General features: G+C 50.9%; 7 protein-coding genes across 8 annotated transcripts; 5 read left to right on the forward strand and 2 right to left on the reverse strand.

The window, feature by feature from the left end:
• The first annotated feature begins 9,882 nt into the window (after positions 1-9,882).
• On the forward strand, positions 9,883-17,882 carry LOC127556405 (sialic acid-binding Ig-like lectin 14). 2 transcript variants are annotated; one of them, XM_051989542.1, is made up of 11 exons: positions 9,883-9,985; positions 10,692-11,066; positions 11,484-11,756; positions 11,888-11,935; positions 12,022-12,285; positions 12,616-12,894; positions 13,047-13,094; positions 13,236-13,499; positions 13,781-13,910; positions 14,047-14,213; positions 17,757-17,882. In XM_051989542.1, exons 1-10 carry the CDS (start codon positions 9,937-9,939, stop codon positions 14,168-14,170), a joined length of 1,854 nt encoding a protein of 617 aa, XP_051845502.1. In that variant the 5' UTR covers positions 9,883-9,936; the 3' UTR covers positions 14,171-14,213; positions 17,757-17,882. The 2 variants fall into 2 exon arrangements, with proteins under 2 accessions (XP_051845502.1, XP_051845501.1); XM_051989541.1 differs by lacking the exon at positions 17,757-17,882 and adding an exon at positions 14,411-15,193.
• Positions 17,883-29,155: 11,273 nt separating this feature from the next.
• On the forward strand, positions 29,156-29,946 carry LOC127557570 (putative uncharacterized protein DDB_G0290521). Its single transcript, XM_051990880.1, has 4 exons — positions 29,156-29,241; positions 29,323-29,408; positions 29,497-29,741; positions 29,869-29,946. The coding sequence occupies exons 1-4, from the start codon at positions 29,156-29,158 to the stop codon at positions 29,944-29,946; spliced, it is 495 nt and encodes a 164-aa protein (XP_051846840.1).
• Positions 29,924-31,234, forward strand: LOC127558196 (CD177 antigen-like). Its single transcript, XM_051991421.1, has 3 exons — positions 29,924-30,226; positions 30,498-30,650; positions 30,729-31,234. The coding sequence occupies exons 1-3, from the start codon at positions 29,956-29,958 to the stop codon at positions 30,974-30,976; spliced, it is 672 nt and encodes a 223-aa protein (XP_051847381.1). The 5' UTR covers positions 29,924-29,955; the 3' UTR covers positions 30,977-31,234.
• A 7,923-nt stretch (positions 31,235-39,157) lies between these two features.
• On the forward strand, positions 39,158-42,641 carry LOC127557571 (testis-expressed protein 101-like). Its single transcript, XM_051990881.1, has 3 exons — positions 39,158-39,224; positions 39,320-39,457; positions 42,110-42,641. Exons 1-3 carry the CDS (start codon positions 39,158-39,160, stop codon positions 42,331-42,333), a joined length of 429 nt encoding a protein of 142 aa, XP_051846841.1. The 3' UTR covers positions 42,334-42,641.
• A 207-nt stretch (positions 42,642-42,848) lies between these two features.
• LOC127558197 (testis-expressed protein 101-like) lies at positions 42,849-44,567 on the forward strand. Its single transcript, XM_051991422.1, has 2 exons — positions 42,849-43,321; positions 43,471-44,567. The coding sequence occupies exons 1-2, from the start codon at positions 43,213-43,215 to the stop codon at positions 43,677-43,679; spliced, it is 318 nt and encodes a 105-aa protein (XP_051847382.1). The 5' UTR covers positions 42,849-43,212; the 3' UTR covers positions 43,680-44,567.
• Positions 44,568-45,836: 1,269 nt separating this feature from the next.
• On the reverse strand, positions 45,837-51,416 carry LOC127558198 (testis-expressed protein 101-like). The gene is made up of 6 exons (XM_051991423.1): positions 51,381-51,416; positions 50,713-50,802; positions 49,616-49,798; positions 48,329-48,511; positions 47,007-47,141; positions 45,837-46,366 (listed from the first exon to the last, which is right to left on the reverse strand). Exons 2-6 carry the CDS (start codon positions 50,771-50,773, stop codon positions 46,164-46,166), a joined length of 765 nt encoding a protein of 254 aa, XP_051847383.1. The 5' UTR covers positions 50,774-50,802; positions 51,381-51,416; the 3' UTR covers positions 45,837-46,163.
• A 3,213-nt stretch (positions 51,417-54,629) lies between these two features.
• LYPD3 (LY6/PLAUR domain containing 3) lies at positions 54,630-59,296 on the reverse strand. Its single transcript, XM_051989547.1, has 5 exons — positions 59,139-59,296; positions 58,547-58,678; positions 57,269-57,439; positions 55,855-56,016; positions 54,630-55,318 (listed from the first exon to the last, which is right to left on the reverse strand). The coding sequence occupies exons 1-5, from the start codon at positions 59,203-59,205 to the stop codon at positions 54,801-54,803; spliced, it is 1,050 nt and encodes a 349-aa protein (XP_051845507.1). The 5' UTR covers positions 59,206-59,296; the 3' UTR covers positions 54,630-54,800.
• Between the last annotated feature and the right edge of the window lie 1,652 nt (positions 59,297-60,948).

Consider the following 60,948-nt stretch of genomic DNA (forward strand, 5'->3'; position numbering starts at 1 on the left):
GGCAGGTTGACCAATACATGTTAAATATGTTAAAGTATAAGTTAAATACAATATATGTATGCATAGGAAGTGACTCTTTTCAACAATGAGGTGATTCAGGCCAGTTCCAATGATCTTGGGATAAAGAAAGCCATCCATATCCAGAGAGAGGCCTGTGAAGATTGAATGTGGATCACAACAGACTTTTTTTTAATACCTTTTTTTGTTGTTTGCTTGTGTTTTGTTTCTTTCCTCATTTTTTCTTCCTTTTTGATCTTATTTTTCTTGTGCAGTATGATAATTGTGGAAATATGTATAGAAAAATTGTGCATGTTTAACATATCTTGGATTGCTTGCTGTCTAGAGGAAGGGAGAAAAATTTGGTGCACAAGATTTTACAAGGGTGAATACTGAAAACTTTCTTTGTGTATATTTTGAAAATTAAAAACTATTATTTAAAAAAAAGAATAACTATGGGCATTATAAAGTACTTGGGAGTTTACCTCTAGACAAACCCCAGAGTAATATGAACACAATTATAAAACACTTTTCATGCTAATAAAGACATTCAGACAATTGGAGGGAAAAAGAATAAGCATTCCTTCCCCCGATATCTATTTCTGAGAATTTGGATTATTGTACAATAAAAAGATTATGTGGTTTGTCCAGAGTCACAGAACTGGGAAGTGTCTGAGGCCAGATTTGATTTTGTTTCCTTTTTAACAGACATGTCATTCTGAGTAAGAGAAAAATAACCAATATCTTGGGGATAAACAGAGCTCTCTCTGGCTTGCAAATTCCTCATTAAAAAAAAAAAAAAGTCAGACTTTCTAATGTTGACCTAAGGCAAGTCACTTAATCCCAATTGCCTAGCCAAAAAAAAAGGCAGTTTCTTGGAAGAACATCATTAATAATGAGTTGTAATTATCTCTCCTGATCTTGATCAGACTCTACTCAACCTTAGGAGGAATTTAATCTAGGGTGAGAAAGCCCATTGTGTTCTACTCAAACTTGGGTAAAGACAGATCCTCTTGTTTAGACAGTCCCAAGAAGGGAGTGAGATGGTATATGCCCTATTCTAGGGCAACATGTTCAGCCCTTCATTTTAATTCCAATATGTTGTACACTCAGAGTGATTACCGCCCTTATTGAACACCTGCTTTTCAAAGGATATATAAACTGTGAGTCTGCCACCATGGTTGTCTTTAGTCTAAAAGAGACAGCCAAATAGTCACCATTTTATTAATAGTCTGTGCAATTAATAATAAATTTATTATGTAATTATAATTTACCTATTATATAATTATATAATAATAAACAATTTATTAATAATAAAATTATTAAGTTACCCAGAAACTATATCTCCGGAATCTTTATGATCATTACGTGGGCAGGTCACTCCTGTTGCATTTATCTTGCGTCTTATTTGCTTCCTCTTCATTGGGTAAGTCCCTCAGCACCTTCCTGAAACTCCTTTCCATCTCCATCCTGCCCTCAGAAGCTAGCAGTAGCCCACAGGTTGTGATGGCACTTCAGTCAATGAAATAAGAGGAGGAGAGATGGAGTTGGTTCTGTTTACCCTACATTTGGGATTACATGCAAATCACTGCTCAGTCTGCTTATGCTTCAGAAAGCTGTCTCAGATGATCAAAGTCAGTTAAAAATCAATCCGGGGCATTCTACATTATTAGATTGTGACTAACAATGCTTTTTTTTTTGTTTGTTTTGTTTAGTTTTTTTTCTTTTTATTTTTGTTTCTTAAGGTTGGGTCTCCCCTCATTGCCCAGGCTGGAAGGCAATGATTTCTCCCAAGGGCAATCTCTCTATACTGCTTTGATTTTGTGCATTTTAGCCCTGAGCAGGTTAGCCCCTTGGCAATGTGGTGGGCCCCTGCTCCCAGGGACTCACCATAGAGAGGTCCGATCTAGTAGCTGAGCGCCTCAATCAGTTCAGTTTAGAACTCCCAAACTCAAGAGATCCACTAGCCTCTGTCTCCCCAGTAACGTGAATTGCAGGTGTTCACCACAATTCCCCGTCATGATACGTAGTTCTTATCAATTATTAGTAATTTCTCCTCCGAAGTTTGTCTCTGCAGGGGAAAGGGCTGGGGAGGGGTGGATGTAGAAAGGAAAGAGCTTTAGGAGGAGAGAGATACTTGGCAGGAAAAACAAAGGAAGATAATTTATAGTAAAGAGATATCCAGGGGAAAGGATTGGAGCAAGAAGGGGCCCAGGAGATCTAGGAAAGGCAGATAAGGGAATGAACTAGGAATAAAGTAGTGTAGGCTCTAGGCAAGAAAGTGCTGATAAATATTTAACATCCAGCTTGCCAAAAATAATAATAATAATAATGATTCAAGACATACTTTTGGCTTTATTCTCCATTTTAATATTTTCTCCATCCCTTTCTTAAGTCATGACAATCAACAAAACAATAAATCAAGGTCTTATTTGTAGTAACTTCTGTCAGTTAATAAACATTTATTAAGTGTCTGTATGTTCCAGACACAACTCAGGGAATACCACTGCAAATTAAAAAAGAAGGGCAATCTCTGCCCTTTGGGGGTTTACAATCTAACGAGGGAAGACTATACACAAAAGGAAGCTAAAAATGAGGGAACATGGAGAAAGAATCTGTACCAACGCCAAGGAATGACGCAAAAGCTCACCAGCTTGTGGGAAATGAAGAAATGCTGATTTCTGAGACATTAATGCTTGCACGAAAAATGTAGCAACCAGCTTATGGATGAAGATGTGAACTGATTCCAAGGCCCCCTCGGATATCAATTGTGTGTGGAGTGTGATTCTACTAGGCCGGACATATTGTTCTAATGCCAAATGGACATTTGGCAAAAAAAAAAGACTATTTTATGGAGAACTCACCCAGGGCAAGGGCTCACAAGGGGTCAGAAAAAGCGACACAAGGACATTCTCAAGGTCTCTCTGAAGAACTTTAGAATTGATTTGTGACATGGGAGACATGGGATCACCCAGCATGGAGGGCCCTCAACAGAGAGGGTGTCGTGTTCTGTGAGCAAAGCAGAATTGAACTAGCTCAGAAGAAATGCAAGATGCACAGTTAGAAAAGCCCCCCAAAAAACGTTCACAGGGACCATTTGCGTCTGACCTGCGGCAGAGCATTCCGAACTTGTGTCGGTCTGATCAGCCACAGCTGGACACACTAACCGGACTCGAACGGTGATGTCATTTTGTCCCTCTTCAAGAACAAAGGACAAGGACCAGCCAAACTGTACTGAAGACATCTGCAGCCCAATGCACGCCTCAGGGTGTCTTCCATAAGAAGGCGACCTGTTTCCTCTCCTGCAATGTACTGGGAGAGCGTGAGAAGGCAGTTCTAAAATTGGATAAAATAAAACAAAACAAAAACCCTCAACTGGCCTGATTTCAAGTTTTGGGGATGAAAATAGCACACCCCTCCAAATGTGAATATAGAAAAACATTTTCTGCTGTTCCCCGACCCCGGATTGTAGTTTTTTCTTCTCTCTCTCAACTTCTTAGATAGCATCCATAGTTATATCACTTTTGAATTTATAAGGGAAAAACGGGAAAGAAGATTAAATCAGACTACCCTGCATGTTGTTGTGAGAATCAAATTGGATAATATATGTTAATTGCTTTGCCAGCCTTAAACAAGCATGTAAATGCTAGCCAGGTGGGGGGATAACTTACAGGTAGACAGGGAAGACAACACATATGGATAATAGAGGTATATCCAAGATAGGGAAGGCATTCCCTTTTGGTAAGGAGATGTGTATCTGTCACTTCTTTTAGAATCGGAGGCTTATAGCAAAAAAACAAACAAAAACAAAAAAACCAAAAAACCACCCAAGGTGGAGAGCTATTCTCTCTTGCTCTCCCTAAATACTACACAAAACATTTATCAGAAAAGTGAGAAAGCATCCATTGAGGCAGAGGCATCACACAGGGAGGGAGCGTTCGTGGCCAAGAAAAATCATTCGAAGTCTCCATGTCTATTGTTCTACGCATAGAGTCATCACCTCAAAATGACTCTTGGAAGCCAGGGCTGGTTCTCCCTTGAATCCGTAGTTAACCACCTTCTCAGCTGCCAGTGGGTCATGTTCCTGGAAACGTTTTCTCCCTAGAGTCACTGCTTCTGTTTCTAGCTTTGATTCCCTTGAATTGTTGAATGGACGTCTTCTGCTGGACAAGTATCTCTGAGTTAGCTATATCATGGCCAATGGAAGGAAGGAGAGAGAAGTCCCTTTCTCCCATTCCTGACCCCCTTCCCTGCCACCTGCTTCCCTCTGATAGAGGCCATATTCCACAAAGATGTTCCAAGACCTACACTGACTCAAACCTACTTAAGCTAACTTTCAGAACCGCAGTTTTTTAAGGGCCTCTTAGGAGTCTGGTCAAATGCTTTTCCCAGACAATCGTTGATAACTCATAATTCAATCAAGGAACAACTCCATCACCACTGAGTACATGAGATGCATTATAGCTCGTTGGCCCATAAGTAACTCCAACCCTAAAGTACTTTGAATTGTTACTCTCAGCATAAAACGGAATTTCATCTTCCTTCTTACTGAGTCACGAATCCTGATCCCTCCAAGTGCTTTACTTTTGATGAAATTAAAGTCTGCCTTCTTAGAGATGGAGGAGCTATCTTGCTGGCACACCCTGTGGAGTTCTCGTTTTTTCATTTAGCAGCTTCTGAATTTTCCCATTCTTTTCATCAAACCAGTCTTGATATTTGTGACTGTCCTGACACAGGTGAGCAAATGCAGTCCTTCACACCAAATCTCTGAGAGCTCCCCACTCCTTTTCTGCACCACTTGCCAATTTTGTGTTGCCTCAACTTCCCCTTTAAGTTAGCAATAAACTGTTTCCTCTCAGAGAAGTTCTCAAATCTTCTGGTTCTTTTTGCCTTGATGCCATTGCTTTTGTTGAATGCGAATATTTAGCTTGGAGAGGACAAGTCCTTCACTGGCTCAGCGCTCTGAACCACAGAGAGTGTCTTTGTCACTCTCACATCCTGTCTGTCTCTTCTCCTTACAATTATGTAATTATTAAAGCCTATTTTATTAAATTAAAAAGTCTATTAAAAGCCAGCGTTGGCTGGGAGGCTGCTCCCATGAAGTTTCATTGCATTTAGGTAAATGGACTTGTAATGCTCCTGAGTGATACCCAAATCAGAATAAAACATAGTAGGGAAATAGTAATTAAAACAAATAATCATGTGAATAATAAATAAATAATAAACAAACATAGATAATATTAATTTACAGTTTTATAAATCAATATCTGTCCACAAAAATCTTTGTGTATGGTTTAGTGACCTTGTTCCATTTAGGTAAATGGAAGACAGTGTTGATTCTGAGAAGATCATGAGATACACGAGTCTTCTGTAATGAGTGACCATCACTGCTGCTGTTTCCAACTCCATTTCTCTCAGTTCTTATTATCTCTTCAAAATAAAAATACTTCTATAAAACCTAATTGTTGTTAAGTGATTAAATGAGATCTAGTGGAAGGAAAACACCATAAGTGGTTTGGAGCCATGACACTGAAGAGAACCTACTCAAACCACTCAGGGTATCCCCAGAGCCTTGACAGAGAGATCCACTCACTCCTTTTCTGCCAGTAAAGAATGAAGCGAGAGATACTTGCCAAATAGTTTCTGGTTTACAATCAGTAAAAAGTATTGGGAAATTGAGTATCATTTGCAACAAACCAAAAATAGGCCAGTCTAGTTGAACTGTCAAATTCATGGAGGGGAGAAGGCAGAAGTGTCAGATACTCCTGGCTGCACTGGGCTTGTAATGCTCCTGAGTGATACCCAAATCTGAATAAAACATAGTAGGGAAATAGTAAGTAAAACAAATAATCATGTGAATAATAAATAAATAATAAACAAACATAGATAATATTAATTTACAGTTTTATAAATCAATATCTGTCCACAAAAATCTTTGTGTATGGTTTAGAAATTTTCTTTTTCTATTTGAACAAAGATAGAGAGAGGGAACCAAACAAGGTGCTACCCTTTGTTAAATAGTGAGAGTTTTAGAAGCATTGAACAATTTCCTATTTGGTCATTCGTAAACTGATTTCTTTCTGATGGAAGTTTTGTTAAAAATTACTGGTCAATCAATAATTAAGCTATTGAGTATAATGTACTTTGATGAAAAACAGTTTTTCTCCCTTTGTAAAACAAAGATAATCTATTTGAATGGTACAAAATTTGTTAAGGCTTAAGGTTCTTTCTCCATCTTACCCCTATCATCTTTATTAAAACAAGGACACAATTTCTTGGGAGTTATAAAAAGAGATGTCTGTCCATTGCTCTTCTGCAGTAATAATAAGTCTGCTTCAAATCTTGTGGCTAAGGCTATATTAAATATTAATATGCAAAGCATATTAAGAAGAAAGACTAAAGAAAAATGTTCATCTCTTTTTAAAGGAAGGAAGCATCAGCTCTGACACAATGAAACTTCATAGGAATATAAAACCACTGTGAAACTAGTGGTTTGGACTTTTGCTGCTGACTGATAAAAATAGAAATGTATGAATCTGCTTCCACATAGAAAGCAGTACACTTACAAAGATTTTAAGTTTTTATTTTACAATATCAAAAAATTAAGTTATGTTTAAATTAATTATAAGTTTGATAAAATTAAACTTATAGCAAAGTCCTTAATTTAAAACTAGGTGAGGATCATACTGAAAAAGAAAATGATAGGTTGATTTTGCTAGTTGGGGATGATAAGCAAATACAAAAATACTGGCTAAAATATCAGCCAACAGATTATAGTGATACAATAAAACAATTATTCATCATGGCAAAATAGGTTTTATACAAATCTTTTAAGGCTGGTTCAATATCAGAAAGACTATCAACTTAATAAAGCATGCACATAAAATCTCAGTAAAATCATTTAATGATAGCAAAAAAAATCCAGGAAGGCAGAGTGAACCTTGGCTGATTGGGAAGCAACCCTGGGCAAGACTGAACCAGGACCCTGGAAATGCAGAAGCAGCAGGGCAGGGACACTGTGGCTGAGGACATTGCAGGAGGGTGGAGTGCGTGGTTTGGGGTTCTTGGTCAGAGAACTGAAGGGAACCCCCTCAATTAGAGGTGCTTACATTAATACGTCTTATTAAAAGAAATGAACCGGCAAAGAAGAAAGAACCCCACTATAGAAACATACTAGGGGAACAGGGAAAACTGATTCATCTTCAGAGGAGGACACTTTAGTAAAACAAAACAGAACAGAACAGAGCAACGTCCACCCCAAAGAGTAACATGAAATGGCTTCCTGCCCAGAGAGAATTTATAAAAGAACCCAAAAAAGAATTCAAAAATCAAATAAGAGACATTGAGGAAAAACTAAAGAAAAAAATTAAAACCATCCAAAAAAAAAGATTATGAAAAAAATGTTAATTAATTAGAAAAGAAGGTATAGAGTCTCAAGGATGAAAATAACTCTATGAAAATTGGAATCGGGCAAGGGCAAGGGAGTGAAGCTATGAGAGAACAGTCTATTGGAATTGCCTTCAATCCCCTCATTGTTGGGGGAAAAAAAAAAAAACAAGTCCATTACAGTTGAGCATCACATAATCTTGTTGTTACTGTGTACAATGTTCTCTTGGTTCTGTTCACTTCACTTACCATCAGTTCACATAAGTCTTTGCAGACTTTTCTGAAACCAGCCTGCTCATTTCTTATAGAACAATAATATTCCATAACATTCATATACTATAACTTATCCATCCATTTCCGAACTGATGGGCATCCCCTTAATTTTCAGTTCCTTGAACTACAAAAAGAGTATTTTCCAAAAACATGTTTGCACCTGTGGGTCTTTTCTCCTCTTTTATGATCCTTTTGGGATATAGACCCAATAGAAACACTGCAGGATCAAAAGGTATGCACCTTTTGAGCATAGTTCCAAATTAATCTCCAGAATGATTGGATCAATTCACAATCCCACCAACAATGTATTAGTCTTCCAGTTTTCCCACACCCCTTCCAACATATCTTTTCCTTCCTGATATCATTAATATCTTTTCTTGCCATTTTAGTCAATCTGAGAAGTGTAAAGTGGTATTTCAGAGTTGAATTAATTTGCATTTGTGATTTAGAGTATTTTTTCATATAACTAGAAATGGGTTTGATTTCTTCATCTGAAAACTGTTAATATCTTTTGACCATTTATCATTGGGAGTATGGTTTGTATTCTTATAAATTCGAATCAGTTCTCTATATATTTTAGAAATGATCCTGTAAGTTTTTTTTTTTTTTTTACCAGCTTTATGCTTCCCTTCTAATCTTGGCTGCATTGCTTTTGTTTGTAAAACACTTTTTAATTATCCATTTTGTATTTTATAATGTTCTCTGGTTTTTCTTTGGCCATAAATTCCTCCATTCTTTACAGATCTGAGAAGTAAACTATCCCTTCTTCTTCTAATTTGCTTATCGTATCACCCTCTATATTTAAATCATGAATTTTGACCTTATCTTGGTATAGGGGGCTAGATAATAGCCAATGCCTAGTTTCTGCCATACAATTTTTCAGTTTTCCCTAACAATTTTTTAAAATATTGAGTTCTTATCCCAGAAGTTGGACTCTTAGGATTTATCCAACACTAGATCGTTATAGTCACTGTGTCTTGTAAACCTAACCTATTCCACTGACTCGCCTTTCTTATTTCTTCGCGTGTACCAAATGATTTTGATGACTGCTGCTTTATAATATAGTTTTAAGTCTGATACGAGGCTACCTTACTTTGCATTGTTTTTCATTAATTCCCTTGAAATTCTTGACTTTTTGTTCTTCCAGATGAATATTGTTCTAGTTCTGTAAATTCTTGGTAGTTTGATTAGCAAAACACTAAATAAGCAGGTTATTTTATAAAATAAAATTTATAAGGAGAATTGTCATTTTTATTATATTAGCGCAAAACATGAGCAAAAATCTATCTTTTAAAGAACAATAGCAAAAAAAGTGAATGCTGCAAATTTAAAAGGCCCAAGCTTCTCCCTTCCTCTCTAATCCCTCCTCCATCCTCAACCTTTTCTTTGCAGAACAAAGAAGCTATGAATAGGTAACCTTATATACACCATCAGGCTTTTTCAATATTCATTAGTTTGGTTGAATTCTTTTCTCATTTTATTCTCTCCATCATAAGAGATGGTTCCCCTTCTTCCCCCTGGAAGTGGGAGAGAGGAAGGATATAGTGGGAAATAAAGTTATCATAAAAACAAATGTCAATTTTAAAAAATACAAAAGGGGGAAAGGAACATAAGACTTGTTCCTACTGGCCCTCACTATTTGCCTCTGGGGATAGGGGTTTGTCCTTTAAATCATTATATAAATGTGAGTTATTGCTATGATTAATGTTATTATTCCTAGGTATAGGATATCCTAGATAGAATAAGACCACGATTACTATTATCGCTTTCCATCCCAGAGAGAGACAGAGATGGGACTTTAGGGACCTCCTCGGGAGTCAGGAAAGATTATCAAAGAACTCTTGTGGAGAAAAAGCTGGATTAGACCAGACATCCTGAGGAGGGGGAACAGATAGGGGACAGCTAGGAAATCCGGCATGGCCCTGTGGGGACACCATGTTTCCTTACAATCCCTCCTCCCTGGGGATGGAGTCCTTCCAGACTGTGGGTCAGCAGGATCCACAAGGAAAGGAGGAGGGTTTACCGGCCACCTCCACGCCGGCATTTCTCCCTCAGCTCCCCTCCTCCTCTGGTCTCCTTCCCTCCCAGAAGCTGGAGCTCCTTGAGACCAGGTTCAAAGATTTGAGAACTCTTCTTTCCATTGCTCCCCACCCTCCTGTTCCTGTTCCTCTCTTCCTCTTTGCCCCAGATCCCTGTTCCTTCCTCCTTGAGGACTATATAATTGGATCTGGTTCCACCCCAGGACTCAGTTCTGGACTCTCCTGAGCCCTGGATCTCACCATGGACCTGTTGCTGCTATTGTTGCTTCTGCTGCCCCTACTCTGGAGGGGTAAGTCAGGACGAAAGAGGCGTGAAAGGAAAAGGAAGAGGTTGGGGGGAAATTGGCTCTGGAAAGGTGGAGGAGCAGGAGGGGGAACATGGCAAATCCCAGCTTCTTGAGTCTCTCTCTCTCTCTCTCTCTCTCTTTTTCCTTCATTTCTTTCTTTCTTTTTTTTCTCTCTCTCTGTCTCTGTCTCTCTCTCTCTCCCCCCCCTTTCCCTCCCTTCCTCTCCCCTCCTTCTCTCTCTGTGTCTCTCTGTCTCTTTCCTTCATTTCTTTCTTTCTTTTTTTTTCTCTCTCTCTGTCTGTCTGTCTCTGTCTGTCTGTCTCTCTCTCTCTCTCTCTCTCTCCCCCCTTCCCTCCCTTCCTCCCCCCTCCTTCTCTCTCTGTGTCTCTCTCTCTGTCTCTTTCCTTCATTTCTTTCTTTCTTTTCTCTCTGTCTGTCTCTCTGTCTCTGTCTCTGTCTCTCTCTCCCCCCTTCCCTCCCTTCCTCCCCCCTCCTTCTCTCTCTGTCTCTCTCTGTCTCTGTCTCTCTCTCTGTCTCTTTCCTTCATTTCTTTCTTTCTTTTTTTTCTCTCTCTCTGTCTCTCTGTCTCTGTCTCTGTCTCTGTCTCTCTCTCCCCCCTTCCCTCCCTTCCTCCCCCCTCTTTCTCTCTCTGTCTCTCTCTTTCTCGCTCCCTTCTTTTCTCCCTCCCCTTTCCTCCCTCTCTCCACAGGAACCATCTCTCAGAATGCGGACCATGGGATTCACGTCCCGGCGTCGGTGACTGTGCAGGAGGGGCTGTGCGTCTCCATCCCCTGCTCCTTCTATTACCCGCAGCGATACAGGAATAACAAGACCGTTCACGGATACTGGTACTACCACGGCTACTGGAACAAGAGGTATCTCGTGGCCACCAGCGACGGCCAGGTGAAGGCCGACCCCTGGGCCGGAGGCCGGTTCCTGCTGGCTGGGGACCCCCGGAGGGACAGCTGCTCCCTGCACCTGATCGGAGCCCAGAAGGGTGACGCGGGGACCTACTCGTTCCGGGTGCAGAAGGACAACATGGCTTACAGTTACACCCAGAAGATGGTATCTATCCAGGTAGCTGGTGAGAAGCCTATTGCAGGGCAGTGTTTGGGGGGCACTGAGTGCTGGGGGAATTGTGGGCTTCAGGGCTGGGGGGACGGCCGTTGTGGCTCCCGGGAAGAACATAACCTCAGCCAGGGGAAGGACCGGTGAGGGACCGAGCTGGGGGTGGGCGGGTCTCTGTGGGGGCCATCAAAGGCTGATGAGGTGGGGGGGGCGCTGGGGCTTTCCGAAGGATGGCCACGCTGCAGTCGGCTGCTTGGGGGGAGAGGCCCAGTTCCTGGGGAAGGCGAAGGATGGTTGGGGACGGAAAGCTAAGGGTCAGGACGTGAGAAGGGCCACATGAGGGGAACGACCCCAGGGAGCCCCTCAGACTGTTGCCCAGGAGCCGACGACGTGGAGCCCTTCCCCCACCCCCGGAGGGCTTTCTCCCCCCCAGATCTAACCCAGAGGCCGGAGATCCACCTGCCGCAGGTCCTGCGGGCCGGGCTCCCCGTGAATCTGACCTGCACGGTTCCCGGGGCCTGCAGAGGAGGGACAGCCATCGCCTTCCTCTGGACCGGGACCGCCCTGTCGGCCTCCCCGGCTCTCTCGGCCCCCCGACTCCTCTTCACCCCCAAGCCTCAGGACCACGGCACTAGTCTCACCTGCGAAGCCACCTTCAGGGACTTGGGCGTGACCACGAGGACCACAGCCCAGCTCAGCGTCCTCTGTGAGTTCTGGGAGGGGCCGGGACAAGGACCCCCAGGGAGTGAGGGGGTTCTGGCTGCTGGGTCCCCCCCCGGGGAGGAAGGCTGGGGGCTCCCACTTCCAGCCCCAGCCCACAGTCACCCTCTGTTGCAGACCCTCCCCAGGCCATGAAGATCGTTGCTTCCGTGGGGAATGGGACAGGTATGTTTGCAGAGGCTGCTGGGGTTTGGGGCTGGGGAGGAGAAAGTCCCAGGAGGAAGGTCAGGCTTCTCTCCCTTCTCTCTCAGGCTCGGCTCTCCCGAGAAACGCCTCCTCCCTGGTGGTCCTGGAGGGGGGATCCGTGACCCTGGCCTGCTCCTCGCACAGCAAGCCCCCGGCCACGCTGAGCTGGGCTCGCGGACACCACGTGCTGAACTCCAGCCACAGCCCGGGGGCCGGGGTCCTCCACCTGGAGCTGTCCCACCTGGGGGGCGAGGCCGGCGGGGAGTACACCTGTCACGCCAGGAACCCGCTGGGGAGTCAGAGCTACTCAGTGAGGCTCTGCGTGCAGAGTGAGTCAGAGGGACGGGCCGCTGGGTAGCCCCCCAAGAACTAACGGATATTCCATGTCCCCGTGCCCCCCAGACACCTCCTCCAGCTTCGCCCCCTCCAGCGGGGGGAGCACCCAGGGCCCGCCTGGGAACAGAGGGCCAGAGCCTCGGGAGTGAGCGGGGGGACATTCGGCGGGGACCCGCTCAGACTGGGGCATAGGAAGGAGATAGCACCGAGGCCGGGGGCGGGTGCCAGGGCAGCAGCGTGAGGAAGAGCCCCTCGGAGGCCTGGGGGGCTCTGGGCCGTCCCTGCTCACACAAGCTGCCCCCTGAGTCTCTCTCTTCTCCCAGCCCTGACCCAGAGGCCAGAGCTGCAGGTCCCAGAGATCCTGGAGAGGGGGAAGCCGGTCACCCTGACCTGTCTGGTCCCCGGGCTCTGCAGACAAGGGAAGCACTTCTCCTTCCTCTGGAGCGGACCTGCCCTCTCCTCGCGCGGCCCCGCCCCGCTGAACACCTCCAGACTGCTCTTGGTCCCCCACGCCCAGGACCACAGCACCAACGTCACCTGCCGGGTGGTGTTTCCCCAGGCCCGAGTGAGCTTGGAGAGAACCGTCCGGCTCACGGTTATCTGTGAGTCCCGGGGAGGGTCTGCCCGGGGAAGGCGGCTGGGGAGGGTCCAGGGCCTGAGACCCCGGGGAGGTGCGAGAAGCAGGAACAGGGAAGCTAGGGAGGGGGTGGAGGAGGGGAGGGACCCTCGCCCAGACCCCGCCGTTCCATTGCAGACCCTCCCCAGAATGTGACCGTGCACGTGTCCCGGGCAAACAGAACAGGTAGGTTTTCGAGGAGCAGCACCGTGGGCCAGAGGGGACGGTCGGGAGAAGGCTCGGACCCTCCTCAGCCTCCGTGTGGGGCCGAGATAGAACCAGAGGTGGAGCCTTCCTCACCACCCGGGCTCTCCTGCTTCTCTCCAGGCCTAGAATTACTAGGAAACACCTCGTCCCTGCAGGCCCTGGAGGGCGAGTCCCTGACTCTGGTCTGTGCCACAAAAAGCAACCCCCCAGCCGCCCTGCTCTGGGCCTACAGAGACCAAGTCCTGCGGGCCCCGGAGGGCTCCGATGCTGGGATCCTGCCCCTGGAGCTGCCCAGGCTGAGCCCCAAGGACAGGGGCGAATACACCTGCCGAGCTCAGCACCCCCTGGGAGCCCAGCAGCACACAGTGAAGCTCTGTGTACAGAGTGAGTGGGAGGGAGCCGGGGGTCCAGCCGGGGGCCCAACTGGGGGCACAGCCAGGGGTCCAACTGGGGGTCCAGTCAGGGGTCCAGCTGGTGGTCCAACTGGGGATCCAGCCGGGGGTCCAACTGGGGGCACATCTGGGGGTCCAGCCAGGGGTCCAGTCAGGGGCACAGCCAGGGGTCCAGCTGGGGGTCCAGCTGAAGCAGGTGCTGGGGACACTGGAGCTGACAGCTGGGCCTGCTCTGGAGCACGCCCCTTCTAACCCCCAGGCTGTCTCCCTCAGCCTGCTCTTGTTGCCCTGTTTCTGAGGAGGAGGATGGCTCCTGGCCTTTGATCTTCACCCTGCTTCGAGGAGCCCTCATGGGAGTCGGCTTTCTTCTCACCTATGGCCTGACCTGGCTCTATTACACCTGGTGAGTTGGATTCTGCCCCTCCCTGACAGGCTTCAGGGTCCTGGAGACCTCAGCCTGTGGCTCTCCCCGCAGGGCAGGAATGGGGCAGGAGCCCATCTGAGCTGAGCCTCTGACAGGGGTCTTGCTTTCTCCACAGTCGGGTCAGCCAGCCTCCGGATACCACAGACAAGAGCGAGCCCATTGGCATCTACTCAGTCCCTGAGTGGTACGGATCCCTGGATGTGCCAAAGCTGGAGACCTGTGGAAAAAAATCTCAATAGCCAGCACCTCGTGGATTTTATATACTTGCTCTTCCCTCAGCAGGTAAGGGCTCTGAAATCCTCCCCATGACTTTTTATTGACTCCCAAGTTTACTCCCCAAAGTACCGTCCCAAACTTTCTCTTCTTCTCATGCCCCTGACCCCACTTAAAAGAAACTCTTACTTCTCAGAGAAGACAATGCATTCTCTCCCTTCCTCATCTGAATAAGCCCCCTTTTCTCCTCTCCTTGTGCCCTCTAGTCTCGAAAGCTGAACCATCCTTGCCGTGATAGCCTCAGTCTTGGGGTGATAGCCTCCGACATTCCCCATGTCATTCCAAGAAATGAGGAAAGTACCTAGACCAAGCCTTCCCTGATCAGGAATCCTCTGGACAACTTTCCTGAAAGGGGCTCATGCACTTTCTGCTAGGAGGACCCCCCTTGAAGCAACTCAGCATCTTTAATAACGCTTAGGAAACTTTATAAAACCAACATGGCTTATGTCTCTACCTCACACTTACCTGGCTTCTCCTGTCCCTGGGGCCCATCAGAACAAGTCTCAATCACCTAATCACCCTTCAAAATACTTGGAGAAAGCCATGATGTCTCCTCTACTTCTCCAAGGTTCCTCCTCTCTGGGCTAAACATACCCATTTCCTTCTCATCACCTTCAAATGACATGTTCTCTAGTCCTACTCCTCTCATCATTCTGCTGTCTTTCACAAAAAAAACAAAACAAAACAAAAAAAAAACCTAGCATTTTTGTCCTTATCCATCATTTTGTGAAGTTAAATTTCAGCTGCCTGTAAGTCACCTGGTTTGGGAGAAGTCACAGGATTACTCCCCCTCCCAAAGATGACCTGACTTTAAAGAATGTCACACAGCTAACTCTCTCCCTCCCCTCAGGGTCTCCCCCGTCTCTCCACCAATAAGAAACTAGATGTTTCAATCCCTATTATTCCCTCCAAATGGTATATTAACTAGGAGCCTTGGTCCTGGTTTGTTTCTGCAGCCACGTGCTAAATAAATCATTGCCTGGATGTCATTACTGGCTTTCTTTATTCCTCTTCTTTTACTGTTCTGTTTGTCAATATTCTTCCTAAAAAGCGAGGCCTCTAACTAAACAGTGTTCTAGATAAGTCTTGTCCAAGATGGAGGATGCAATGATGGTAATGGGTTATTATTTAAGAATATGCAAGCTTATTCAATATCCAATGTCCCTCCCAAGGACATTGCTCCCAGCAGGATGAGCTTCCTTTGTTCTCCTGCAGCCCTGCTGGTCTCCCAGGAGGTTTGAGCATCATCTTGGATAGATGGACAGAGCATGATCTTGGGTCAACTCTAGGAACTCGGATGCTTTTTTGTGTAGCCAGCGAGGAGTCCCTGCCCTGCTTCCTGAACTAAGAAAGCCCTGAGCTTGGGTCCTGATCCTTGTCCTGTGTCACAGGGAAGAGCAAGTGGATCCCTACACTCTCTTTCCTCTCCCAATACCACATATGCCTTATGGGTACATCATTTTTCTTTTTTAATTTTTTAATTATAACTTTTTATTGACAGTATATAAGCCTGGGTAATTTTTTACAACATTATCCCTTGAACTCACTTTTATTCTGATTTTTCCCTTCCCTCTCTCCACCCCCTCCCCTAGATGGCAGGCAGTCTTATACATATTAAATAAGTTATAGTATATTCTAGATACAATATATGTGTGCAGAACCGAACAGTTCTCTTGTTGCACAGAAAGGAACATCATTTTTCAAGGAATGCCCATAAGATCCTGAGTTTGAGGTCAGAGTAACAAAAATACACTCACAAGTTTCCGCCTTCATTTGACTGCCTTATGAAAAAGCTTTGTTCGGATTTGTAATGCACTAGAAGAGTGTAACAGAATTGGCAATGATGAGTTTTGAATGGTACCCAGCAGAACCCTGTGGCACATGGGCACTCAATAATCCTTGATAATAATGGCTGATTCTGGGCATCTTAAAATTCAGTAAAAAAAAAAACAAAACAAAACAAAACAAAAAAAAAACCTCTCCAATGTCTTCAATTTGTTGGGTTATCAGTCTTCAGCGCATTCAGGAAATATAAATACATATCAACACAAAAAGTCCCTTGAAACATGGGTAGGTTGTTCTCATCTGTCACTTAAACTGGCATATGAAGCAGCAGCTGCTAATGTCCTATTTCCTCTTCTAAGAAGAAAGACTCTATTCATAGTTCAGGGTAAGGTTTGGGGTTTTGTTTTGTTTTGTTTTCCTGATTTGGCAGCTTCCCTTTTTTTGACATCTTGAAGCACAGTCTATCTATGCTTTCAAACTGAATCCTCTCCAGATTATTTGTGGGTGTATTGGGCCCAATTCAGCAGCTTTCTCTGATCTTGTATTCTTATATGCCATTTCTTCTTTTTCACCAAGCTGAGTGTAAATATGGAAATTCCATTGTTATTGATAATAAGCACAGATTACTAGGAAGATACTGGCAGAGAGATCCCATTTTTTGGGGTTTATTTGTTGTCCTTTGAGGTTTTTTTTCTTCAAATTTTCTTTTCTATTATTGGGACTTTGGAAAACGTCCACAAATATGATCATTTCCATCTCCAGAAAAAGTGAATTATTTATGAAATTGAAAATCTCTATTATATACATGTAGTTTAGTTTTTCAGTTTATAATAAATTTGTCACAGTAATTTCAAGACTGTTCTACTCATTTTTGTCTCTTTCTCAGCTTCCTTCCACTCTCTTATTTATTGTTAGATGTTTTATTAATGCCATTTTTTTTGCACTAATAGTTTTATTGTCTTCTTCCTCCTCCAAAAATAAAAACTTAAAAATCCTCCTTTGTAACAAATAAGTATAGTCAAGAAAACCAAATCCACATGTTCTGCATCACTGGATCATTGTTCCTCTATTAAGAGATGGGAAATATGATTCATCTTCAGTGTTCCAGAGATGTGACCATTCACTGCATTGATCAGCATTTTTTGGATTCTTACAAAGTTGTTTTTTTCTTTACAATGTTTTTGTTACAATAAGTACAGCCTTTTCTCTAGGTTCTGCTCACCTCACTCTGTATCAGCTCACAAAAATTTTCTAGGGTTTCATGGAATCGTATCATATTTGCAGAAATGTGCTGGTAAATATTTAACAACCAGCTTTTCTAATATATATGACATACTTTTAGATTGAACCTGCATTATTACCATTTTCTTCATCACTTCCTTAACTCTAGACAATCAACAAAATAATAAATCCAGCCTTGATTTGTGGCATTTGCTAATTTCCAATATGTAAATACTCACAATGAAAATTTAACAACCGGCTCTTGGTAAATCTATACAAGCTGGCTCCAAAACATCCTTGAATATCTGACATTTCTTATGGTATATTAATATTCCAGTACATTCAGTCTCCCAGGTCTCCCCCAACTGATGAGTACTCTTCCTTACTTTCCAGTTTTGTACCATCAAAAAGTGTTGCTATAAATATTTTTATACACATGGATCCTTTTTCTGTTTCTATGAATCCAGAGAATATACCTAATATGATATTGCTAAGTCAAAAGGTATACACAGTTTTATTTGAATATTGTTTCAAATTGCTTTCCAGGTTGGCTGACCAATTCTTCGCTCCACCAACAATGAATTTAGTGTACCTATCCTCTCATTTCCCCTCCAACAATTATTATTTTTCTTTTTTGGATATCTTTTATAATATGATAAATCTGAGGTAGCATCTAAGAGTCACTTTAATTGTCTTTTCTATCATTATTAGTTATCTGAAGCATTTCCTCTGAGGTTGTTGATAACTTGCATTTCTCTGAGAACTAGAATCTTTGACCATTTATATTCTGGAGAATCACTCTTGCTCATATATATTTTATGCATTTTCTTATTTTTAGAAAATCAGGTCCCTATTGGTAAAATTTACTACAAAGATTTTTATTTTTCCCTTTTTGGGAGGGAGGGGGAAAGCAATTCAAGATTAGGTGACTTGCCCACGGTCACACATCTAGCAAGTGTTAAGTATCTGAGACCAGATTTGAACTCAGGTCCTCCTGATTCCAGGGCTAGTGCTCTATTCGGTATGCCATTTAGTTGCCCCTACAAAGATTTTTCCCCCTAGTTAACTGTTTGCCCACTCATTTTAAATACTTGATTTTATATAAAAATGTCAATTTTATGTAAACCAAATTGTGTATTTTATCTCCTGTAATTGTTAGTATCCTTGATTTATTCCCTCATCCATAGCTGTGATTCCTTTCTCCTCTATGGCATGGACTTTTAAATCTAGGTCATATATCTCTTTGGAATTTATTGTGGTATATATACTATATATACTTTTCAGACCACAACTCCCATGGGGTCCTTGGATGGATTTCTGGAAGTCCTTGAACTTAAAGAAGATGCCCCATATTTATTTATTTTCACTAGCCTCAACCTGAAACTTAGCATTTCCTTCCATTATGAATGCAGATATCATCACATTGGCATTGCAATGCCCATGACTTTGTCACTAAGAAAAATCATGGCTATTTTCAAATCACATTACAACTGCTGCCGGCATCTCAGAATATTCTTTACATTGATCATTACTTCAAAAAGCTCTGTAGTTGTCAGATCTGCCACTAGCTGGCAAGTGATCACAATCTTCCCGTCTACAGACTGTGTTGTTGGGTCATTCGGTCCTTCTGATTCTTTGTGACCTCCTGGAATATCGCTGACCAGGTCCTTCCATCCTCTACTATCTCTTAAAGAATGCCTAAGTTCATGGTCATTGTTTCCACGATACTATATCTCTGTCTCTCTACTGCAGAGATCCCAACTCTACCGGGCTGGCCATATTGTTCAAATGGTACGCTTGCCATAAAGAGTATTGCCTCACACAGGGCAAGTGCTCCCATAGTGGTCAGAAAAATGTCTCCCTTAGGAACTTTAGGGGCAGCCGGGTGGGGCAGTGGATAGAGCACCAGCCCTGAAGTCAGGAGGACCTGAGTTCAAATCTGATCTCAGACACTTAACACTACCTAGCTGTGTGAGCCTGGGCAAGTCACTTACCCCCAGTTGTCTCAGCAGAAAAAAAAGAAAAAGAAATAACGTTAGAATTGATTGCGTGACATGGGAGACATTGTCACAGGACCGCCAGCATGCCGTGCCCTAGTCAGAGAAGGGCAAAACAGAATGGGAATAGCTCAAAAGAAAAGCCGGATGTGCAAAGTTCATATGGACTAATTGTGCCCAATCTGTGGCAAAGCATTCTGGTCTGAGTAGCCACAGTGGGACACACTGTAACTGAACTCTAACATGGTGATGTCATTTTGGTCATCTTCAAGAATGAAGTACAATAACAAGCAATCTATCCATCTCATCTTCGGCCATTCCCTTTTCCTTTTATCTTAAATTTTCCCTAACATCGGGGCTTTTTTTCCCCAATGAATCCCATTTTTCTCATTATGTGCCCAAAGTATTTAAATTTCAGCTTCGGTATTTGACTTCACAGTGAATAGCTTGAATTAATGTCTTTAAGTGTTGACTAATTTGATCTCCTTGCTGTCCAAGGGACTCTTGAAAGTCCTCTTCAGTTCCATAATTCAAAACTGCAGTACTCAGTTTTCCTTCTAAGTCCAATTCTCACAGCCAGATATTGCTACTGGAAAAACCATAGCTTTTGACTATCTTGTCAGCAAGATGATACCTCTGCTTTTTAACACTCTGCCCAGATTTGCCATAGATTTTCTTCCAAGGAGGAAGAGTCTTTTAATTTCATGGTAGCAGTCAATATCTGCAGTGATCTTTGAGCCCAAGGACAGAAAACCTGATGCGGCTTTCATTCCTTCTCCCTCTATTGGCCAGGGAGTGATGAGATCAGTTGCCAAAATCTTAGATTTTTTGATTGAAAAACTTCAAGCTGGCTTTTACAACTCTCCTCTTTCACCCTTACCAAAAGGCTTCTAATTCTCATCACTTTCTGCCATCAGAGTGGTATCAGCTGCGTATCTGAGATTGTTGATGTTTCTCCTTGGTTCCGGTTTTTGATTCATCCAATCTGACATTTCACATGAAGTACTCTGCCTTTATGTTAAGTAAATAAGGTGACAATATGTCCTTATCATACTCCTTTTATGATCTTAAACCAATTAGTTGCTTCATATTCAATTCTGTTGCTTCTTGAACCACGTATAGGTTCCTGTAGGGATGTGAGACGATCTAGTATTCCCATTTCTCTAAGGACTTCTCATATTTTGTTGTGCTTCACACAGTTGAAGACTTTAAGTATAGTAGATGAGGCAGAAATAGATATTTTTCTGAAACTCTCTTACTTTCTCCATAATCTAATACATAATCTGATACAGCAATACATTCAGTATTCTATAACCATAGTTCATCTCTTCAACAAAAGTGGGAAAATATATTTTCTCATCTCTAGTCACTGAAATTGCAAAATGTTCAATTTTGTTTTCCTCTACTTAAATTATTGTGGTCATTGTATGGATTAATTGCCTGATTTTGATGATTTTCACTTGAGCTAGTTCCTCTAAGTCTTCCCATATCTTCATAAATGCGTCATATTTATCATCTCGTATGTGTAGAAATCACAAAGAAGAAAATTTAGGGTTGATGTCAGAAATGACTTTTAAACAATTAGATCTGCCCAAAGGAGGCTCCTTCAGAGGTCCTGAGTCCCCTCTGCTTAGAGGTCTTCAAAAAGTCCCTGGATAACACATATCAATAATGTTATAACGTGAGGATACTTTTCATGGAGGAATTGAACTATCTGGCTCCCAAAGTCCCTTCCAACTCTTGAATTCTAGGATTTTTAAAATTATAATGCATTATATCTAAGTTAGTTATATTAATTATTACCATGTATATTATTATAATAATTATATATTAACATTAATATGTGTTAATATATAACATAACTATATATCTACATAACATAACTCATATAGCCACTATCCAGTCCATAGGCATCCACTTTCTGTCCGCTTCTTTACTTCTACAAAAAATGATGCTATGAACACTTTGGTATATATGGAGTCTATCTTTCAGACTTCTTTAGTGTCTGCCCTGCAGCTGAATCTCCAGGAAAAAGAGTTCGGACATTTTAAAAACTTTTTTTTAGCATAATTCTCCATTGCTTTCCAGAATGTTTGGATCAATCTACAGTTCAATCAATAGTATATTGACTTATCTGTCTTCTCTCAGGCCTTCTAATATCGAGTCTTTCCATCTTTTTGCCACCCTTGTCAGTTTTCTAAGTATAAGTTGAAATCTCTGTTGTTTTCATTTATATTCTTCCAATTTTTAATAATTTTGGAGTAGTCTTTCAGGTGATTGTCAATAGTTTCGATTCTTTTTAGGAACAATTATTCATATCTTCTGACCGCTTGGGGAATTAGTATTATATACTTGTGTTAGCTTTCCTGTGTTAATCTCTTGGATATAGGACTTTTATCGGAGATTCTTCCTATTTCATCTGTTAGGGGGTTTGCTTGAATATTCCTACATCAGCTGGCGTGGAAGTATCCTGCACAGTGTCTTCCTACTATCTCCTTTGACTGGCTGCAGAGCCAGAACAGACTGAATCTCTAAAAATGACCAGTCTGGGACATTCTTTGGATGCTCTTTCCTACTGTGTAAGTGTAGGGTAAAGATCACATTTCCTCCATGAACTGAACTGGAGAAGGAACTGCTGCCTCCTCCCTTTGGGCCCTGCAAAATGGGAAATGGGAAGTTTGTTTCTGTCTGCTTCATGTGTCCTGAGTTTGAGCTGTCTGAGGTAATTGCCACAGATGGGGAATCTGAGTCATGGTGCCTTTGGAGCTGGTATCACAATCCCATCAGCCTGGGGAAACCAGGGCACCTCGAACTTACATCCTGGGGAGGATTCTGGACTTGGACCCGTGACTCTGGAGGAACTAAGCTCCGTGTCTGACATTGTTGTTTTTGAAGAGAAAATTCTTTTGTAAAAGTTATCCCATTCAACTGGGCTTATATCCCAAAGAGATTTTAAAGAAGGGAAAGGGGCCTGTATATGCAAGAATGTTTGCGGTAGCCCTGTTTGTAGAGGCCAGAAACTGAAACTGAGTAGATGCCCATCAATTGGAGAATGGCTGAATAAATTGTGGTATATGAATAATATGGAATACTATTGTTCTGTAAGAAATGAGCAGCAGGAGGATTTCAGAAAGGCCTGGAGAGACTTATATGAACTGATACTGAATGAAATGAGCAAGACCAGGAGATCCTTATATACTTCAACAACAATACTATATGATGATCAATTCTGATGGACGTGGCCCTCTTCAACAATGAGATGAACCAAATCAGTTCCAATAGAGCAGTAATGAACTGAACCAGCTACACTCAGCGAAAGAACTCCAGGAGATGACTATGAACCATTATATAGAATTCCCAATCCCTCTATTTTTGTCCACTTGCATTTTTGATTTCCTTCACAGGCTAATAGTACACTATTTCACAGTCTGATTCTTTTTGTACAGCAAAATAACTGTTAGGACATGTATACATATATTGTATTTAATTTATACTTTAACATATTTAACATGTATTGGTCAATCTGCCATCTGGGGGAAGGGATGGAGGGAAGAAGGGAAAAAGTTGGAAAAAAGGATTGGCAACTGTCAATGCTGAAAAATTACCCCTGCATATATCTTGTAAATAAAAAGCTATAATAAAAACTTTTTTTTAAAAAGTTAACCCAACTGTTAGTGGTTATATGGGTTTTAACTGCACCCTTGAGGGAACATCATTAAGAATGTCTGAACCATTTGCAGAGACCCTCGATTCCTCCAAACTCTTTAAAGTATCAGAGAACCTGGGAGTGGAGTAAAATCCAACTTACCTGTTCCTGAGGCAGGAGAGGAGTCTTACCCTTTAACTGGGACAGGTTGGGATGGATCCATTGATTTATTCAAATAATTCTTCTATTCTTACACTTAATTCTTGGTACAGAAATTATCATTATTATTACTATTGTTTTTCATTATTCTCATCTTTATATTCTATAAGATGTTATAATAGATTTTTAAATAAATCCTTTACAGTATTGGTACCATCTCTATGCAAAAGTCCCTGCTTTAACATAAAAGCACAAAAAGTTTACAACTACTCCGAGTGCAATTTCCCCATTAACCAGAAGGTGGCACTCTGAGCTCAAGCTCTCCAACTCCGGGCTCTATGGAAACCATGGGCCTGGGTTTTCCACACTATACGGCCCCCTCTCCCCAGGCTCCCATTCCTGGCCAGCAGCCTATCTCACCTCTAATGCGGGCAGGGTTTAAAATAAACATAATTGATGGCGAAATGTTTCATGGTTCTAGGAAAATGGCTCAGCACCCTGAGTGTTGTCCCTGAGTTTGAGCAGGTCCATAAATAAGGATCATCATCCCAGGAAATGTTGATTGGGGGAAAATTCTAGGAGCTCCCCGTTCTTGGTCCGGTTCTTGGTAAAATCAGCGTTTGTTAGGTGATAAACTTCTGAGCAGTTTCTCCCTTCATTAGATCCTGAGTCAGAGGAGCTGGTGATCGTGTTTTATTTTGTTTGAAGAGAGAGTTTTAACTCTAGGCTCCCCAGAAAAAGGTGGCAGAATTAATGGGCTCTTTCCCCCATCTTGTCTCTGTCTCTCCATGGAGTATGGACTCAACTACAGCGAATAAGAAATAAGCCCATTTATTCCAATCCACAGGAAACATTAATGGAAGAAGTTATTATAGAAAGAGTACAAACACTACAAAAAGTGAATGTGCTCTCCCACTGGAATTGAGATATCTCAGGTCAACAGCAGGAGGATTTCAGAGCAGCCTGGAGAGACTTTCATGGACTGATGCTGAGTGAAGGGAGCGGTACCAGCAGATCATTATACACGGCAACAATAATACTATATAAGGATCAATTCTGATGGACATGACTCTCTTCAATATTGAGATGATTCAAATCAATGAAGAGAGCCATTTACACCCAGAGAGAGGCCTGTGGGAACTGAGTGTGGATCACAACATGGCATTTTCACACTTCCCGTTGATGTTTGCTTGCATTTTGTTTTCCTTTTTAGGTTTTTTCCCTTCCTTCTTGATCTGATTTTTCTTGTGCAGCCAGATAACTGGAAATATGTATACATATATTGGATTTAATATATACTTTAACATATTTAACATGCATTGGACTATCTGCTATCTAAGGGAGGGGGTGGGGGGAAGGAGAGAAAAATTTGGAACAGAAAGTTTTGCAAGAGTTAATGTTGAAAAATTACCCATGCATATGTTTTGTAAATAAAAAGCTTTAATAAAAAAAAGAAATATCTCAGACCAAACAAGATTGAATTCCAGATGCCAGACGATCCAGAATTTCTCCTCTTCCAAGCTCAAGCCAACTCTGCTTCTCATGAAAGCTCAGAGCACAATCAAGCTCCACCAGTGAGGAGAGTCTTATTTAATTGTTATACTAACAAGGAGAAAATTCTCCCAGCCCCATAAGAGTTGGAGTACTGTGGCCACTCCTTTATTCTCCTGGGCCCTATTTTGTGCAATAGTCCTGGGGACTATTTGAACCTCAGGCCTCCAGATTTTTCAGACTCAGGTAGTAATGTCCAAACTTGGTTTGTCCACTTCAAAGCAAATATTTGATGACATACACAAGAGCTAAAAAGGTGACCTCTTTTCCTTCCTCTGGTAGGCTGGTTCCTCTCAGAACCTCCCATTTAAGAATTTCCATTGCTCTCTCAGCTGCACTTCTAATTCTCTTCCCAGACTTTCTCGACAATGGTGCCCCCATATCTTCTCCCTTACCCAACCTTCTTTTGTGTTGACTTCCCCTATTATAATGTAAGTTTCTTGAGTTCAGGGACTATCTCTATGGCTCTTATCTCTATGAAAACAAGCACAAGATGAGTCAGACTCTCTGCTCTACTTTTCTTTTATGACTCCTTTGTCTTCTCAATATTCAAGAACCTTAAAATATAGATTTGGAAGCAAAAACAATATGATTCCTAATACCTTATTTCCCTGTCAGTCACCACCCTGGAACCCCTGAAAAGTGAAGGAACATTAGAAATTAAGAATGGGATGTTTCCTGGAAAGCCAAGTCAACAAACATTTATTAGGTATCTACTATGTACTAGTCACTGTGCTAAGTGTCAAGAATATAAAGAAAACCAAAAGACTAACCCTTTCCTCAAGGAACTTATAGTCTAATGGGAAAAACAATATGAAAACACCATGTATACACAGGAGAAAGAGAAGATAAACTAGAGGAAAGGTGCTAGCACTAAAGAGAATCAAGTTTTAGAGTTGGGTCTTCAGGGAAGCTAGATATAAAATGTGGGGAGCTATGTTTGGGGTGACCACGTCTCCACCCCAATCTGGAAGCAGCCTTTGAAGAGCACAGTATCCCAACTGTTTCAAGTCAGTTGTAAAGAGTATTTTTTTTAATGTACATGAACTGATGCTAAGTGAAGTGAGGAGAACCAAAACATTGTACACAGCAACAACATGATTATATTATGATCAATTCTGATGGATGGGGCTTTTTTCAACAGCAAGGTGATTCAGGACACTTCCAAGGGTCTTGTGATGGAAAGAGCCATCTGCACCCACAGAGGGGACTGTGGAGACTAAGTGTGGATCATAACAGTATTTTCACCTTTTTTGTTATTGTTTGCTTACTTTTTGTTTTCTTTCTCATTTTTTCTTTTTGATCTCATTTTTTTGTGCAGCATGATAATTGTGGAAATATGTATAGAAGAATTGCACATGTTTACTATATATTGGATTACTCTGTCTAGGAGAGGGAATGAGGGAAGAGAAGGAGAAAAAATCTGGAACACAAGGTTTTACAAGGGTGAATGTTGAAACCTACGTATATGTTTTGAAAATAAAAAGCTTTATTATTTAAAAAAGAATCTTATTTAATACATTTTGCTTGGACAATATATAATGAGGATGAATTTTTGGCCTTTTGCCTTCCCTGGTATGGATGTTAATTTGTCTCAAAATGATTAATGTGAAGAAGACTTTGGTACAAAATATAGGAATGGAAACAGGCAGGACACTCTGCTCCAGTCACTTCAGAACTCCTAGGATTTAACCAAGTAGTTCTCATTCAAATTATTGCAACAAGCCACATTAATCCAGGTGTTCCACGTATGATGGCGACATGGTTAAAAAAAAAAAAAAGGAAACGCATGAGTGCTCATATATACGTGGAGCTGTCTGCCCAGTGTTTTTTCATAACTCTTCCCAGTGATCCTCCCCATGCTTTGATGCTGTCAGAGGATTTACACATTCACAGATTATAAAGAAAAAAAAATGGGGGAAGGAGTATGTGTTTGAGACCCTCAAGCTAAACCTTGAAATATAAATGAAAAAAAAAAAAAATGAGCGCTCGTTCTCTCCATTCCTGCCTACTAGTCTCTAACACTCAGGATCTCTTTTCACTCTGGCTCCCACTCCTGCTGATCCATTTGGGTCATCCCCACAATACTGGTCTTGGGTTTGATCTCAGCTTTCCCTCTTCATGGCCTGGTCACCGAGGTAGGCCAAAGCCAGTGGTTTCCAGTCCCAGAGTCTTAACTCACTTTCAGGGACTCCCCATTCCCTTCTCACACGGCACCCAAACAGTCCAACCCCCTAAGTCATTTGCCACTTGCTCAAATGGCAGCTTGCCCACAGCTGTTTTCTGCTCCCTGAGATTTGTATGATACATGGGAGGTATATCAGGTGTTCCACGTATGGTGGCGACATGGTTAAAAAAAAAAAAAAAAAAAAGGAAACGCATGAGTGCTCATTACACATGGAGCTGTCTGCCCAGTCTTTTTTCCTCAAGGGCAAAACAATTTTTAAAATCCTTAGACTTAACCCACCTGCCCGGGTCTTGTGATTTCCCAGCATCTCGCTCCTTTCTTTGACTTGACTCGATGACAGTCTATCTGTATTGCAGCTTTCTCCTTTATAACATGATAGGGGCCCTCTCTGGGATAAATATCGGACCCCTTGCCTTGGGAGAACCCTGTGCGGCCAGTCTCTATCGGAGATTCTCTTTAGCGAATATCCAACTTTTGGAGATGTACTAGAAACAAATTCGTATTTTTCTCTTTTGTTTAAGACCATCTGTTTTTCTTACAAGTCGAACCAGTTTCTTTGTGACAACTTTTCCTGGTCTGAATGCTTCCCCCCCATAGCGGCTGCATTTCTGTACCAGCTGGATTATGAGGCCGGGGAGGCAAGAAGCATCCCTGACCCACTCGTGCCTGGCACCATCTCGAGAGCCGGCTCATAAACGGCCATTATGTCTCTTGTTCCTTCAGACAATCTAGACTCTTTGCCTCGATTGTGAATCCAGACAGCTTGCTTGGAGCCTTATGGGCTGCATGACCTGCTGGCCTAGAAACCCCTCGAGCTCGATCCCTAACGTGTTCACATCCTCTTGACCATTCCTGGTGCTTCCCGTGTTCTGTCCTTTTAAAATGACCTCGTCATCCAGCTGTGGGATGAGTTCAGAACCCCTTGCATTGTCCCTGCGGAGGCTGGGACCCGATGGGGAAATGCTCCTTGGTATTGGGGCCAGCAAATCTGCTCGGACCTCCCTTTGGGCAGGGCCTATTCGCGGCTAATGGGGAGGGACAAAGAGAGGGAAACCTCTGCCCTCCCCTTGCCACACTCTCCAAGCTCAAGGAAAACCACATATCACTGGGCTGAGCTCATCCTCTGGAAATGACCTGGTTTTGTTTGGTGTGGGGGAGCGCCTTTACCCCTTGTTGTCCGGCGGTTTAGGGGGCTCCGATCACCCTGGGCTGTGGGAGGAAAAACCTCTGGGATATCAGGAAGGCAAAGAGAAGTGTGTGGGGGGGTCCTTAGTCTTCTCAGCGGATACATTGGGGAGGCCTGGCCATACACCTCTCCTGCCTCTGTCCACCCTCCAGCCGCCCTCCCTGTGCCCCCTGAGCCTCCACAGAGCACTGGCCAGGGAGGGTCAGGGTCAAGTCGCTGGGGAAGGTGAGGCCTGAGGCCTCGGGCACCAGGGCACTGTGTCTGTGTCTGGGTCTGTCTCTGTCTCTGTGTCGGTTCTCTCTCTGTCTGTGTCTCTTCCCCGCCCCCCTCTTTGTTTCCCCCCACTCCTGTCGGGCTCCCCCTCCCACACCAGATTCCCCCCCCCAAGCTGCGGAAGTGCCCCCAGTGCCCCTGAATCGTCAGTTTTGGGAAACTCCCTTGCCCTCCCAGAGCTTCCAAAGCCAACCCTCTGCTTCTCTTTCCCCACCCCCGCCCTCACACATGGTACCTTTCCTTCCCATTCCGTGCCCCCCACGGCCTTGCCCAAGGGTTCCGTCCTACGCCTGGCAATCACAAAGAAAGTGCCTTCTAGTTCCAACCAGGAGAAAGGAAGGACATAAGCACTTATGTAACACCTGCTGTGTACCAGGAAGCATTGTGCAATTATTTTCTCACTTGATCCTCACTGCACCTCGGAGAGAACGTGGGAGCCCGGGCTCCCACCCGATAGTTTGTTCAGACTTCCCGGGAGTGGTACCTGCCATGCCTCCTCAGGCCCCTAGGTGGCGCCCGGTAGCGTACGGGGAGGGAGGTCGGGAGCTTGCAGTCACTGGACAAGTTTCTCAGTTACCCCATCTGTAACGTGGGTCAAACATCAGCGCTCGCCTCCGAGGGTCACCGTGAGGCTAAAATGAGGTGACTGAGCATGTCCCAAGCCTTCGGGGGTCTGTGAATACTGGCTGCTCTTATTACTCTGCGTCATAAGAAGCCACCATGCTTCCAGACTGCCTTCCCGGCCTCCCGTAAGGCCCCAAGACGTGCCTCACCCATACCCGCCTCCTTTCCCTATCTCTCCTCCCGCTGCCTCAGCCTCTGCTTAACCCAGAAGCCTTAGCGAATGGGGTGAAGGACAGGAAGAATCGAACCAATGGGTGGGGAGGAGGGAAGCGGAGAGGCCGTGCTTTCGCTTAGAGGTCCCGCCCCCTTTCCTTTCCTCCAATGACGCCTCGAGCTTGCTTCGTGGGCGTGACGAATGGGCGCCAAGGTGGGCACCACTTCGCACCCTCGGGTAGCTCCGCCAATGGGTGAGGTCATTCTTTCCCGCTTCCGTGGAGCCACTCAATAGAACGTCGCCCTCAGGCCCACGGGTCCCGCCCCCCTGGCAGCGTGGGTCGGACTGCCTCTGCAGACACCATGGCGGGAAAACTGTGTCTGGGGGCTACGCTCTGCCACTTGTGGTTCTGCCTCAGCAGTGCGTGAGCCGGGCCCAGCCGGGCGTGGGGGAAGGTGTGTGTGTGTGGGGGGGCGCCTCGAAGGCTGACCGAGCCTCCTTCCCACAGGCACAGCCGATCTTCGCTGCCACCAGCTGCCGCTCACCCAGCTCGGCCCGGCCCCCGGCCCCAGCCTCAACCCCAGTCCCGGGCCCAGCCTCAGCCCCAGTCCCGGGCCCAGCCTCAGCCCCAGTCCCGGCCCTGGCCCAGTTTCGGCTGTGCAGGAGTGTGAGAAGCTGGAAGTGTGCCAGCACACGCTGCTGCGAGTGTCCACCGGTGAGGCCGAGCCCCGCCCCCAGATCCCCCCACACCAGGTCCCAGCCCTTCCCCCCTCCTTCTCCCTAACTCCACCCTCCGCCCTCCTCCCTTCACACCCCCTCCCCCCCCCCCCCCCGCCCCGCAGCAGTCCCTAGGCCGGAATCGCCAGTTCCCTCCCCTCAGACCCCCTTTCTGAGCTCCCTGTCCCCTACAATCCCCCTCATCCTCTTCCCGCTTCCCCAACACCCCACCCTCTCCTAGGCTCCACAGATGCTCCCCTCAGCAGTCCCTCCCTTTCTCCTCCCCATCAGCCCCTCCCACCACAGCTGCCCCTCCCCCCAGCACGCCACTCTCCCCCTCCCCCCAGGCCCCGTGGTTGCCTCCTTCCGCAGTAAGGGCTGCATCCTGCCGGGGTTGCAGACCACGGGGGTGTCCCAGTACCGCCAGCCCCCCGAAGTGAGCATCACCCTCTACGTCCACATGTGCCCCACGGACCTGTGCAACGATGACAGCACCTCGGCCTCCCTCTGGAATGTGTCTGGTAACTGCTCCCCCTCCCCCCAGGGCAGGTCTGGGGCGGGAGCATTTATGAAGCGCCCCCTGTGTCCCCAGCAGGGGAGGTGCTGGCAGGAGCCCTGCGGTGCAGAGAGGGATGAAATGGGCTCTGGGCTTGGACGGGGTCCTCCCCACCCTGGGGGTCCCCTGGCCTCGGGCTCGATCTGGGCGCTTCCAAGATGCGAAAAATGTGCAGGGCCCTGGGGATCTAGGACCCCGGGGCCCCTGAGAGTCCCCCATCTCTGCCCCCTCCCCAGTTGGCTCCAGGCCACCCAACAGCAGCTACTCTGTGCCCAGCGGCCTCCGGTGCCAGGCCTGTGCGGCTCTGGAATCCTGCCCTGAGGACTCGCCCTTGGTCACCTGCCCCGGGAGCATCGGCTGCTACCGAGGGATCCTCAAGCTCATAACCAGTAAGGCCTGGGCCCGGGGTCGGGGGAGCTTGGGGGTCCCTTCGTGGAGGCCCATCCTCACCTATCCTTGTCCCTCAGGCAACGCCTCCCTGCCACTGGCCCTCTGGGGCTGCGGTTCCTGGTCCAACTGCAGTCTGCTGGAGGGCTTCTGGACCCCGGGGCCCATTGCCTTGAGTGAGGCTTGTGAGGATGAGGAGGAAAGGAGGCACTTAATGGGCCGCTGGGCCATGAAAAATACTGGGGTTTCACTGGGCCTGGGACCAGCTTGGCAGGTGAGACTGGGGTCCCTTCTGGCCCTTGGGGGACGCTTCCTTACCTGGCTCTGAACCCCTGGGACCTTGGTCTCTGACCCTGACCCTTCATATGGAGATGAGGCCCTTCTGCACCCCGCCTCCACCTCCCACCATCCCATATTCCAAACTGGATCCCAGCCAAATGGCTGTTGCCTTTTCCTTTCCTGACTGAGCCCCCACGGCCCTGGGCTTTCCTAAGCCTCTCAGCGCTGCTCACCGCTCCTGCCTCTGTCCGAGGGGCTCTGCTTTGGATGGACAGACAGAACCCGTGTCTCCACAATAAAGCTGCTTCCTCTGCCCTGGTGTGTGTCTTTGGGTTGCCCTCAGGCTGCGGGAGGACGTTCCCCGGGGACTCCTACCTTGTGCTTCCTTTCCCCAGACCCACTGGACAGGACTCTGGGACCTTTCCTTTCAGCTTTACTTTTTCTGAGCTTCAGTGCTCCAAGGAGATGTGTGTAATATTCCCTGTGTGCTGATGGTCTCCGCATGTGGATGTGACCTTCCTTCAGTCATTTCAATTATGTCCCACTCTTCCTGAGCTCTTTTGGTTCGTTGATTTTAGGCCATTTCCTTCTCCAGCTCATTTTACAGATAAGCAAACTGAGGCAAACAGGGTTAAGTGACTGGTCAAGTGTTGCATTTGAACTCAGAGCTTCCTGCCTCCAAGCCTGGCGTTCTATTCCTGCATCACTTCCTTGCCCTACCTTCTGTAACCTTAGGTGAGCTACTTCCTGGGGCCTCAATTGTGTCATTTACAAAAATGATCATAAGGCAAAGGATTGATATCAGCCTGACACTTTGTTCCTGAATCAGGACCTCTGACTTCTCACCCTCCCCTGATGTCTTCACCTGAAATCTCATCTTCCATGATAAGCCTTTCCCAATCCCCCCAGTGCCAGAGCCTTCCCTCGGGGCTTCCCTGTTATCTCACTCGTCTGTATGTGGTTGTTTGCACGTCCTCTCCTCCAAGACCAACAACTACCCGCTTTTCTTTGGATCCCTGGTGTTCAACACAGAAACAAACTCACGTAGGTGCTTAATAGAAGAGCCGACCTTGCCTTGGCATAGGAACTGGGGTCCTATCCTCCTGGCATAGTCAGAGCCTTCTGTAATCTAGCTCTGTGCATCCGACATCAGTCTCATATTCCGTACATGACTTCCACCTTGTAAATCCCGTAATCCCCACAACTTGTTCCAGACCTCAATAGAGAGGACTTAGTGGCTACAGCCACAGATCAGTCCCCTGATTTGGCCAGTTCTCCAAATGTAGATAAGCTGCTCCTTGAATGACACATGGTCCATTCCCAAGCTCATTTTTTACTTCCCAGCTGGATGTGGGACTTATCTGAAATATGCTCAGATGGATGACCTTCCATCTGATTTCATTATAAAAAGAAAAGAAATTTGTTTTTAAAACATTATTCTTTATAATGATACTATTTGAATTGCTCTGGTCCTGCTCTCTTCAGTCTGCCTTACTTCTTAAAAGCCTTCCCAGGCTTCTCATAAACCATATAATTCAATATTTCTCTAAATATAATAATATTCCTGGCATTTGTCTACCATAATTTATTAGCTCTTCCCCATTTGATTGGTACCTGCCTTCGAGTCTGGATCTTTGCTGTAACAAAAAGAGCCTAAGTATTTTTGCACATATGGATCTTTTCCCTCTTTCATGTCTGAAAAATAAGTGTCCTCATATGTCAGAGAGTAAGCATGGTTCCAGAACAGCCAGCACCAGTTCACAATTCACAGTTTCACCATTCCACAATTCACAATGTAATAGTTCATTAGTGTGCTTGTTTGTTTTTTTGTTTTGTTTGTTTTTTATAATCCTTCCAACTCTTCTTTTTTGTTTTCTGACGAGTGTGAAGTACAACTTCAGACTCGCTCTAGTTTGCATTTAATTAGGATTTGAGCATTTTTTTAAAAATACGGTTTTGTAGAGCTTCGCTTTTTTTCTGCTTGTCCATATTTTGTGACCATTTATCATTTGAGAAATGGCTCTTATTCTTAAAAATTTTAGTCAGGTTCTTATACGACTTTCATACGAAACTTTTGTCAGAGAAATTTCTGCAAAGATTTTGCCAGTTACCTGTTACTCTTTTAGCTGTATTGATTGTGTTCATGTGAAAAAACTTAAAAGTCTCTAAATAGCTATGTTGTAAGCCTCTTCTCAGCCCTGACATCTTCTATTCCAAGGTCCCTTCCAGCTCTGACATCCCCTGTTCTAAGGAAGTGATGTGAACTCGAATAGAAACAGAGCCACTGATCTGTACATAAGGATCTCTATGGGCTGCATGTTGACTTAGTTTTAAAATGTAACATAACTTAGACTTTCTTGTATTTTTATTGATTTTGTTAAATATTCCCCAATGACATTATAATTTGGTTCTGGAGCGTTTGGGGCTACATGTTTGACACCCATTCTGAGGCCTCGCCAGCAAAGATGGTTTGTCTTGTAAATGCCCTCTCACCATTGACTTCAGCCTGGACCCTGTTCTCAGTGATCCACCTTCTTTCTGTCCTTGATTCTCCATAGCAGCAGCCCCTACTCTCCAGTTTGCACCAGTTTGCATTCTCTTATTCTCCAGTCCTACACACAGAGCTCCACAAGCTAGATCTCAAGAAGAGTGTTTTCTAGCACTTCTTAAAGAAATTAACAGGTAGAATGCTGTTCAGTGCAGCTGGCCCTCCGGGACTGGATACTTTTCTTCGGCTTTTCTCCCTGCAGTAAGACAAAATTGATCCTTCCCAGGCAAGGGAGGATGTTATCCATTCTGACACAACCCTAACCTCAATACCCTTCTTTTTCCCCTGCTTCATCAAAGTTACACCCTATTACAATTACTGATTTTTTATCCTGGGGCACATGAGGGCTCTGCCACTTTATGGAGTCGATGTCAGCCTGAAAATTAGCAGTACAATCACACTGTACTCAGTGCCCCAATTGGGAAGATTCTTAGGGATTGGGAAAAAGTTTGGCTCTCTGTTAATTTAAATTTGTGCTGATTTCTAACTAACTCATGGTCCCTTTGAGGCAGAATTTAGGATATAAAAAATATTTAGGTAAAAGGAACAAAAGAGTGTCTGATAGACATGAAGAGGGGAATTTGGAGAAAGAGCAGAGTTTTTTGGGTTTTCCCTAAAAATTCCATAAGTCTTTGAGGACAACTGTTAACTTCCCTTCAGGTTTTCTGCCCCAGCGCCTGTAGAAGCATCTTCTGCAGCACAACTGGCAGGGCTCCAGCTTGAAGGCCTCACTCCTTCCTCTCAGTCTTGTACATCCATTTATGATTTCTTCTAACTTGTCATACACTTCAAAAAATTAGTTCAAAATCATTCCCAAAACTGAAAGAGGAAGTGACTGACCCTTTGAACTAGAAATCCCAGGATGCTGGTCAGTTCTCAATTTCCTATAGCACAAAAAAGGGGTTTCACATCTTCCTACCATTATCAAGACCTATGATCTCACTCATCCAGCCTCATTATCTCCTTCTATCAGAAGGTATGTTGAAAAGGACTAGGATACCTGAGGCTGGAGGCCACTTTGGCCCTCTGTTCCCCTGGTGACCTCTCTGAGAAGTAGTTTCCTCAGCACTGAAGGAGGTTCTACTCATAGGGCCCGTGAATAAAATGTTTAGTAAATCCTCCAGCATCCAAGCCATGATCAACAGGAAATAGTATTTGTCTAAGTCCCAAGTCTGCCACAGCCAACTGGATTTTAGGCAAATTCCTGCCCCTGGATGAATCTGTTTCCTTAAATTACAAGATGAAATGGTTAATCTGAATATTCTCTGAGGGTCCTTTCAGCTCTCTTAATCACAACAATAACCAAGTCTCAGATTTAGAAGGGATTCAGAGGTCTCCCAGGGCACTTTGTACCTGAACTTGGATTCTCTGAACACTCAACAAGAGCTCATTCACTCTTTGCTAGAACAACTCCAATGAGGGAGAACCCACAACTTCCCTTTTTTAAAATTGTGCTATTTGCTGGAAAGTTTGCCTTTACATGATTCTTAGAATATACGTTCTTGGCTCCTCTGAGACCAGATTTAATAAGTTCTAATTTCTCTTTCTGGACAATATGCCTTCAGATACTAGAAGAAGGCCATCATATTCCCTTCAGCCTTCTCCCAGATAAACATCCCCAAGGTGTCTGACTGTTGATTCCCAATTACTTGCCTTGTTTTCTTAACCTGTCCAGCGTGGTTTGGGTGAAAAACTGTAAACTTGGTCAGAGAACCCAGGTTAAAGTCCTAGCTTGACAATTTCATACCTATAGCCTCCCATCTCCTCATCTGTAAGATAATGTTGAACTAGATAATTTCCAAAATCCTTTCCCATTTTAATCCACCAATCAATGCCATTAGAATCTTGGGTCCTAACAAATGTGCTGGCCTGAATACCCTAGAATGGAACTAAATTTAGAGATTCCCAAAGTGACAGATCTTTTGTCTCATGACAATACATGAACCATATGACATTGTGATGAGTCACCCACAATAGAATACATATAAAGGAGACAGGGCACTATATTTGGAGTCAGAAGACCAGTGTCACTAATTACCTGTGTGATCTTGATCAAGTCACCTGAATGCTCATCAGTAAAATGAAAGTTAAACAAGATGGCCTCCAAAGTGCCTTCTAGATCTAACTCTCCTGGTCCATGAAATATGCACAGGGAGTCTAAGTAAGTCAAAAGTCCCTAAGGAGCCTGAGTACAAATCCCCTGAAGTTTTCTCCTAATGGGGTACCTCCTTATGGGGTAAAAGAAAGTGTGACCTGGTCCTTGGAATCCAAGCTCTGGGAATGCAATGGGCACCGGCCAGTCAACTTATTATAGGTTGCTGATTGTAGAGATGCTCACCCTCAAAAGTTGATCCCCCAGGGAGTATTGCTTGGTGGCCACAGTTACCTGTGGCCCTTGGAGGTTGTTAACTGCCATCCTGATGAAATTATAGATTCTTTGAGTGTCAAAGAGAGGTTGTATGACATCAATGGTATGTCCATGAGTCAATTAGCTTTTAAATGCATACCATGTGAGAAATGTGCTAGGTGCTGGGGACACAAAGAAAAGCAAAAAAAAAAAAAAAAAACAGACCCTGATCCCAAGGTGCTCCCCATGTAATAGGGCAGACAGCGTGCTCACAGCTATGTACAAACAAGATAGAGATAGGATAGTATAATGGCTTCTCTCTATTCACTATTTCTAATTTACCCTAATATGTAGCAGTGTGAGAGGAGAGATGTTATGAAGGTAAAATTGACAGGCTTTGGCAAGAGATTCAATGGGGGAGTGGGTATCAGAGCAAAGAGTTAAAGATGACACCTAGGCTTCAAGATTGTCTGACTAGGAAGATAATGATACCCCTGATGGTAAAAGGGAAGTTAGAAAGAAAAATTGGGGGGGTGGGGTGAGAAATAATAATGAATTCTGTTTTCCATATGTTGACATCCAGTTTGAGATGTCCAGTAGGCAGGTGGAGATGTGAAGGTTAGGAGATAAGTGAGGGCTGGATAAGTACATCTGAGAATCAACAGAGATGATTACTGAATCCATGGAAGCTAATGAAATCACCAAATGAAACAGTATGGAATGAGAAAAGAAGAGGACTCGGGCAGAGTCCCGTGAGACACCTCTCATTAGCAACTTGGATGAAGACCCAGCAAAGGAGACTGAGAAGGAACTGACAGAACCAGAGAAAACCTAGAGAAAAACTAGGATCAAGAAAGAGGGAGCAATATAGAGTGTTAATGGCTCCAGAAAAGTCAAGGATGAAGACTTTAAAAAGTCCATTGGATTTGGCAATAAAGAGAGCATTCGTAACTTTGGAGGAGGCAGTTTAAGTTGAATCATGAGGTAAGAAGCCAGACTGTAGAATTAAGAAGAGAGTAAGAGGAGAGGCAATGGAAGCACTAAGCGTAGATGGCTTTCTCAAGGTGTTTACCTACAAAAGGGAAGAGAGATGGACAGATCAAGTGAAGGTTTTTTAAGGGTGAGGAAGACCCGGGCATGTTTGTAAGCAGTAAGAAAGTAGCCCTTAGACAGGGAAAGCTTGAAGATAAGTGATAGAGTGAAGATGAAAGTGAGAGAGATTTGCTATCCCTTGAACATATTATAGCAAGTGATAACCCTGGTGATGAAAACAGCCAATTCTATAAGTGAAAGAGTAGTGAAGGAGGAGATAGTGGCAGAATGTACAGCATTCTCCTCCTAAACCTTACTGACTGCTGGTGATCTACCTGATCTTTCACCCAAGTTTTCAAGGCCTAGCTTGACCACCATGACTATGGTCATTGGACAGAGCACTTAATTTGGAATAAGAAGGACTTGGCGTGAAGCTGAGGAATACCTTTGTTGCAGAAGCAAGTACAACCTAAATGTGGCTTTTTGCCCAGCTTTTGAATCCTGACTCATTGCCTTACCAAGAGCTCTCTCCTCTCAGAAGCCTCTTCTCCCCTGGTTGACCAGAATTGACCAGATTGATTATTGATTAATAAAAAAATACAAATATGAAGTCATAGATGATGAGCTATAATGGACCCAGAAGCCACCTAGATCAACATCCCCCACTGCAGATAAGGAAACTGAGGCCCATATAGGATAAGTGATTCTTCCAGAATCACAAAGTGTTAACCAAAAACAATATCACAAGTCCATGAGACATTTAATAAATAAAAGTAGATGTGAACTTGTCTTCTGACTCCAAAACTGACTCTACTGCCTATTATGCATTCCTCACCTTCCTCATGATTCTACTATTTTCCCCAGTTAATTCCCAGAAGTCACTAAAAATTGTTATTACAGTGGGGTAATACTGACTCTGAAATTTACTAAAATGAGATAATATATGTAAATTGTTGGGCAAATCTTAAAATTCAATCAAATTCATTCAACTCCTCTACATTAGGCATTGAATTCTCCTTGCCCTTTAAACTGATAGGTTTAGTCACCTAAAATTTCAGTATCATTTCTTCAAGTTCATCCCCAAAGTTTACAAAAATAAAAGCTATTTCTTATGCTTCTTTTACCCCATCTTATATTTCCCTCTCACTCTCTCACCTGGCCAAGAACTAGCCAGTTCTAGGCTGAGCTTTGCCCCTAACGTGCTGCTCTGTGACTTTGGGTAAAGTACGTTACTCCTCTAGACTTCAAACTCAAGGTCAGGAGGATCAGAGCTGGGAGGGACATTAGAACAGCGAGTGTCCAGGTGGTGGGAGGGTTAGAACAGGGGATGTCAGAACTCGGGAGGGGGAATTAGAACAGGGAATGTCAGGAGGAGGGGCTTTAGAACAGGGGCTGTCAGCTGGGGGGGGCTTAGAACAAGGGATGTCTGGGAAGGGCCTTAGAACAGGAGGTGTCTGGGAGGGACCTTAGAATAGGGAAGGTTAGAGCTGGGGGAGCCCTTGGTGCAGTCAGGGTCAGGCCATGGAAGTGACTGGGACATAACATCTAACCATTGCTCCCTCTCTTTCACCGATCTTCTGAACTTGACTCTTCAGGAACTCTAGCTCTGTTCTTACCATCCTTCTCTCAACTGGCCAATAAACAAGCGAATCCTTCTCTGGAGGCCACACCTCCTCCAAATTAGACCAATAGAGAAAGGTCATCAGGCACCAATGGGGCGTCGACCTTCTCCGACCAGAAAGAGGCTGGTCCCGCCCGCAACGCCTAAATCAGAGAGCAGAAGAGTAAGGGAAAAGAGGAGGAGCCTGGGCCAGCTTCCGTCAGTTGGGGGCGGGGCCTATCGCGGCTCCTCCAATAGGCTGAACGAGTCTGGGGCAGAAGGGAGGAGGGTCCAGCGGAGGCCTCGCCTCCTAGAGTGGGGCTAGAGGCCTGAGGTGACGAAGGGGTTGGGACTCCGAGTCCCCCCCAGGAGGGGACTGACAGGAGGTCGAAGGGAAACTTCTTGGTCCCGTGGGGGAGGGCATCCCCAGAATTACGTGGGGGAGGGGATGACCCCAGGGTTACGTAGGGGAGGGGGCACGTGGATCTCCCGAGGAAAGAGATGATCCCAGGATCCCGTGGGGGAGGGGATGATCCCAGGGTCCGGATGGGGAGGGGATGCCCGCATCCTTCTATCAGACCACAAGCATCTTCCCCCCTTTTCTCCCCTTCAGCACCCTCCCTCTCCCGGGCCCTCCTCCCCGGCGGCATCACAGACGGAGCAGTGGCCGCCACCTCCTGCTGCAGGTCCCTGATCGGGGACCATGGCCCCCGGGTGGACGAGGATCCCACTGCGCCTCTTTCTCCTGGGAGCTGCCCTGGCCCTCACGGGTGGGTGTTTGGGCCGAGGCTCCGCGCTGGGACCCTGGGTGGGAGCTGGTCCCCAAGGCAGGGCCAGCGTCTCCTCCCTGCTGCTTTCCCCGCAGGAGCCCTCTTCTGTCACCGGGGCATCCTGATCCGCCTTGGGAGAATCCCCACCCAGTTCCTGGCCAACTGGACGCTATCGCAGGAGCAATGTGATGAAGAGGACATGTGTCAGGACACCATTCTGATCTTAGAGACAGGTAGCCCGGAGGAGGAGCCCCTCCCCCCCAGCCTTCCTTCCTTTGAGCCTCTCTGCCTTCTGAAGATCCCAGTCTGAGAGCCGGCAGGGACTCATAGTCTGCTGTCAGCCTTTTCCTGGGCGCTGACCTTCCCTGGTCTAGATTGGTTCCTAGCTCTGACATTCTCGGTTCTAAATTTGCTCCCAGTTCTGGCGTTGATGCTCTAAGATCCTCCCAACTTTGCCATGTCCGTTCAAGGTAGCAGCAACATGCGGAGTTGGAAGGATTGTTAGGCGATGTCCAAACTGTCTGGTTTTACTCCCGACCCGGAAACACAACTCGCTGCGGCGGAGGCTGCCCAGCTCCCTTTGGGGCGGCGCTAATTGGCAGGACATTTTGTTTGAAATCTGCTTCCTGTGACCCCCATTGCTCCCGTTTTGAACCCAATACATTTTGTTACCAGCCTGTCCTGCAGGACCCTGCCCGGCCCTCGTGGTGAGAAAAGCAGGTCTTTTATGAGAAGGTAGCACCTGGCCCCAGGCAGCTTCCGTCTTGGGGGGGTCTGGCCCTGCCCCAGAATCGTCTGGCACCGGGAAGGGGGCCAGTCCCCTGTGCTCCAGGAGAGTGTGACCAGGAGGAGCTGAGAGGAACTGAGAAAGGCTCGGGGGCAGGGGGCAGCCGAACTGAGCTTTGAGAGAGGAGCATTCTGGGAGGAGGAAACAGACTGCGTGGGAGGGCCAGAAGAATAGACATCCGGCCACCGAGCTGAATTTGAAATCTTGTGGGGATCAACGTAAACTCTTGTTCTCAGGCCCAAAAAATCAATTTCCAGTCTGAGGCAGAGCTAGTTTGACTAGTGAGGACTCAGGGATGCGCAATAAGCCCAGAAAGGCACATTGGAGCCAAACTGCGAAGAGCCTGCGATCCTGGGCTGAGAAAGGGGGAAGTGTCCGGGATGTCCCCGGGCCGGGCAGTTAGAAGGAAGTGACCTTTTGCCCCATTCGATTCTAATCCCATTCCACATTGCCTTCTAGAACAGCTGTATCGATTCACAGCTCCACCAACAATGTACTGATTTGTTTTAGAAGACTTTCTAAGATTCTGCCAAAGGGGAAAGAGGAAGAGAGAGACAGAGAGAGAGACAGAGACAGAGACAGAGAGAGAAAACAGGAGCGGGGGAGAGGAGGAGAGGGAAGGAAGGAGGGAAAGAGAAAACAGGGGGGAGGGAGGGAAAGAGAAGGAGGCAGAGAGGGAGAGAGTTTAAAGGGATGGCAGGTTCAAGGCAAGTTTTTTCTCTTGCTTTTTTGGGTGGTTTGGTGGGCTTTGCTTTTGCTTTTTTAGGATAGAGAACACCTGCCTATATTTTAAGCAGCAGTGAACAGGCCAGGAGAGAACAGGACATTGAAGACGTGACCAATGAACAAGGTCCTGAAGGAACTGGGAGGGACAGAAACACGAAGACCCACAGAAGAGCACGTTGGGGAGAAGGGCACCTCATCCTCAGGCTGGAGAAGAGGAGAGGACGGATGGAGCTGGGCTGAAGGGGGAGCAGCTGCTGTGGGCAGTCCGGTAGGGACCAGAGAGAGGAGCGCCCAGGCCAGGAACAGGCCGTGGTCTCCTAAGGGAGCCAACCCATGGTTCGATGGCCTCCTCCAGCCTTTGGTTTTCCTTTGTTTGGAAGCAGGAGCAGAAAGGGGGGAGGGAGCAGCTGTGAACAGCAGGAACAGATGGAATGGAAGAACTCGGGAGTCCGGATGGTGGCGAGCAGTTAGCCGGAGCCTAATGGAGACGGAAGGGGTCTGGTGTACGCCCAGCACTTCATACACAGCCCTGGCGCAGAGGCTGTCGTCTCCCAGACAAGAAAAGTAACTTACGGGTTAAGGGCCCAGAGTCACTCTGGAAGGAAGCGTCCAAGGCAGGATTTGAACTCGGGTTTTCCTGGTTCAGGTGCCTCCTAAGCCGCCTCTCCCGCACTGTGGAGAGAGGAAAAGGAGGTCAGTATGGAGGTGATGGATTGGGGGAACAGGGAAGGATGAAGGAGCCAGAGACGGGAGAGCAGGAAAAGCAAGTGTGAGAGGAGGCAGGTGCAGGGAGAGACAAGAGAAAGGATAAACCTGAGATTGAAGCTGGAACCCTGGGGATCACCTAGACCCCCAGGCTTCATCCAGCTGCCAGGAAACTGAGGTCCAGAGAACCTTAGTCCAGAATCACAGGGTCAGAGTCAGAAAGGGGCTCGGGATGCAAGATGGTGGGCCGCCCCCCGGTGCCCTAGGGTAGAGGAAATGGAGGGGGGACCATAGGCCTGGGGGTCAATGGTCATTGGTGTGAATACAGAGGGGCCAAGCTGGGCCCTACACTCCTCCAGGAAGGGAGGCCCTGGAGAGGAGGGTTCCAAAGGGGGTCCCGGGCTGGGGGCTCCTGCCTAGAGAGGCTCCGAAGGCCTGGAGTTTCTCTCTCCCCCTCCCCCCAAGGCGTAAGGTGGGAAAAGCCTAGAAGAGGGGGAGACGGGGAGCCCCAGAACAGGGACCGATGGCAGGAGGCCCCTCGGGAGCCAGGTCCCTTCCCATTCCAGGCCTGCGTCGCTGCCCGTGTTTGGGCCAGGGCAGGATTTGAAGCCGGGCCTTCCGGCCAGTGGGGCCTACGGCTCCCGCCCTGAGGAGCTCTGTCTTTCAGAACTGCAGGGCATCATCATCGCCACCAAAGGGTGCTTCCGCGAGACCCTGCAGGAGCCCACCGTCGTCAAGTACACGCAGCCCCCCGGCGTGGCGGCCACGTCCTACACGCACTTCTGCTCCACCGACTTCTGTAACAATTACACTGACCCGAAGCCGCTGACGAAGCCCCCCAGAGGGGCAGGTGAGAACCAGAGCGGCCCAGCCTTGGAGCAGCATCTCTGACTCCTGCTGTGCGCTCAAGCAGGGCCCTTCCGCTCTCCGGGCCTCAGTCTGCTGCTCTGCATGGTGGGCCCGTCCCAGACGAGGTTCCGTGGAGCTCCATGGACCAGATGGGCCCTAAATCCCACGGAGACCCTGACATTGTCCCAGCCCAATCCTTGTGACCCACCTGGGGTTTTCGAGCAAAGTTTTCAGAGGGTTTGCTGTTTCCTTCCCAGATGAGGAAACTGAGGCAATTGCCCAGGGTTCCAGGGCCGGACAGCTAGTAAGTACCAGAGGCGGGATTTGCACTTGGGTCCTCCCGAGTCTGAGCCCGGGGCGCTCTCTGCTGTACTACCCAGCTGCCCGCTCTGATGACTGGACAAGGTTGGGTAACAGCTGGATTATTGGAGATCTTGGGGGAGAGTCCATATGGGTCAATATGGAAGGAAATGGCTGATGGATTCGGGCAGGGAGAGATGGGAAGGACCCCGCGGGGTGGGAACGCTCCCTGGATTTAGAGCCAGTGGGTCTGGGTCCATGTTGGTGACCAGCTTGTGATCCCGGGGTCTCGGTGGCCTTCTCCTTAGGATCCGACCTCCAGGGTCCCTTCCAGCTCTGCTAGGTTGAGCCAGGCCCTAGACCCATGGATGTGGCAGCTGGGTGGCAGGGCCTGAGGGCCCACCCCTCCCCTGTCCCCCAGTCAAAAGTTGGCCGTCCCGGTCAGTCAGAGCAAAGGGCCTTGGGTGGGGGCCCACAGAGCTTGGGCTTCCCCACGGGTTCTAGGCGCTGGGCCCTCCCGCCTCTGAGAGCCTGGGGACACAGTCCCCAAGTTGGGTCTGCAGGGGCCCCGCTGACGGCCTTTCTCCTCCCCTTCCAGTCAGCCCCCACCAAGAGGGCCTCATGTGCCCCACCTGTGTCTCCCTGGGGCCCTGTGTCCCCGGCTCTCCGGTCATGCACTGCCCTAAGCTCACCCTTTCCTGCTACAGCGGGACCATCATGATCAAGGGAGGTAGGTGGGAAGTCAGACGGGCTGGGGAGGGCTGCCCCACCCCGCAGGGCCGGCTCCCAGAGGACACGGGGTCCCCAGGGCTGTGGGGAGCCCCCCGGGTGGTGCCTGGAGACAGAGACCCCCTGCTGAACACCCTCCCCCCTCCCCAGGAGGCATCTGGACTCCAGTGGACCTGGAGGGCTGCATGGGCGAGATCAGCTGCCGCCTGCTGAACAAAACGCACACCATCGGGCCCCTGGAAGTGAACGAGCTGTGCGACCGCAGCAGCTTGTTTGATAACTTCAGGATGGACGGGGCCAGCGGCCCGCTCCCCGCCTCTGTGTGGGCTCTGGGCCTGGGCTCCCTGCTGCTCCTGTAGCCTGGAGGGGAGGCCAAGGGCCCCCTGGTGGGCCTGTCTAGGGCCCCATGCCCCCACTGAAGTCAGCTTCTGCCCCTTGCTGCCCCCTGCTGCTCCCTCCTGTCCTCTGACACTTCCCTCCTGCCTCCTGCCCCCTCCCTCCTCCCTTTTACCACCCCCTTCCTCATCTTTCCTCCCTCCTCCCTTTTGCCTTCTCCCTCCTGCCTCCTGCTCCTGCTGCCCCCTTCTGTTTCCTCCTACCCCCTCCCTCCTGTCCCTTCCTTTCTCCCTTTTACCCCCTGCCTCCTCCTCCTCCTCCCTTTTACCACCCCCTCCTCATCTTTCCTTCCCCCTCCTCCTCCCTTTTGCCTTCTCCCTTGTCCCTCCCGGCCCCCGTCTCTTCCCTTCTCCCTTTGCTTCCTCCCTCCTGGCCCCTCTCACACTCTCTCAGCTCATGGCCAAGGATGTCTGAAGACCAGACTTAGAATCATCCCATGAAGTCCTAGCTCCTTCCCAGGACAAGAGCCCGGCTCCAGGAGCCCAGGCAGGCGCTGCTCCAGCCATCACTACGGTCACAAAAGGGACCTTTTTTTGCTGTAATAGACACAAGGGATAGAAGGTCCCGCTGCCAGTCGTACCTTCACACGCCCGGTTTTCACTCAGATGCTTCCGAATTTGCATTTTGGTCTCGTCCCCGCCGTGTCAGACTCTCCAGAATCGGCCAGAGCGGCACGTTTGGGTGGTCTTACGTTCACTGTGCCAGGAGCTTTCCATAGACCACGTGCTAGTGGGCTGCATTTCGGGATCCGCTGGGTGACCTTTTCTTTTGATAGAGGAATTCAGCCCATTTACATTTAAGGTTGTTTGGTTCGTGATTATGTTTTACTTTTATTAAATTATTTTGTCAAAAAAAATTTGCTGGCACTAAATCTCCCCCTGACCCTCCCCCTCACACACACATGCACTCTTCTTCCCCCTAGTTTTTGGTGACCGCCCCTTTCTTCCCCCTCCCTCCAGCCTCGCCCCGACTCTCTCACAATGGCTGCTGACATTTACCCAGGGCTGTGCTCGCCCTTCACACAGATTCCTTCCGATCCCCACCCACAGGCCGGGGAGGTAGATCCTGTTCTCCCCGTTTCACAATTGCAGAAATTGAAGCAGATGTGAAGTGACTTGCAGGAGTCACGCAGTAAGGCTGGATTTGAACTCGGGGCTCTCTCTCAGACACACAGTACACTGCCGGCTCCTCCCCTTCTTCAGCTGTGATTCGTGTGATTTAAAGTTCTAGTTCCCAGTTTAGTCCAAACTTATTTTTTCCCTGAGAAAGCACAAGCCCAAAAGGGTCCAATGACTCTGCCAGGGTCCCAGGGCAGGGTGGGATCGAGCCCGGGGCCTGTCCCCATTCCAAACTCTGTTGGAGCTGGCTTTCCCCACCCCCCCAGGGGCAACAAGCCTCCCCTGGGCTTCCTGCCCCTGCTGGGAGGGCACGGGCTCCTAAAGGCCGCTCGGGGCCTGGGTCCGGGTTAGCTGAGACGCTCCTGTCCGAGGAAGGCCTTCGGCTCAAGGCTCCCGGCCAGAATCTCGCTGGGTCTCGGGCCATTGCCCTGGGCTCCCACCCGGTCTTTCCAGGAGGCGGCCGGGCCATGCAGGAGGGACGGGCAGCAGCCCCCGGCAGCGTCCTCTGCCCTTCTCAGACAGCGCTTGTCATCTGAGGCTTTTTACTTCTGCCTCGGGGCCCGGAGCTGGCTGGGCCCAGGCCCCGGTTCTTTGGGCCTCATCCTGCCTTCCTGCACGCCATCTCCCCCGAGAAGGCGACGTCTATGGCGACCAGAGACCGCCTACGAGCCCAGGGAGGCCCCTGTCCCACCTCCGGCCCAGGAGCCAGGGAGGCCCCTGGAAAGCTGCCGCACACAGGGCAAACTCGTTTGGGCTGCGGGGAAGCTGCCCCCCCGGTGCCCGGCCGTGAGACAGACCTCGGGCCTCTGGCAGGGGCCGGGGCGGGCTTGGTCAGCCTGCGGGCCCTCCTGGCATGGCACCCACACAGACCGCGCACAGGGGCTGCAGACACCACTTTGTAACACGGAGCCTGAGGCCCGGGGGCGGGCACCGAGGGCCTAGAGCTGGATCTGGGACTTCCACTCCCAATCTGGGGCCGCAGGGCCGGCAAGAGCGGGACCCCCTCCTAGAAACGGGGCCTGGGGAGGGCGGGGGTCCCACCTGAAGGAAGGGTAACAGTAGGAAGGCCCCAAGAAGGGAGCTGTGTCCAGTGATCCACACTAAGGGCTGGCGGCCGAGAGCAGGGACGGACTAGTCCATTTAAATCTTTATTTGGTATCTGTGCGGCAGGCGGCCCCGGCTCGGGTTGCTGCACTTTGGGTGCATCTCCTGCCCCTGGGATCCCGGGGCCACCCCCTCTGCCGGCCCCAGGCAGCCCCCGGGCCTGGGGGGGCCCCTCTGCCCGGCTCCCCGGGGGACTATGGGACGTCCAGCCGGGGAAGCCTCGGCCTACAGAGTGACGAGCAGTCCCAGCCCGAGGGCCCAGAGCCAGCCGGGCCGGGGCGCGCCCCCGCTCCTGGGCCACAGGACGCTGTGGTGGTCCAAGCACTTCTCGCTCAGGGTGAAGGAGCCCACCGTCTCCATGCCGAGAAACAGCTCACAGGCGGGCACCGTGGAGCAGCCAAGCAAACCCAGCACGTAGGAGGTGCTTTCTACGGGGAGGGAGAGAGCCGTGGGTGCCGGGGGCCGGGGCCTCCAAGGCCCTGCTTCTGCCCCCAACGGGGGTCTCGGGTGTCCAGAAACTGACTTAGACGACCTCGAGGGGCCGGGACCTCCAGCCAGGAACCGAGGCCCTGGGCCAGGGGGTCTGCGGGGAGAGCCTCCTGCGGCGGGAGCTACCCGGGCCAGGGGCCTCCTGCGGTGGGAGCTACGTGGGCCAGGGGCCTCCTGGGGTGGGAGCTACCCGGGCCAGGGGCCTCCTGGTGGAGGCCCTGGAGTTTGCATTCTAGCAGCCCACCTGGTGGGAGGTGTGGGGGGGGGGCAGCCCTGCCTGCATGAACTCTTCCGGGCTCACAACGGCCTCAATGGCCGAGGGAGCGGGCCGAGCCTTTCCCAGAATCCCCCGCCTGTCGGGCGGCCCGAGCCCAGCGTTCCCTCCCACCACTCGGGCCCCACTCTGTCCAGCCAGCGGCCCAGAGGGCACCAGAGGTCAGAGGCAGCGCCGGGGCTCCAAGGCCCGTCCTTGCCCCCCATGCCCCACATGACCACGGAACCAGGGGCCCGGCTCCAGAGGACGCCTCTGCCCTCCCGTGGGACGGGGACCGCTCCCCGCTGCGGCCCGGCCGCACTCACCTCCCTTGATGCTAATGGTTCCGTTGTAACAGCGGAGCGCCTTCTCGCCGCACGGCCGGAAGCGGACCTTGGTGGGGCAGGAGTACAGGGCCAAGCAGGTCGGGCACCGCAAGGCCTGCTCGGGGTTTCCGATGGCTGGAGGAAGGGAAGGGGCGTGGCTGCGGCCGTGGGCCCTGGGGGAGGAGTGCCGGGGAGAGGGGGCCTGGGGTCCCCGGGGGCCCCTCTCTGTGGGCAGCCTCTGCCCAGCGGCCTCTCATCCAACCTCTCGCTGCGGCCCCCCCAGCACTGTAGCGGGCCCGCCGCCTCGAGGACGTGGGCCTTCTGCCTGCCCCGGGACACTGACCGGCCCCCCGGAGCACCGGCCCCCTCCCTTCCCGCACTGCCAGGGAGAGCCCGGCTGCCCATCAGGTACCCGGGCCCTGGCCGCGGACCGCCCATCCCCCGCCCGGCGTCCTGCACTTCCCGGGGGGCCTCCTGCTCCCACCGCCGCCACCCTGGGCTGCGGGTGGGCCCCGGCTCTGCCCTGGCTGAGAAGCTGGGACGCAGCCCCCACTGCCCGAGCCCGGCTCCTGGGACCCCCGGGGAGGCCACGTCGGTTGTGACGAGTTCTCTGGGGAAGCTGAGCGACCCACGGGGTGACCAGCTGGGGATCCGGCCAAGGAGCCCCCACGACCCTGGGCCCAAGCCCGGACACCCGCCGGAGGCTGGTCTGGGAGGCAGTCGGGGGCCTGGGCGTGGCTGAGGGCTCTGCCCCGGCCTGTGGAGACCAAGGGGGAGTTCCCTCGTGGATCCTGATCCCCCATCTCCAAAAACCAGCTGGAAAGCAACACTCCACAAAGGGAAATGTCTGGGGGCCTCTGGCCAATGCACCGAGGGAAGGCCAGGGGGAAGGCCAGGGGGAGGGAGGAAGGGAGGGGGGAAGGGAGGGAAGGCCGGGGGGCCACATTCCCAGGAATGAGCATAAAAGAAGCATCGGGAGGGGTGGTCTCGGGGTCCCTCCCTATCAGCAGCACTACATGGGGGGGCTCTAAGGGGCGGGGGCAGAAGAGGAGCTCCGGAGAGCCGGGGGGAGTCAGGCACTCTGAGAGGTCAGCAGACGAGGTCACGGGGATCCCGAGAAACGCCGTGGGGAGGGAGGCCATGAGACAGTGAGGGAGGCCCCGGAATACAATAAAAAGGGGGCAGGGGCTGAGAGGCAGATCCGAGAGAATGGGAGGGGGAGAAGTTAGGAGGAGCGTTAGGCAAAGGGAAGGTCGGGGCGCTCTGGCCACCGAGGGGCAGGGGGCGCGGAGAGCGGGCTGCGAGCCCCGGCCCCGGGCTACCTAGGTGGGCCTTGGGTCTCAGCACCGGGGCCGTGCTGCTCGAGTTGTTACAGTAGTTGACATTGCAGAAGCGGACGTAGGAAGTGACAATAATTCCTGGTGGGCCCAAGTGTTCCGTGACCCCCGACAGCCGGTTCCCTGCTGGAGTGCAGCCTTTACTGCCCATGATCAGTGACTGGGGCCCTAGGAGAGGAGCAGGAGATTGGCAGAGGCTGGAACCCCCCGGGGGCGGAGGGGCCCGAGCCTCAGGTCAGGTAGAAGGGAGCACAGAAGCCTCGGGACTTCGGCCCCCACCCCCTCCTCTCCCCGCTGCGGGCCTCAGCCCCTTTTTACATGTTGGCACGAGCCAGACAGATACCCCAGGGAAGGCAAGGACCCGAGCAGGAGGGAGGGGAGGGAAGGGAGGGAAGAGAGGGAGGGAGGGAAGGGAGGGTCCTCGCTGCCTTCCCCTGGCTTTTAACAGTGGCCAGAAAGGAAACTGAGGAATTGAGCGCGCTCTCTCGTCCAAGAAATTCTTGGGGGGGGGGGCAGAGTCCTTGACATCCTGGATTAAACGGGACTTCTTTCCCCTGAGTCAGAGCGTCCGGGACGATGGGCTGAGGCGGCCGGGACATGGGGGCGCTTTGGGCGCTCCTGGCTGGGGAAGTGGGGGCCCCGAGCTCTGCGCCCCGAGAACCGTCGGCCAGCTCTGCCGGGAAGCGGCGCCTCAGTAAGCAGGGTCCCGGCGGAGGAGGGCGCAGAGCGGCTCGGTGACCACGGCCGGCCGGAGACAGGGGGCACCCTGGCAGGGCCCGGACGCTCAGCTACTCCCACATCTCCGGGGCCTCCTCACACGGGGCCGTTACCCATGTAGCCCCTTTTCCAGCTTTTGCGCCATGCAATAGCCTGTGGGAGCCCGTGCATCCCAGGGCACAGGGCAGGGCCTTTAATTGTCGCCTTTTCTGGGGCATTTGAGACGCCATCTTTGGATCTGACCCAGTGGCTCACCCCTAACTGCGCTACGAGTTTTAGCGGCGCTGACCCGCAGAGGACTCTTAGAGTTTTCCTGAGAGCGGCACATGTCGGGGATGACCCCGGAGGGCATATATGGAAGAGAAGACTGGGGTTCAGAGAGGGCAGGTGAATCATAAATCACGGGTTATAAAAATGGGGAACACTCTGGCAATCCTATAATAACCCCCCTTAATGTTCTAGACAAGTACGCGGGCTGAGGAGTTCTCTAAAGCAGCCGGATTCAAAGCCACTGTCCCCTCCTCCCCCCGCCCCACTCCGGCTGCCCTCAGTTACCTGTCTCCAGCATCAGCAGGGTCTCCTGACACACCTCCCAGTTCTCACAGCGCCGGGAGTGCCGCAGGCTGGAGCTCCAGAGCTCGGGCTCCGAGTTCAGCTTCCGCCCCAGGTACAGCATCTCCGTGTGGTAACAGGTGATGGGGGGCAGCAGTGGGAAGATGGGGTGCATGGGGCGGCTCCCTGCAAAGGGAGGGAGGGGCCCGTCAGCCCCTGACCTCCCGCACGGAGCCGGACTCCCGCCCCCGGGACTCCCGCACGGACCCAGGCTCCCCCGCACGGACCCGGGCTCCCACCCCCGGGACTCCCGCATGGACCCAGACTCCCGTCCCTGACCCTCCCGCACGGCCCCAGGCTCCCCCGCACGGACCCGGACTCCCGCCCTGAGGACTCCCGCACGGACCCGGGCTCCCGCCCCGGGGACTCCCCGGAGACTCCCGCACGGACCCGGGCTCCCACCCCTGACCCTCCCACACAGACCCGACCCCGGGGACTCCCGCACGGACCCGGGCTCCCACCCCTGACCCTCCCACACAGACCCGACCCCGGGGACTCCCGCACGGACCCGGGCTCCCGCCCCCGGGACTCCCGCACGGACCCGGGCTCCCGCCCCCGGGACTCCCGCACGGACCCGGGCTCCCGCCCCTGGGACTCCCGCACGGACCCGGGCTCCAATCCCCGGGACTCCCGCACGGACCCGGGCTCCCACCCCTGGGACTCCCGCACGGACCCGGGCTCCAATCCCCGGGACTCCCGCACGGACCCGGGCTCCCACCCCTGACCCTCCCGCACGGACCCGGGTTCCCGCCCCTGACCCTCCCGCACGGACCGGGCTCCCGCCCCCGGGACTCCCGCACGGACCCGGGCTCCCGCCCCCGGGACTCCCGCACGGACCGGGCTCCCGCCCCGGGGACTCCCGCACGGACCGGGCTCCCGCCCCGGGGACTCCCGCACGGATCGGGCTCCCGCCCCGGGGACCCCCGCACGGACCGGGCTCCCGCCCCTGACCCTCCCGCACGGACCGGGCTCCCGCCCCCGGGACTCCCGCACGGACCCGGGCTCCCGCCCCCGGGACTCCCGCACGGACACACACACACCAGTCTGGGCGAGGGAGGCTCCCACGAGTCCGAGCAGCAGCGGGAAGGCTGGACAGCCCATGGCGCGGGGTCTGCGGTCGTCCCTGGCCCCTGGGACCCAAGAAGAGAGCGGGGCAATGAAGGGCCCCTTGCTAGGACGCTACTGTCCGCTCCTCCCCCAGACCCCGCTCCGGGGTCTTCTCCACCGTCAGACCCCGAGTCCTCCCCGCGTCAGGTCCCTCCCATCATCGCTCCCACCCAAGGACTCCCCGGGTCACTCCCGCCTAAAGCTCGGATTTCTAAAGCTCCGTGCCCCCCACCCCGTCCCAGCGAGAGGAGCCTCCAAGGGGGCGCTCAGACAGAGAAACCTCCACTCCCAACCCTCCCCCACACCCGAGCCCCACAATCCCTGCTTCCTTCCCTCCCAATCAACGAGCATTTATGTGCCCCGGCCACGACCCCCCACAGTCTCCCTCTCTCCAACACAGAAAGCTCCGTCCCTCAAACTCTAAGCCCCTCCCCTCCCCACAAGCCCCGCCTCATCCTAAAACGAGCCCCGCCCCCACCCTCCCCATAACCCAAGCCTCGCCCATCCAATCCTACGTCCCTCCCCTAGTCCACAAGCCCTGTCCTTCCCCTCCCCCACAGCACAAGTCCCGCCTCTTTCCCTCTCCCACATCAGGGCCCACCCCCAAAGGCCCATGCCCTTCTCGGGCCTCGCCTCTCCCTCCCCGCCCCCTCAATCAAGCCCCTCCTCCCTCCCTCCAACGGCCCCTCCCTCGAGCCTGTAGACAGGGGGCGGGGCCAGTCTGCCCCGTTCCCCCCCTTCCCCTAATGTGGGGAGGTTAGGGGGAGAAGAGTCCTTGCCCCATTGGTCAGCCAGCCTTTACATCCCTCACCATCCCCATCCCATCCCCCACCACGTTCCATTGGCTAAAGTCTTGCAAAAGGGTGGGTTCCTATTGGCTATTTTAAGGGAGGGACGAGATGTTCTTCGGCATTGGTGGAGAGATTGGCTCCTGGAAGGGGCTTCTCTCCCATTGGCCGGTGGGGGGCGCGTGATCGACATTGTTCCCACGTGCGCCAGGTCCTGTGCCTTCCCTTCTTCGCACCTTCTCCTCCAACCTATGCAGCACCAATAGGAGAGTCCCTTACAAAAATGGACAAGAAACGTCCAAGCAGAGCAGACCCTGCAAAGTTGAGAGGGGGACAAAACAAGGAAGCTGTAGTTTAGCTCCCGTATTTTCTGCTTCCCCATCTCTTTCTGTGGTATCTCCCCAAATGCCGGGGAGGTTCAGAGAGTGGGCGATACCACGACGGAGAGATGGGGGGAGACATCTGCCTCACGCCGAAGTCTCAGGTGTTACTAAGGGGATTCGAATGCCGCCCCTCCCACCCAGCCCCCTTTCCATGTGTCCTGGGGGCCATGACGGGGCAGCTGGCTTGTCAGAAGCTCTGCCAAGTTTCCTATCTTCTCCGTAGGGTGGCTGAGAGGGAGAGGTGGAGTGCTGTTAGCAACCCCATTGTGCAGAGGAGCAAACTGAGGTTTCCCAAAGTCCCGCTGCCGTTAAAGGCCAGAGGCAGCATCTCGTCCCCAGTGTGCCCTGGTCGCACGCCCTGCCCACTACACCATCCTGCCTGTCTGCCTCAGGAAAGGCCACAGGGACCTCCCGTTCTAAAGGTGTATTTCGGATGCCAGGGTTCTGGTATTAACCTCTCATTTTATCCTCACAACAAGAATAGCAGGTGCCGTTATGATTCCCGTTTTGTGGCTCTTGTTCCGCAGGGCCAGACCCTTCCTGGCCCCATCTGCCGCTTCCTTGGCCCAGGGGAGTGGCTTGCTGGTTTTCTTCTTCAGCTCATTTTACAGATGAGGGAAACTGAGGCTCCCGTAGAGTCAATCATTTTTTCCAGCCCTAACCTCTCTCTGATTTCCAGTCTCCCCTCTCCAACTACTGGTCACACAGGTCATACTGAATGTCTTGTAAACTCCTAAACTCTCCACATCCCAAATTGACCTTTTCCTCCCCGAAGCGCCTTTCTCCCTAACTTCCTTGTTACTTCCGAGGGCACGGCTATCTTCCGGTTACCTTAGGTATCCTCCTCCAATCCTTCCTTTCTCTCCTTGCCGGCCCCCACCGCTCCCTCCCATTACATCTGCTCCATCTCTCCTGCTTAACTTCTCCCTCCCTCCTCCTCCTTTGCTCTGACACTGACCTCAGCCAGGTGAAGACCTGGCACCTGGATTACTTAATCACCAACCAGGGCTGTGCTGTCCCAGCTCCCCCTTTCTGCTGTCCATGAGGGCTTCCTAAAGTGCCCTCTGACCCTCCTCTCTGACCTTTCCAGTTCTCCCACGCTCCCTCACCCCCACCCTTCCCAACACCCAATGATTCACCAGCTGCTCCTTGAACAAAAATAGGCCGTTCTCTCCTCCCTCGTGTGGCCTCTTGGCTAAAATCTCCCCCACTCGGAGCCTTGCCTGGTCCCTCTCCCCAGCACCGATGTCTGCCTCTTGAGACCATCCGATTTATCCTGCATGAATCTTGTTTATATGCGACGGCTCCCATGTTGTCTCCTGTTAAACCAGGGGTTTCCTTGGAAGTAGGAACCATTTTTTTTTTGCTTTTCTCTTTATCTCCAGGGCCCAGTTCATACCTGACACATAGTGTGCGCTTTAAAAGGTACTTGAATGACAATACAGAAATAATGTTTTGAATGACGTACAACTTAAAACTATCAAAGTTCTTGCTTTTCAAGGAGGAGGACGGGGACAGAGGGTGGGAGAGAACTGGGAACTCAAAATTGTTTTGGGAAAAGGTTTAAAAGGATTTTTACATGTAATTGGATTTTTTTTAAATTTAAGTGCTTGGGGACTTCCAACCACTAATGAAACTCAAGTCCCTAGCCTTCCATTTCGTAGCATTTCCCAATCTTTTTCCCCCTCTGCCACCTGCTACTCCCACTACTTTCCCCTCTCCCTACTACGCTTTCTCTTCTCCCCAGTATCTACAGTATCTACATTTTCCCTAATGGAAAACTGTAACTACAGCCGAGGCTTTGACCCGGGGCTGACACGGGGAGCGTCTTCACGGGGCCCTGACGGGAGAAGCAGGTTGGTTCTCGAGCGGGAACAGGCCTGGACATATCTGCTAGAAGCTTGATGATGGGGATGAGTGACTCATGGAAACAGAGCCCACACCGCTGGAAAGGTGGAAAGGAGCCCTGGAAGCTTCCTCCTCCGGGCTGAAGGTCTGCTTCTCCGAAGGGCTTTCTGCCTGGGGGGAGGAGGCATTTCAGGAGTCCTGGGCACCCCAAGCCCAGAAAGATGGGCAATGGGCCCCCCAACCTGGCAGCACACCCTCCAAACCTGGCAGGGCACTCCCAAACCTGGCAGCATGCCCCCAAACCTGGCAGTGCACCCCAAAACCTGGTAGCGCACCCCCAAACTTGGCAGTGCACCCCAAAACCTGGCAGGGCCTCCAGTTGCTATCCACAGAGGAGAGGGGGAGACAAGGACTCCAGGAGCCAGTCCAGAGAGTGGGAATGTCTCTAAAGGAGGCTGGCTAGGCTAGGGAGCCATTCCCATCCGCTCAATGAATCTGGGTCAGGTGACAGAGGCTGCGGCCCACTGCTGTCACAAGGGCTTCTCCTCCTGGTGGAACCTCCCCCCTTAGGGGGGAGCGCCGCCAGTGGAAGGGCCAGGCTCCCGGTGCTCCCGTTGGTGGGGTGCTGGGAGCCGCCCTTAGGGGGGAGCTGCCCCACGTTGCTCCGGTCGCTGTGGCCGACGGCCCCAATTCTGCCTCCCTCCCCGCTGACCCCCGAAGTAGCCGCCTCCCTGTGACCCTCCCCCGCCACTGACGTCACGCTCCAAACCCTCCCTCACCGCGACCGGGCGAGTTCTCCGAGCTCTAGGAATAAACAACTCGGGCGAGCACTTAAATACACGGTGGTTTTATTTTTTAGGCCGTGAGACCTGCTCGACCTGGCGGGGCGGGACGAGGAGAGGCTGGCTTGGGGTGGGACCGGCCCAGCCCGGGGAAGAGAAGGGAGTCTGTGTTCCGGGAAGGGTGTCCCAGGGCCACGAGGAGGGAGGAGGGGCGGGGGGATCACGGGAGAGCGCTGGCGGCCAGGGCCGCCAGGAGCGCCGCCAGCGGCAGGGCCAGGGTCCCGGGGCTCCCGTTGGTGGGGTGCTGGGAGCCGCCCTTAGGGGGCAGCTGCCCCACGTTGCTCCGGTCGCTGTGGCCGACGGCCCCCCTGCCGGCCCCTCCCTCCTCGCGCAGAGTCTCCACGGGGGTCTCGGAGCGAGAGGCCGGCTCGGTGGCGGGGGCCTGGAGGGTGGTGGATGGGGGCCGGCGGGTGGAGGGGGCCGGGGTCGCGGTGGAAGCGGGGGTGGGTGCCGAGGGCTTGGTGGCCGTGGAATTGGGGCGGGCGGTCGTGGGCGGGGGCAGCACCACGAGGGGAGGGATGCCGGGAGCGAAGTAGGTCTTGTTGCGGAGGTCGGCGTTGCAGCGCGAGCCTTCGCAGCAGGAGCCGCTGAGGGAGAAGCCGGGGCCCGTCAGCCCGTCTCTGGTGCAGCTCTCGTCCTGGACGCAGCCTCGGACCGGCAAGGACACGGTCACGTTGGCTGCGGGAAACCAAGCGGGGCGGGACAGTGGTTAGAGCCCCGGGGGGGGGGGGGGGGGAGTGGGTCAGGGAGGGGGAAGCCCCCGACCCTCTGGGGCCTCAGTTTCCAAATCTGTAAAAAGATCCCACGATTTGGGGGTTTTCAAGGCAAGGTTACTGAGCGATTCGCCAAATCCTTCTCCCCAAGGGACTGTAGTCCCCCGGGAGGGGGAAGGGAAGGCTGAGGGGGCTGGGACGCCATTTCCCCCACGGAGTGGGAGGGGGTTCTTCGCCGAGGGGGAAAGGAGGCGAGGGAATCTCGGGAGCATCTGCAGGCCTTCTCTGCCCCCACCCCACACTGTTGCCCCTCTCTCTCTCCTCCGGGGTACATGCTGAGCGTGTCTCCCCCTCCCCCCACCTCCGGAAGTCTCCTGAGGGCAGGAACCATTTCTCTGTTTGCCTGAGGCTGGGGTGGGGGGTGCCCTCGGGCCCTGCTTCCCAGAAGGCTCTGGGAAGAGGGGCGGTGCCCCCTCCCCCACCCCTCCCCTCCCCCCTCACCTGCGGTCAGGGTGACATTCCCGTCAAAGCAGCCCTTGTGCAGCCGGTCCCCCGCGTTGTAGCACTGGGCCAGGGGGGGCTTGGAGCCCGCGCACGCCTCCCGGCTCAGCCCCACGCAGCTGTAGCACTCCACTCCGTTGGGCTCGTGGGCACTCTCGTTCCCTGCGTGGGCGGCGGAAGGGGGCCGTGGGTCAGATGTTCCGCGGGCTACACTGAGTCTCGGCGCCCCCCCCCCCTTTTCTCAGTCTCGGGCCCAGGCCCCTGCGGAATCCAGTCCCACACCCGGCCGTGGGCTTCGCCAGCCTTTGCCGGAAGCCCCCCAAGAGGGGAAACCGAGGCAGGCCTGACTGGGCAGCCTGCCTTCCCGGCCCGGTTCCTAGCTCTGGGTTAGGGCCTAGTCAGGAAACCTCATCTTTGGGAGTTCAAATCCGGCCTCTGACACTTAACCCTTCTTAGCTGGGTGACCCTGGGCAAGTCACTTAACCCCCACGGCCTCAGCAAAAAAAAAGTCATCTTAATATTTTTTGATGAAGCATTTTGCAAAATTTAAAAATGCTACATGAATGTGAACTAATATTAAGTTTTATTTTCTACTTGTTTCTCAATTGGGACAAAATGGGTGGGAGGGATTAATTAAAATGTATTAATTAAATTATTATGCAAATCAACAATTAAGCCAATTAATTGTTGTTAATTAACACTTATTTTTACTATTTTATGTGTATTGTGTAGCATGTGTATAGATAGCTGTATAGAACAAAGCTAAGGAAATAAAGTTTATTTTTACAAAGACGATCTCCGGATGTACTTACATACATAGCCAAAGCAAGGACTGTTTTTAAAATAAAAATAAAAAGTGTCATCTTATTGGGGCTGCCCCAATGTCCCATCATGCTACAGTCTTTGGGAATCCGGACAGTTACCCGGAGAATCACTGCTAACCCCGAGCCATTTGTCGGGAGGTACTAACTCTCTTTGTTAAATAGCCCAGCTCCGAGCCCGGTCCCTGGGGCTCCTCTAGAGCCTCCCGGGGGAGACCAGCCCTTACTGGCAGCTCCTCGAGCCCGTGTCACCCATTCCGCATCCACCCGGCTGCGCCACTGCCCGGCGCGAGGGCATCCTCCGTTTGGCCAGGGATCCCTCCGTCGCCCGCTTGGCAAAAACGCCCAGCGGCGCTCCCGGCCCTGACCACGGCGACCCGGCCGAAATGGAGCTGAGTGCAGCGCCCTGAGAAAGGGGGGCTCGGCGTTGCCTCCTGGGAGTCACCCAGCCAATCTCTCCATTTCACGGAGGGGGAAACTAAGGCCGGGCAGGGCTGGCCCTGGACTGGAGAGCAGCGGGCTCGGAATTTGGACCCTCTGGTTTCCGCCCGGAGAAGGGCCCTGCCCCTCCCTGGACGCCCGGCCCCGCTCACCGCTGGGGTTCAGGCGGTGCGAGGTCAGGTTGAGCTGGTCGTTACACAGGTCCTTGTCGCACTGCTGCAGCTGGTGGAAGGCCAGGATCCCGTGCAGGTCCAGCCCCCGGTCGTTCTTTCCCGAGAGTCCCGATCCACAGCCGCGGATGGCCAGCGAGAACTGCCCGTGAACTGGAGGGGAGAACCGGGCCGCGGGATGAGAAGGGGAGGGCCGGACCAGGGAGGAGTTAAGGAGGACCGGGAGAGGGAGGACTTGGGGACTCAGACAGAGGGAGGACTCAGAGGGAGACTCCAGAGGGGGAGGACTCAGACAGAGGGAGAGCTCAGAGGGAGACTCCAGAGGGGGAGGACTCAGACAGAGGGAGAGCTCAGAGGGAGACTCCAGATGGGGAGGACTCGGGGACTCAGACAGAGGGAGGACTCAGAGGGAGACTCCAGAGGGGGAGGACTCGGGGACTCAGACAGAGGGAGGACTCAGAGGGAGACTCCAGAGGGGGACAGACAGAGGGAGGACTCAGAGGGAGACTCCAGAGGGAGAGGACTCGAAAGTGGAGAACTGAGAGGAGGAGGACTCAGAGGGAGGAGCCAGAGAGAAAGGATCCAAAAGGGAAAGATCCAGAGGGGAAGGATGCTGAGACTGGGTGGGTGGGGGAAGTCAAAGAGAGGTTTTAGAGGAAGGGGATCTCAAAGAGCTCATAATGGAGTGAGCTGAACATTCAGAGCTGGAACTCAAAGGGAGGACTCAGAAGGAGACTCAGAGGGGGAGGACTCAGACAGAGGGAGGACTCAGAGGGAGACTCCAGAGGGGGAGGACTCAGGCAGAGGGAGGACTCAGAGAGGGGAGCAGCCACATGGGGCGGGGTCTGAGGTCTCTGAGGCAAAGGTGGGAGTGGAGATTTGGGGCCTCCTGGAGGGACTGTTTGTCCAGGGGCCGAGGTTCCATGTGATAAAGCTTCACGGGCATGTGGTCTCATGCACAGATGAGCCTGGAACCTCGGGGAAAGTAGATGAGTCTGATGGGGAAAGGGCTGACTCAGAAACCGCTCCCCTCAACTTCCTGGGGCTCCCTCCATCCCCAAATCTTATGGTTAAGCATTTGCTTAACTCCGTTGCCAAGGAGACCCCAGGCCGACTGCCCCCCTTCTCCATCCCCCCAGCCCGGAAGGAAATGGGCCGACCCAGGGGCTTTGTAAGTCGGGATTTACCCCATGAAGTCCTTCCTCACGATGGGGTCCCCCGCCCTCCACAGGCCGACCCTCCCCCAGGGCCCTTACTCACTGGTCTCCACAGCCCCCACAGCCTCTGTGCAGACCCCCAGGTCTGCAGGGCAGGTCACCTTCTTCATCTTCTCCAGGGAACATCCTTGGTCGGCTTTCTGGATGCAGCTGTAGCATCGAAGAGCCGAGGCACCTGGGAGAGGGTCACGCGCGTCACCTTCTTCCCCTCCCGCGGCCCCATTGTGGCCGGCTGCCCCGGCCCGGGACCTCCCGCAGGCGGAAGGCCCTCCCCCCCACCATCCCTCTCTCGGACGAGGGGCCCTCACTTGCTGGGGCCACGAGGTCCCTCTGCGGCTCTTTGAGCCGAGTTGGAGCTTTCAGTCCCTCTCCCGAGCCGGGCCGATCTTCCTGTTTTCTGGCTGGGAGCCGGGCGTGTGGGACTCTTTGCCTTGGAAGCTTGGGAAGCCCCCCGCCCACCCTCGGGCTCACCCTTCTGAAGGCCCGTGGCCCACAGCCCCTCTCCCCGCGCGGAGGTCTCCCTTCCCTGGGACCCCCCCTCCTGCCTTCTCCCCTGCCCCCCCCGGGATCTCCCCCTGCCCCCGCCTGCCTTCTCCCTTGCCCTGGGCCCCAGGATGCAGAGCCGCCTGGCTCACCTGGGCCGAGCAGGGCCAGCAGCAGGACGGCGGCCCCGAGGATCCCTGGGCTGCGCTTTTTCTCCATGGCGGCTCCGTCCTGCTTCCTCCGAGGTCCCCCAGGGTGTGTCGGCTCTGCGCCCCGGCCGGGCCCTCTTACCTGAACCCCCAGATGAGTAATCGCCCCCAGGCCCTGGCTCTCTCCTCCCCCAGCCCAGCCCAGCGTTGGCTCTGGGGCGGGTCCCCCCTTTCCTTGCGTCACAGCCCGGGGAGAGGGGAGCTGGCTCTGAGAGGGCCCGAGAATCCGGGCCAGGCAGCAGGGCCCTGCCCCGGGGCGGCCGCTGCTGGGAAGCGACAGGGTGGGGTGGAGGGGCAGGAGCCCAAGCCCATCCCCAGCCTCGGAGCTCTGCGGGGGGCGTCTGGGCCAAGCCCCGCCTTTGGCAGACGGGGAAACTGAGGCCCAGGGAGGCGAAAGTGATCTGTCTGAGCATTTCTCCCAGCCTCAGTTTCCTTTTCTGTAAAACGGGGATAACAACACCTGCCTGGAAAGTTGTTGTGGGGATTAAGTGAGATAATCCAAGTGAAAGCATTTGGGAAACCTCAGAGTGTTGGGAAACGACTGCTTCTTATTTTCCAGGAGAGTTTCACCAGCCGAGAGTTGGGCATCTCTAGGGACCCCTGGGCCTGGAAGGACCCTCCCGGAGCCCAACGTGAGCTTTTTGCGGGGGCCAGCGGGGCCTACAGGTTCAGGTCTCCCACCCAATAGTGCAGGGATGCCCCCCCAGGAGAGGAGGCTTCCCAGGCCAGAGCGCCGAGGATGGGGGTCCCTCGCCGCCCCGGCGGCCCAGGATCCTGAAGGCGAAGCTGTCCCTGAACTCGTCTGCACCCCCCAGCTTTAAACTTTAGGGGCCTAGGCAGGAGGGGGAGCGTGGGAGCCGGAGTTTCGAGGGCGGGCCCCGACCCGGAGCTCCCTCCCCAAACTGGCTGGACCGGAGAGACAGGCATTGGGGAGCCTCTGTCTGGGCCTGCAGGACCCTCGGGTGACTCCCTCCCCCCTCCCCCCAGAGAGACCATCTCCATGTGCACAGGTTTGGGAACCGAGGCCCAGAGAGAGGAAGGGATTCGGGGCAGGTTGGCCCATACTTTAGTCAGGTCCTTTTCCTTGTGGCTCCAATGCCGGATTCGGACGTAAGCACTAAGGGTCCCCTGGGCCCCCCCCCCCCCCGTGCCGCCTGCTCATCCCCCTGTTCCAAGCAATTCTGCCACATGGCGCCCTGAGGAGGCTAAAATCCCATGGCTCCCAGGCCCGCTCCGCAGAGAACAAAACCACCCCGAAGGAAGCTTGGGCCGGCAGGACAGCTCAGAGTCTGGCAGGCTTCCTCGGGTCTCCAGGCCCTCGGAAAACCTTTGTGTTCTACCTTGGGAGGGAAACATTCCCTTTAGTGTTTAAGTTAAAACAGCCGGAGATGGACGCGCGGAGGGGGGATGCTCTCTCTCCGAGCCGCACGCTCTGATGCAGATGCTTAACTGGGGCTTCACCGAGAGGTTCCCCGTCTGCGCATGGGAGAAAACCCGCCTTTCTCTCAGAGTTCCTGGGATCGTCGGTAATCGGACGTCTGTTACTCTGAGTTTTAGGCGTCTCTTGGCTTAAGCGGGCTGTGAAAAAGGCCCCTCCCCCCCAGTACGCCGGTCAGAGCCCCTGCCCTTGACCCCTTGAGGACAATCCTTTTGCTCTCCCGTTTGGGTTTTGGATGGAGTGAAAGGATGCGGGCGGGAGGGGGAGGGGGAGGGCGTGCGGGGAGAATTAGCGCAGAGGATCGGTGCTTCCTTC

Source organism: Antechinus flavipes, chromosome 3 (assembly GCF_016432865.1).
Source record: "Antechinus flavipes isolate AdamAnt ecotype Samford, QLD, Australia chromosome 3, AdamAnt_v2, whole genome shotgun sequence".
In the NCBI taxonomy this organism is placed as follows: Eukaryota; Metazoa; Chordata; class Mammalia; order Dasyuromorphia; family Dasyuridae; genus Antechinus; species Antechinus flavipes.

What these genes read in the sequence shown, in the direction of transcription:
- LOC127557570 (XM_051990880.1), top strand. Translation starts at nt 29,156, where the DNA reads ATGACGCCTCGAGCTTGCTTCGTGGGCGTGACGAATGGGCGCCAAGGT. An exon ending in CTTGTGGTTCTGCCTCAGCA is followed by an intron (nt 29,409 to 29,496) that starts GTGCGTGAGCCG and finishes TCCTTCCCACAG; the next exon opens with GCACAGCCGATCTTCGCTGC. An exon ending in CCCAGATCCCCCCACACCAG is followed by an intron (nt 29,742 to 29,868) that starts GTCCCAGCCCTT and finishes CCCTCCCCTCAG; the next exon opens with ACCCCCTTTCTGAGCTCCCT.
- LOC127558198 (XM_051991423.1), bottom strand. Translation starts at nt 50,773, where the DNA reads ATGGGCTGTCCAGCCTTCCCGCTGCTGCTCGGACTCGTGGGAGCCTCC. An exon ending in CCTGCTGATGCTGGAGACAG is followed by an intron (nt 48,512 to 49,615) that starts GTAACTGAGGGC and finishes CTCCTCTCCTAG; the next exon opens with GGCCCCAGTCACTGATCATG. An exon ending in GAGACCCAAGGCCCACCTAG is followed by an intron (nt 47,142 to 48,328) that starts GTAGCCCGGGGC and finishes CCCTTCCTCCAG; the next exon opens with CCATCGGAAACCCCGAGCAG.
- LOC127557571 (XM_051990881.1), top strand. Translation starts at nt 39,158, where the DNA reads ATGGCCCCCGGGTGGACGAGGATCCCACTGCGCCTCTTTCTCCTGGGA. An exon ending in AGCTGCCCTGGCCCTCACGG is followed by an intron (nt 39,225 to 39,319) that starts GTGGGTGTTTGG and finishes CTTTCCCCGCAG; the next exon opens with GAGCCCTCTTCTGTCACCGG. An exon ending in CATTCTGATCTTAGAGACAG is followed by an intron (nt 39,458 to 42,109) that starts GTAGCCCGGAGG and finishes TCTGTCTTTCAG; the next exon opens with AACTGCAGGGCATCATCATC.
- LOC127556405 (XM_051989542.1), top strand. Translation starts at nt 9,937, where the DNA reads ATGGACCTGTTGCTGCTATTGTTGCTTCTGCTGCCCCTACTCTGGAGG. An exon ending in TTCCGTGGGGAATGGGACAG is followed by an intron (nt 11,936 to 12,021) that starts GTATGTTTGCAG and finishes CTTCTCTCTCAG; the next exon opens with GCTCGGCTCTCCCGAGAAAC. An exon ending in GTCCCGGGCAAACAGAACAG is followed by an intron (nt 13,095 to 13,235) that starts GTAGGTTTTCGA and finishes GCTTCTCTCCAG; the next exon opens with GCCTAGAATTACTAGGAAAC.
- LOC127558196 (XM_051991421.1), top strand. Translation starts at nt 29,956, where the DNA reads ATGCTCCCCTCAGCAGTCCCTCCCTTTCTCCTCCCCATCAGCCCCTCC. An exon ending in CTCCCTCTGGAATGTGTCTG is followed by an intron (nt 30,227 to 30,497) that starts GTAACTGCTCCC and finishes CCCCCTCCCCAG; the next exon opens with TTGGCTCCAGGCCACCCAAC. An exon ending in GATCCTCAAGCTCATAACCA is followed by an intron (nt 30,651 to 30,728) that starts GTAAGGCCTGGG and finishes CTTGTCCCTCAG; the next exon opens with GCAACGCCTCCCTGCCACTG.
- LYPD3 (XM_051989547.1), bottom strand. Translation starts at nt 59,205, where the DNA reads ATGGAGAAAAAGCGCAGCCCAGGGATCCTCGGGGCCGCCGTCCTGCTG. An exon ending in GCACCGCCTGAACCCCAGCG is followed by an intron (nt 56,017 to 57,268) that starts GTGAGCGGGGCC and finishes CCGCCCACGCAG; the next exon opens with GGAACGAGAGTGCCCACGAG. An exon ending in GAATGTCACCCTGACCGCAG is followed by an intron (nt 55,319 to 55,854) that starts GTGAGGGGGGAG and finishes GGTTTCCCGCAG; the next exon opens with CCAACGTGACCGTGTCCTTG.
- LOC127558197 (XM_051991422.1), top strand. Translation starts at nt 43,213, where the DNA reads ATGTGCCCCACCTGTGTCTCCCTGGGGCCCTGTGTCCCCGGCTCTCCG. An exon ending in GACCATCATGATCAAGGGAG is followed by an intron (nt 43,322 to 43,470) that starts GTAGGTGGGAAG and finishes CCCCCTCCCCAG; the next exon opens with GAGGCATCTGGACTCCAGTG.